Source organism: Magnolia sinica, chromosome 3, assembly GCF_029962835.1.
Source record: "Magnolia sinica isolate HGM2019 chromosome 3, MsV1, whole genome shotgun sequence".
Taxonomy (NCBI): domain Eukaryota; kingdom Viridiplantae; phylum Streptophyta; class Magnoliopsida; order Magnoliales; family Magnoliaceae; genus Magnolia; species Magnolia sinica.
The window spans coordinates 20956807-21028895 of NC_080575.1; the positions used below are offsets into that span (position 1 = coordinate 20956807).

Genomic DNA, 72089 nt, shown 5'->3' on the forward strand with positions numbered 1-72089 from the left:
TATGACGTAGATGAGTCGCGGGCTTCCCTATGAGCCCTGTTCGTCAGAACAGCCACACAAAGGGTATAAACTATGCATAAAGTGGCCCTGGGGACATTTGCATCACTTCTGGGCTTATAAATAGCCCTTATTTCTCTCCCTCACTCCCATATATGAATTTTACAAAAACTTTAAGGGAGAGAGTGGAGAAAAAAAGAGGAAAGAGGAAAGAGAGAAGAGAGAATTTGAGAGATCGCTGCAGGAATCCTCTCCCATGAATCCACGCACCAAATCTTCGCCCCGTCGCGCTACCTAACCTTTTTCGGCTATGATTTCGGGTAAGAAATCCTAACCCTAATATCGTTGTAGTGATCTAGGATGGTTGTTCGTCAACCTAGCTAACCTATTTCGTCATTTAGGTGTCCAACGTTCCATTTTCGAAAACGTAGAGTTCGAACCGAGTCCGAGTCGAGTATTCCAACGAAAGGTGCGGACTATAAACACTTAGGTTACGGTTTATCAATGCTTTCATGTCAGCTAATGATTTATGTCTGACTTGATTGCTACTGTATTGTCTTAAATACGTCGATTTCTGTATGACATACACCTATGAACTTTGATGAGTAAAAGATGCATCACATGTGTTTGTTGAAATGTTTGAGTGAGCATTTGAAAATGATTTATGCTTGCCATGATTACTGATCTAGGATTCATCATTGTCATATGCATGTTGATCTCTCTGTATAAGGAATTGATAAAACATATGTTGTAACTAACCTAGTCTATGTGTTTGATGAATTATCTGAATGAGAAATTGTTGATGATTTGTATTTACTACAAGTATTAAGATAGGATTCTTTATTGCCTTATGCATATGTATAATCTCCTTTATGTAATCATATTTTCCTCTATGTAATTAATTGATAAAATGCAAGTGTACGGTAACATGATCGATGAGTTTGATGAAATGCCCAAATGAGGAATCCACTTGGATTGTTTGTTAAATGCTGAGATGAATATCACATGTGTTTGTTAGCTGCATATGAGTAGGATTGAGACTACAATGTAAACCAGGCAATCGGTAATAGTCCCCGTTCAGGTGGCCGAATTAGTCTTACCACATCGGGTAAACTCGATGAATCCGAGTCGCATAACGATTGTCGACAATGGTTAGGCCACGAGGGGTGCTTATGCGCTCCATGTCGATTATGTCAATGTGTGCCCGGACCATTCGAGCTTGCCTAACGAACCGATTGACCAATTGTGTGTTTACCATGTATGGACGTGACTATTTGAATTAAGATATCCCTCACCAATGTAAAGACCCACGTTAACCATAGTACCACGATCCGCTAAGACTCATGAACTGGACATGATGGTATGGGACACTGTGTTCGTACTGTCGGCCTACGCTGGGGTGACGAGCCTCCCCGTAGTGACTAATGAGCAACTAAGACTCGTGAGCCAGACATGGTGGTATGGAACACCGTGTTCGTATTGTCAGCCTACGTTGGGGTGACGAGCCTCCCCATAGTGACCGCGAGTATAATTTCTTGTAACTTATTTATCGTATGTATTTAATTAGGAGTGACGACCCTACAACTTGCCTATCGTATGTGTTTGACTAGGAGTGACGAACCTAAATGGATCCTTTGATTCGAGTCAATGATATAAAGGGAGGTACCCTAGCTTCCCAAACTTGCTGCATAAATGAGCTTAATTAATTACTTGGCTAACGCGACCATGCATCGCACTGCATTAGTTAGGATGTGCTTAAAAGGCGTTGGAGTTGCACCGTTTTGAGGGAGTATTGTCATATGCGAAATATGTTGTCGGAATCGCTTGTAAGAGAACTTTGGTGTGAGGGCATACATCATTACTTGCACCCCATTCCTACATTAACAAGAGTAATTAGGAAGTGATTGTTATGTTTGCTTTATCATTACTGCTTTGATCGACGTGATAACATGTGTAACTTTTGCCTTATATAACCACTGAGTTGATCACTCACTCCCACTCTGGGACGGTGTTTTAAAACACTAACTAGACTCTGATTTAGATGCAGGTGCAGATACGTATATGCTATGGAGCAGGACTTCTTGGACGAAGAGGAGGAATTCTCCTACTTCCAACTCTCGGGCGGGTCGATGTAGACCCCGTGCCGATACGCAGGGATCACTGGGATATCTGAGCTTAGTCGAACACATTTACATATCCATTTTGTTCATTTTGAAACAATACATGTATATATTGAACTCGGTTACGTACTCATACTTTGGAAGAAACCTTGTGGTACATCTGTATACTTAAATAGACATGTTTTAGACTTCCACTCTTGCTTAACTTAATTAAATCCGGAGTATGATGTGTTGTTTAGTATAATCTCATGCATGCTTAACTCATTAACATGGAAGAAATTTGAATATCATCATCCATAATGCATAAATGATGTTCTAAATCTCGGGAGTAGATCATTGCTCGAACCTTGAAATTCGGGGCGTTACAAATGTAAAGAAAGTGATACAGTAAGTATAAGTGTAAACCTTGCATCAATCACTAATGTATTGTCACATAAATAATCTACCAACACAAATGTAAAACATCGCACCACATGATAAGGGAAATGCATCATTCACAATAGGTGGAACTTACTTGGAAACCAAGTTTATCGAGGCCCATAAGGCTATACTTGAGTGGTCTTTCAAGCCAATGGGCCCACTCAACAAGCCTATACACAAGTGGCCAAAACATGCTACTATCGGCATCCAAATGAGGTGGCCATTGTAGGGTCCACAAACGATCACGGTAGGCTTGGGACAGACATCAAAGTGAGCTGTATGACCATCCCCAAGCAAGGCCTAAGATGGCAGCCCATAATCTACAATAACGAGCCTAGATGGGCTAAATCATAAGCAACGTTACGACCCAAATGACAGTCCCACATACATCAAGGATGGGTCCAAAGGTGGGATGGCACGACTACGTTTCTTACATTAAAACGGGCCTACGGTGCCAATACCATACATACAATAAGGTGGGCCCGCAACGCGAGTTCAACATGTACATTGAAACAGGCCTAATGGTGCCATACAACTCATATATTAAGGCGGGCCTCAATATATACATCAAAGTAGGCCCCATGATCGGATATATGATATAAAAGAGGGTAGGCCTATGACACAATCACAATATGCACATCAAGCGACTACAGTATGGGCACAATACACGCCTCAAGGAAAGTCCTATATGGGCCAGCAAGTTAGATTGCAAATAAACACCTCAATGTGTCACGCCTCGAACTCGGAAACCAGGCTCACAAAATTTCCGATCATCAAATCCGGCGCCGACAGCCTCCGTAGAACCCCATTCTCGGATCCCGGCACCATTCACCAGGTTTCGATCCTGGGATACTACAAGAAGGATTTATAATCATCAGTCTGATTCATAATGAGCATAACCAAAAGCATAACCCACGAACAATAACCACAAGAACACCACCACAAAATCCACTATGATCAAAAACTTTTGAGTACAATGCGAGAGAAGGAAAATACAAGATAGTGCGAATAACAAAACTCCAAAGACTCGACCGCACACTCCTGCTGCTGCTATGCTACGGCTGCGACCTGGCGTCACCTGCACGCATCAATTGTGCATAAGCTTATAGAAAGCTTAGAGGGTGGTGTAAGTGTGTGCGCAATATAAGCGTGCTGAGAACGCAAGGTCAGAGTAATGCGGAATCATGGTGATGAGTACATGAATGCAATCAGCCGTACCAAGGCTATGCGGTGCAAGATATGAATGTCATCGGTCATAACACGGTCATGCGATACGAGATGCAACTCAAGCATACCAACCCTCATCATATATCAGTACAGTTCTCATTCTGGATAATCACCGGGGTTCAATACACTCCAAATGGCACTGTCGCTCTCCTAGCCGCACAGTCCAAGTGAGCGTAAGAAACCTCACTATCCGCCTGGCCAATAGTCTGCCAATACCTATCCGGCACCTCGATAGTGGACCCATTCGCGAGCTGGTCAAACTCAGCCTAGTATTGCCCCCTACCCTCGGGCGAGTAAGGCCACACCCATTTGCAACTGACCACGACACAGTAGGAGACGCGGCCTCCTGGTATTCGGCCCTCGTGCGCTCATATATCCACTCAGTCTCGACGTTGGAGTCATCCTCTGTACCATCGAGTTTAGAGATTTTCACCCAGGGACATCTATGGCGCCCGTATGCTAGAACCAAACATTTTCGGTATCCAACCCAGCCACCCACGATGAGTCTGTGGAGGCTATGGCCCTAATGTTGCTAGGACATACAATAATCATGACCACAAAAATGCAAGTGCATGGATCACCCTACCAAACATGCAACAATCCTGCGCGTACCGAGCGCTCATGTGGGGCGACTCCACCTATCAGGGAGTCCATAACGATCTGCCCGAAGGCATATGCTATGATCAGTCACTTCTCATATCAGGCATACATATGATGCGTATGATCATGAATCATGGATCTATATTATACATATTATGTGGTGATGGGCTCTGATCAAAATGAAGATGGGCCTAGACGGCCTATATACTACAGGTATGAGCCTATTAATGGGCCTTAGGGAGAGTGACAATGCAGACATTTAACCAATATTGTACTTACAATGTGGACTTCAAACCAACATTGTTCCCAAGGCATGGCCCACTACAATAATCAACACATGAACCATGGTAGAATCACGTTGTAATGGGCCTTATATAGATCTTGTAAGGCCTCGACCCAAGGGCCCAAATTCATCAAATGGGCCTCAAACCATGGGCTCATATATCTCAAGTGGGCCTTAGTGGGCAGGCCACAAATACATCAAGTTGGGCCTAAACACACGATTCTTACATACTTCACAATGGGCCTCATAATATGGGCCCTATACAAATGAAGGTGGGCCTCAACAACGACCACCAATACATGAAGATGGGCCTCCACAATGGGCCTTAAATTATCTCCAAAACGGTTGGACAGTTGGATGAAACACATGCATCATGATGGAGCCCACACTAATGGAGGGTGTGGTTTACAATACATACATAAGTGGGGCCCACCATAATGCTTATTTTCCACCCAGCCTAGGGCCCAATATAATGTTTATTTTCCACCCAACTTAGGGCCCAACATAATGTTTATTTTCCACCCAACTGTTCATAAAGCCACGTGGGCCAAGGTAGGGCCCACTGTAATATTCATTTGCAATCCAATCTATTCATAAAGTCATGTGGACCTTGGGAAACTAGGGCCCACTTTAACGTTTATTTGCCATGCAACCCATTAACTGGGTCACACGGTTAGGGAGGGGGTCCCACTGTAATGTTTATTTTGCCATTCAAACGGTTGATGAGGCCACCCAAATCTGGGGCCCACCGTGATGTGGTCCACAGATCCAGCCCACCCATTATGTGTGTCCCACTGGACTAACGGTCCAGAGCAGATTTCAGCAACATCCAAAACTCAGGTAGGCCCCACCAAGTGATTTTATATGTTTTGGCATGTCTTCTCATGATTTTAAATGGTGTGGCCTACATGAGTTCCGTATAAGGCTGATTTTTGGGATGGACGGCTAGTCCGTGGGGACCCATCAAATGCACGGTGCTGATGGGCGAAACGCATCAAGGTGGGGCCCACAGCTGGGGCCATGAGCCCCAGCCCGTCCGTCCGTCAGCGACCAGTGCAGCCGCAGGCGCTGCCAGCATCTTCTGACAGCAGCAGCGCTGCTGCTGCTGCTGCTTTCTGTTTTTTAAAAAAATGGATTTTCTGTGGTTTTTCACAGGTGAGGCCCACATCGTGGAAATCTGCCCCGCCTATTGCATTCTCCGACTCGATACAGTCAAACAAAGTCCAATATGCGTCCAGTTTCTGGCGAATAAAAAGATCGAGGTGGTTTTCAACGGTAAACACTACTGTTTCCTATGGTATGGCCCACCAAGAAAAGGGATCGGTTTCATTTTTCGGCTCAACGCCTAAAATGATCTGGGGAACGAAATGGACGGCTTGGATTATGTATGTACATCAAGGTGGGGCCTGCATGAGTGGCCCACCTCTCCCTTCTCTTTGGCTAGCTTGGTAGTACACTCCCATGTCAGTTAACACTTCACTGTTTGCCAACGTCCAGCGTCCAGGGATGCTGGAAGGCATACATTAACACATTATTGTGGTGGGTCCCACGTAGATGTGGCCCACCAACATATATACATATATATTATATTATATACATAATACATATTATATTATATACATAATACATATTATATTATATTATATATATATATATATATTATAAAATATAACATATATATAAACAAAAAGGATGCATTGGGCCCATCCAAACAGTGGATGGTGTGGATCATCACCTGCAATAGAGGGCCACACCGTCTGATGATGATGGACGGGGTAGATATAACACATATTGGTGGGATCCACACCATCACAATGAAAGAGAGAGAAAAAAAATATACGGTGAGATAGAGAGGAGGGACCCCGCCACTATGAGCCCTCCATTAATACAACACATACATCAAAATGGGTCCCACAAGAAGTGGGCCCTAAAGATCAAGATTTCAACGGTAGATCACCCACCTTTAAGCCTCCTCCTTGCTCCCTTGGCCTCAAATGCTCCTCGCCTTTGCCTTGGACGGTGGATGATGGGAGATTAATGGTGTGGATGAGAGATGAGAGGGTGTAGATGGAAGATGAGAAGGTGCACCACACTTGGGAGGGAGAGGGAAGCTTGGACGTGTGAGGCTTGAGTTGCTTGGGAGATTTGAGAAATGAGAGAGAGAGAGGGATGATATGGATGGGTGAGGTGTGATGGGTGATGGGTTGGGTTGAAAATTTGTGAAAGTGGTATGGTTGAGGTTGAAATTTGGAAAAAGAGGAGTGGTGAGGTGGAAAGAGAGTGGACTTTTGAAAAAAGTAGGGATGGGTTGTTGTACTTGAGGTAAGGCTTGTGCTTGACATTGATTGATGAGACATATCATAGAGATTCCCTCAAGATTCACAACGCGCGGTGATTCTTCGGAATAAACGCAGATCGACATCTCCTGGTCTGGGTATCGGTTCGGTACGCAAGTCACGGCGTTGGAACCGCGGCGACGACGCGGTCGCTATGATACAAGTTTCAGATCAATCCAACGTCAGTGTGCGGGACCTAGCTTAGGATCGGGCGCAAACGTCGGATACGGTGCTAAGGTTGCCGAAATTTGACCGGAAGGACCGCAGAAGCTGATGGAAAGGTACGGACTGGGACACGGGTCTTACAGCTCTCCCCTCCAAATAAAAATTTCGTCCTCGAAATTTACATAATCATCACAAGAAAACATAAATCATAATAGAAGATGAAGCAAGGCATCGTCATATAAATATCAGAGACAACATATAACATACAACATATAATCAATCATCAAAGAGATGAGGATAGCGCTCTCAAATCTCAACCTCGCGCTCCCAAGATGCCTCATCCACAGAATGGTGACCCCACTAGACCTTCACCAAGGGGATGACCTTGGTTCGGAGGACCTGCTCCTTCCGATCAAGGATACGAACTGGCTGCTCGATGTAAGAAGCGTCCTCACGAACCTCCAACGACTGCCAATCGATAACAGGAATTATATCTGACCCACACTTCCTCACAATAGAGATGTGAAAAACGTTGTGGACGCCAGACAACTGAGATGGTAAGACAAGTCGATAGGCCACAGCGCCAATGCGCTCAGTGATCTCGAAGGGTCCTATGAATCTCGGGGCAAGCATGCCCTTCGCTCCAAATCGAACTATGCCCTTCATGGGCGAGACCTTGAGATACATGTGGTCCCCTACATCAAACTCTAAGGGACGACGCTGGCGATCAGCAAAACTCTTCTGTTGGCTCTGAGCTGTGCGCATCCTCTGCCTGATGATATCAATAACCTCCGATGTCTCCTGCACAAGCTCGGGACTTAGGAGACGCCGCTCTCCAACCTCGGTCCAACAACTCGGAGATCTACACGGTCTGCCATATAATGCCTCAAAAGAAGTCATGCCAATGGTCGCCTGATATCTGTTGTTGTATGCGAACTTAGCCAATCGCAGATGCTCGTCCCAGCTACCACCGAAGTCAATCACGCAGGCCCGAAGCATATCCTCAAGGATCTGGTTGACCCTTTCGGTCTGGCAATCGGTCTGCGGATGATACGCGGTACTGAGCTGCAAATCAGTGCCCATAGCTCTCTGAAAGCTCCTCCAAAACTAAGACGTGAATCTCGAATCTCAGTCAGAAACGATCGAGACTAGGACGCAGTGCAGTCTCACAATCTCCTCAATGAATAACCTCGCAAGCCGGTCCAAGGGCCAAGTCGTACGAATCGCAAGAAAGTGTGGCGATCCATGACAACCCAGATGGTGTCATGACCACGTTGAGTCCTCGACAAATCTATAATGAAATCTGTAGATACGTGTTCCCACTTCCACGTCGGGACGCCTAATGGCTGCAATAGACCAGGGGGTCTCTGATGATCGGCCTTGACACGCTGGCATGTGTCACACTCGGCCATAAAACTGGCAATCTGGCGCTTCATCCCTGCCCAATAATATTATCGCCTCATATCACGGTACATCTTCGTCGAGCCAGGGTGGATAGAAAACCGCAATCGATGTGCCTCAGTCATAAGATCTCTACGCAACTCAGGAATATCCGGGACACACAATCGACCTCTAAAGTAAAATCCACCATCAGCACCAATCTGTCAATCTGTCTGACTCTCAGATGTTGCCTCTGCTCGGTAATCCTGTAACGACTCATCTGTCTGCTGAGCATCGATCACCCTTGCGACAAGAGAGAGTTGAATCGACAGGCTCGATAACTGAACAATAGAAGACCGCAGACCAAAATCAAAGTCGTACTCTGCTATATCTTTGAGCATCTTCCACTCCTGAATCATCATATGTGCCACCAGGCCTCGTAGCTGACGGCTAAGGGCATCTGCCACTACATTCGCCTTGCCTGGGTGGTACTGGAGGTCAAAATCATAGTCCTTCAGAAGCTCCATCTAGCGTCTCTGTCTCATGTTCAGCTCAGACTGAGAAAATAGATACTTCAAGCTCTTGTGGTCAGAGAAGAGCTCGAACCTAACCCCATAGAGATAGTGTCTCCACACCTTCAGTGCGAAGACGACTGCTGCCAGCTCTAAGTCATGCGTGGGGTAGTTCAGCTCATGAACCTTGAGCTGACGAGACACAAATGTTACAGGTCTGCCGTGCTGCATCAGGACAGAACTCAATCCAATATGCGAAGCATCAGTAAATACCACGAATCCATCACTCCTAGAGGGAAGAGTGAGGACAGGAGCGGACGTCAGACAGTCCTTCAGCTCCATAAATGCTCGCTCACAGGCGTCACTCCAAATAAACTCTGCGCCCTTCCGAGTCAACCTGGTCAACGGGGCTGCAATACGGGAGAAGCCCTCAATGAAACGTCGATAGTATCCCGCTAAACCAAGGAAACTGCGGATCTCGGACGCAGTCATGGGCTGGCCCCACTAACGCACTGCCTCAACCTTCGAGGGGTCTACTGCGACACCCTCCCTCGTCACCACGTGATCGAGGAATCTCACCTCCTCCTGCCAGAACTCACACTTCTCCAGCTTCGCATATAGCTGGTCGGCACGAAGGGTCTGCAAGGCGATCTCTAGATGCTGCATATGGTCCTCACGAGTCCTCGAATATATCAGAATGTCATCGATGAAGACTACAACAAACTGATCGAGATATGGATGAAAGACCTCGTTCATCAACTGCATGAAGACCGCGGGTGCATTGGTCAGTCCAAAGGACATGACCTGAAACTCAAAATGACCATAACGCGTCCTGAAAGCCGTCTTCGGGATGTCCTCCTCTCGGACACGAATCTAATGATAACCAGAACGCAGGTCAATCTTCGAAAAGAACTGTGCACCCTGCAGCTGATCAAATAAATCGTCTATCCTCGGCAGTTGGTACTTGTTCTTAATTGTGACCCGGTTGAGCTCGCGGTAATCCACACAAAGCCTCAACGAGCCATCCTTCTTCCTAACGAAGAGTACCGGTGCTCCCCACGGAGAACTGCTCGGACGAATAAATCCCAACTCACGTAACTCATCCAACTGTCGCTGCAGCTCACGCAACTTCATCGGTGCCATATGGTATGGGGCCTTCGAGATAGGCACAGTACCAGGCACAAGGTCGATCTGGAACTCAATATGATGGCGCGGAGGCAATCCTGGAATCTCCTGGAACACGTCGGGGAAGTCGCAGACCACCGACAACCGATCAATACACAAGGCAATAGGCTCCTCGACTGCGCAAGACATCAAGCAAGACAACGGCTCTCCTCTGGGCTCGGTAATGAACTGGAACTGCGGCAAGCCTGGTATGCAGAATGTGACTGTCCTCGCAGAACAGTCCAAGATAGCGTGGTACTCGGCAAGCCAATCCATGCCCAAGATAACATTGAAATCTGTCATCGGCAACACAAATAAGTCAGCGGGCAAAAAGATATCTCCGACTAGAACAGGGCAAGATGAACAAAAACGGCCCAATACTGTAGTCCTTCCCAAGGGCGTCGATACGGTCAACCCCTCACTAACAGACTCTATCGACAATCCAGTCGATCAGCAGAAATCCTCGGACATGAATGAGTGAGAAGCACCAGAATCAAATAATACTCGGGCGATACATGAAGAGACAGGAAGTATACCCTCGACGACTCCTCCGGATGACTACGGGTCCTGCTGAGCCGCGTAAAATCTAGCCTGAGCTGGTTGGGGAGGTGTCTGTCCCCTCTGAGGTCCCTGGTGCTGCTACTGTCTCTGCGGTGGCCTATACTGCTGTCTCTGCTGCTGCTGGGGTCTCGGCGGCTGAGGTGGCTGTGGTCGCTGCTGATGGGGTTGCTGCTGCGCTGGAGGCTGCTGTTGAGGTCCCTATTGTGCTGGAGGCTGCTGTGGTGCTCTCGGCGGTTGTAGATGAGGCTGTTGTGACCCTCTCGACTGCTGCAGATGAGGGCGAGGGCACTCAGACAAGCGGTGCCCTGTCCCACCACATCCAAAATAAGTCCCTGAAACGACTGCTGGGGTGGCGCTGGAGGTGCTGCTGGGGCTGCTGGTACTCTAGCAGGTGGGTGGCTCCTATACCTCTGTGGTCGTCACTGCTGCTGGGAGCTACTGGAGAGGGTCTGCCTCTTCTGACCCCTCCTCTGATCTCTGTCGGCCTGCGTGCCGGCCCACTCTGTCTCATAAATCTGAGCCCTCCGCACTACTGCCCGGAAAGTCGGGAGCTCATACCCAATCACACGGCCTCGAAGACCGTAACGTAAGCCGTTCTCCAAACGGCGGGCCTTCCGCCCCTCATCATCAACCATATATGGCGCAAACCTCGATAGCGCCATGAAACGAGCCGCGTACTCTGCAACAGTTATGTCTTCCTGCACCAGAGGCTCGAACTCTAGTGCTCTCTAACGTCGAATATGGTTAGGGAAATACTGCTCCTCGAATCGGTTTATAAAATCATCCCATGTCCAGACGTAGTCAGGTCCTGCGACGCGGGTAACGGAGGTCCACCAGTGCTCGGCCTCGCCCTGGAAAAGAAACACTGCCAACTGAACTCGTTGCTCGGTCGTGCATGACATGGTATCGAAGATCTTTTCCACATTAGAGCGCCACCTCTCAGTTGCTGTCGGATCCGGCTCGCCTTGGAAATGCGGAGGATCAAGCTGTCGAAACTCTCGAAGGAGGGCACTCGCACGCTCCTGCTCTGCCTGAGCCAGTGAAACAACCGGGTGTCTGCTCTACCCCTGAAGTGCAGCCGTCACAGCCTGCAGCATCTGCTGTAACTGAGAAGCACTCACGAATACGGTTGGATCCACATCGGTCTCTGGTGGAGGAGCAGTATCCTCAGGATGGGCGGTATGAATCTCTGGTAGAGGAGCGACATTCTCAGGCTGGGGAGTAGAAATCTCTGGTGGTGAAGCAGGAATCGTAGGTGGTAGTGCGGGAGCCGCAGGTGGTGGAGCTGGAGTATCCGGTGGTGGTGCGGGAGTCGATCGGGTCACTCTCCTGCGCGGCATGTCCTACAGGAAAGAGCGAAGGCGCCTATTAACTTTGAAACTCTCGAAGGCACACTCGTTAAGGGTTGGTAATAAAAGATCGCTAGGCTATCCGAACTTAAGACTTAATCATTCATAGCAGACATGTAATGTTGTTCTTGGTTATTCCCGAGTTATGCTCTGATATCAACTTCTGTCACGCCCCAAACTCAGAAACCAGGCTCACAAAATTCCTGATCACCGAATCCGGCGCCGACAGCCTCCGTAGAACCTCATTCTCGGATCCCGGCACCATTCACCAGGTTCCGATCCTGGGATACTATAAGGAGGATTTATAATCATCAGTCTGATTCATAATGAGTATAACCAAAAGCATAACCCACGAACAATAACCACAAGAACACCACCACAAAATCCACTATGATCAAAAACTTTTGAGTACAATGCGAGAGAAGGAAAATACAAGATAGTGCGAATAACAAAACTCCAAAGACTCGACCGCACACTCCTGCTGCTGCTATGCTACGGCTGCGACCTAACGTCACCTGCACACATCAATCATGCATAAGCTTATAGGAAGCTTAGAGGGTGGTGTAAGTATGTGTGCAATATAAGCGTGCTCAGAACGCAAGGTCAGAGTAATGCAGAATCATGGTGATGAGTACATGAATGCAATCAACCGTACCAAGGCTATGCGGTGCAAGATATGAATGTCATCGGCCATAACGCAGCCATGCGATGCGAGATGCAACTCAAGCATGTCAACCCTCATCATATATCAGTACAGTTCTCATTCTGGATAATCACCGGGGTTCAATACACTCCAAATGGCACTGTCGCTCTCCTAGCCGCACAGTCCAAGTGAGCGTAAGAAACCTCATTATCCGCCTGGCCAATAGTCTGTCAATACCGATCCGGCACGTCAATAGCGGACCCATTCGTGAGCTGGTCAAACTCAGCCTAGTATTGCCCCCTACCCTCGGGCGAGTAAGGCCACACCCCTTTCCAACCGACCACGACACGGTGGAAGACGCGGCCTCCTGGTATTCGGCCCTCGTGCGCTCATATATCCACTCGGTCTCGACGTTGGAGTCATCCTCTGGTACCAGCGGATTTTGAAATTTTCACCCAGGGACATCTATGGCGCCCGTATGCTAGAACCAAACATTTTCGGTATCCAACCCAGCCACCCACGATGAGTCTGTGGAGGCTATGGCCCTAATGTTGCTAGGACATACAATAATCATGATCACAAAAATGCAAGTGCATGGATCACCCTACCAAACATGCAACAATCCTGCGCGTACCGAGCGCTCATGTGGGGTGACCCCACCTATTAGAGAGTCCATAACGATCTGCCCGAAGACATATGCTATGATCAGTCACTTCTCATATCAGGCATACATATGATGCGTATGATCATGAATCATGGATCTCTGTTATACATTTTATGTGGTGATGGGCTCTGATCAAAATGAAGATGGGCCTAGACGGCCTATATACTACAGGTATGAGCCTATTAATGGGCCTTAGGGAGAGTGACAATGCAGACATTTAACCAACATTGTACTTGCAATGTGGACGTCAAACCAACATTGTTCCCAAGGCATGGCCCACTATAATAATCAACACATGAACCATGGTAGAATCACGTTGTAATGGGCCTTATATAGATCTTGTTGGGCCTCGACCCAAGGGCCCAAATACATCAAATGGGCCTCAAACCATGGGCTCATATATCTCAAGTGGGCCTTAGTGGGCAGGCCACAAATACATCAAGCTGGGCCTAAACACACGATTCTTACATACTTCACAATGGGCCTCATAATATGGGCCCTATACAAATGAAGGTGGGCCTCAATAAGGACCACCAATACATGAAGATGGGCCTCCACAATGGGCCTTAAATTATCTCCAAAACGATTGGACAGTTGGATGAAACACATGCATCATGATGGAGCCCACACTAATGGAGGGTGTGGTTTACAATACATACATAAGTGGGGCCCACCATAATGCTTATTTTCCACCCAGCCTAGGGCCCAATATAATGTTTATTTTCCACCCAACTTAGGGCCCAACATAATGTTTATTTTCCACCCAACTGTTCATAAAGCCACGTGGGCCAAGGTAGGGTCCACTGTAATATTCATTTGCAATCCAATCTATGCATAAGGTCATGTGGACCTTGGGAAACTGGGGCCCACTTTAACGTTTATTTGCCATGCAACCCATTAACTAGGTCACACGGTTAGGGAGGGGGTCCCACTGTAATGTTTATTTTGCCATTCAAACGGTTGATGAGGCCACCCAAATCTGGGGCCCACCGTGATGTGGTCCACAGATCCAGCCCACCCATTATGTGTGTCCCACTGGACTAACGGTCCAGAGCAGATTTCAGCAACATCCAAAACTCAGGTAGGCCCCACCAAGTGATTTTATATGTTTTGGCATGTCTTCACATGATTTTAAATGGTGTGGCCCACATGAGTTCCGTATAAGGCTGATTTTTGGGATGGACGGCTAGTCCGTGGGGACCCATCAAATGCACGGTGCTGATGGGCGAAACGCATCAAAGTGGGGCCCACAGCTGGGGCCGTGAGCCCCAGCTCGTCCGTTCGTCAGCGGCCAGCACGCAGTGACGCTGCTGCCTCCCTTGTCTGTTTTTTTTTTTTTTGAAAAACAGTTTTTCTGCGGATTTTCTATGGTAGGGCCCACATCAGTCTGATCCGACCTAGCCATAGGATTCTACGACTCATGATCGACGAAATAATATGCGGCCTGTTTCTGGCGAATAAAAAGATCCAGGTGGTTTTCAACGGTAAACACTACTGTTTCCTATGGTATGGCCCACCAAGAAAAGGGATCGGTTTCATTTTTCGGCTCAACGCCTAAAATGATCTGGGGAACGAAATGGACGGCTTGGATTATGTATGTACATCAAGGTGGGGCTTTCACCCCAAAAGTAACCTTTCTTTTTTTCTTCTTCTTCTTCTTCTTTCCCATGTCAGTTAACACTTCACTGTTTGCCAACGTCCAGTGTCCAGGGACGCTAGACGGCATACATTAACACATTATTGTGGTGGGTCCCACGAAGATGTGGCCCACCAACATATATACATATATATTATATTATATACATAATACATATTATATTATATACATAATACATATTATATTATATATATTATATATATATATATTATATAAAATATAACATATATATAAACAAAAAGGATGCATTAGGCCCATCCAAACAGTGGATGGTGTGGATCATCACCTGCAATAAAGTGAGCCACACCGTCTGATGATGATGGATGGGGTAGATATAACACATATTGGTGGGATCCACACCATCACAACGAAAGAGAGGGAGAAAAAAAATTATACGGTGAGATAGAGAGGAGGGACCTCGCCACTATGGGCCCTCCATTGATACAACACATACATCAAAATGGGTCCCACAACAAGTGGGCCCTAAAGATCAAGATTTCAACTGTGGATCACCCACCTTTAAGCCTTCTCCTTGCTCCCTTGGCCTCAAATGCTCCTTGCCTTTGCCTTGAACGGTGGATGATGGGAGATTAATGGTGTGGATGAGAGATGAGAGGGTGTAGATGGAAGATGAGAAGGTGGACCACACTTGGGAGGGAGAGGGAAGCTTGGACGTGTGAGGCTTGAGTTGCTTGGGAGATTTGAGAAATGAGAAAGAGAGAGAGAGAGAGAGAGAGAGAGAGAGAGATGATATAGATGGGTGAGGTGTGATGGGAGATGGGTTGGGTTGAAAATTTGTAAAAGTGGTATGGTTGAGGTTGAAATTTGGAAAAAGAGGAGTGGTGAGGTGGAAAGAGAGTGGACTTTTGAAAAAAATAAGGATGGGTTGTTGTACTTGAGGTAAGGCTTGTACTTAACATTAATTGATGAGACATATCATAGAGATTCCCTCGAGATTCGCAACGCGAGGCGATTCTTCAGAATAGACGCAGATCGACATCTCCTGGTCTGGGTATCAGTTCGGTGCGCAAGTCACGGCGTTGGAACCGCGGCGACGACGCGGTCGCTATGATACAAGTTTCGGATCGAGCCGACTTCGGTGTGCGGGACCTGGCTTAGGATTACGTGCAAACGTCGGATACGGTGCGAAGGTTGCCGAAATTTGACCGGAAGGACCGCGGAAGCTGATGGAATGGTACGGACTAGGACACGGGTCTTACACAATGTGCTCTACATTAGGTAAGCCCAAAACGGTTGGAGGACAAACAACATCGTGGTAGGCCCTACAAAGGTCTCAATGGTGGGCATCATTTTCCCCATTGTTCAAAAGGTGCGGCCCACTGTCTATATAGTGTAGCCCACTTGAGGGCCTGATCAGCCTCATTTATGGGCTCATGACCTAAACTGACGTGAAAAACACATGACAATATACATAAAACAGATGCATCATGGTAGGTCCTGCTGTCGATGGGTAGCGTGGATAAAATATGGATATCATGGTAGCTCCTGGGAAGGTCTCAACGGTGGACACCATTGTCCCTCTGTTTCTTGAGGTGTGACCCACCTGAGATATAAATTGGCCTCATTTTTGGGCCCCAAACTAAAATGAACTAGATGGACAGACGGATGGCATGGATAGAATAGATACATAGGGGTGGGCCCTGCTGAACAGCATGCGTAGGCAGATTGCCTACAGTGGGTTCCCTTGTGTGGCCACCAAATGCTTTTGAATCAAGCTGATAGTTGTGTTTTCCCTTTATCTTGGCCACAACGGGCTAGGATATAGGTCACATGTGGCCCATGTCACCGTTGCCCGTCATACGACAACAATGGTGGGCCATAGAAAGGTTGTAACAGTAAGTATCGTTGTCCTCACTGCTTCTAGTGGTGTGACGCCTGGAGCCTAAAATGATCTGGCAAAGCCAATGAACTGTGGATTAAAGACTTAAATCATGGTGGGTCCAACGAGTGGGACCCCATTTCAAGTGGGGCTCCCCGCTCCCGCCACCCTCGTACCTAAACTCATTTTTTTCTTTGTTTTTCTCTTCTTTGTTTTTGTGTTTTTTTCCAATAGGCCCACACTAAGGTGATCCGTTCCATTCATCATGTCAGCCAACTCGCTTTGGACCCAATGCATCCAACCTTGGATAGATTCCACTTCCTACAGACATCACAGTGGGCCTGGAAAGTTTCAACAGTGGGTGCCACTGTCACCATTATTTTTTTATGGTGTGGCCCACTCGAGATCTGGAACGGGATGATATTTGGGGCCAAAATCTAGAACTTTGTGTACTAACAAATGGACGGTATAGATTATAGATATACATCACAGTGGGTCCACGAGTGGGACCCATCCCTGGCCCAAAGAGTCCATATATATATATATATATATATATATATATATATATATATATATATATATACAGGGAAAAGGTACTATGCGCTCGACCTCACGAGTTCGTCCCATGAGGCCAGCTGTGTGGACCCCACCGTGATGTGTTTCGAAAATCTACCCCATCAGTCAGATGCACCATTCCATCGTGGGCCTAGGTCTCAAAAATCAAGTCAGTCCATGACTTGTGTGGGCCACACCACATACAGAAGTGGGGAGGGGCCGTGCACCATTAAAACATTCATAATCATTTTTTGGGTCCACCAAGATGTGTTTTGAAAATCCAGCCCATCCATTATGTGTGTCCCACTTGGATTAGGGTTCAGACCAAGTTTCAACAGCATTCAAAACTCCGGTGGGCCCCACCAAGTGCTTTTACATGTTTTAACAGTGTCTTCACATGATTTTAGATGGTATGGCCCACCTGAGTTCCATATACGGCTGATTTTTGGGATATCCCATAATTAGAGGGGACCCATCAAATGCATGGTGTTGATGGTCGACACGCATCACGGTGGGGCCCACACAGCTCGACCTTACGGGAGCTTATGGTGAAGTCAAGCGCATAGTACCTACCTTTTCCTATATATATATATATATATATATATATATATATATATATATATATATATATATTCTCTCATCCATTTTTTCCCAATGGTGAGGGGTCCACTGAAAATCCAATCCGTCTATTGGGTTGGCCAGGTCACCACGAACCTAAAGATCCAGACTTGGGTAGGTTTCAACGTATGCACACATCACGGTGGGCCTTAAATAGTTTCAACAGTGGTGTCATCTTCACTGTTGTTTTCTATGGTGTGGTCCACACGAGCTCTGGATATGGTTGAATTTTGTGCCCTAGGTCTAAAATAATATGGCAATATGAATAGGCGGCGTGGATGGCACATATACATCAGGGTGGGCCCGACGAATGGGCCCCACGAGTGGGCTCCTACTTGGATAACGTGCCCAGGCCCGTACCAAGCAACATTCACTCGTGTGGCTCCCACGAGTTTTGGATCAAGCCGATATTTGTAATCTCCCTTCATCCTGGGCACACGTGGCTATGGGACATGTCACGTGTGGGCTGTGACACTGCTGGATGGCGAGAAGCCATATGAAGGTCTCAGTGATGAACGTCACCATCTCCACTGTTTACTGTGGGGTGGCCCACTTGCGATCTGGATATGTATCAGATTTGGGCCCGTGGCGTCGTGAATTCAATCCCAACCGTGTGGTTCATTTGAGCTTTGGATCTGTCTATTTTTCTGGTCCATATCATAAAATGATTTGGTAAAATAGATGGACAGCATATATAGGCCCCACAGAAGCGATATCCAAAACTTAAGTGTTCCGTACTTGGTAAAGATTAAACATCCGCCGTTAAAACCTCAGTGGCGGATCATTTACTCTTGGATTTTATATATATATATATATATATATATATATATATATAAATATATATATATATATTGTCTTTATCTCGAGTAGAATAGCCCTACAGGTTGGATGGCATTTGAATATTACGGTCGCCAATAAAAGTTCTTGCAGGGTATCTCCATCCTTCTTTCTTTTTCATGGTATGTCTCACTTGAGTGAGTATCATATTCCATAAACAGATGTAGAGGTAAAAATAATGAAAAGGACTTGGCATTGTTACTCACGACGATTCAAAACTCAAGTAAGCCACACCATTGTTAAAAATTGATGTTTGGATGCATGATAAGTATAAAAAATAAATTGAAAAAATATTTTATCAGGCTGAATCACGTATAAAATACGCTGTCTTTAAAGCGTGATTCACCCCCTTATCAACTACTGATGAGTTACAAGCGAATCACTTTGAGGATAAGACAAGCCTTATCTGGATCCAGCATGCAGCAATCATGATAGGTCCACTATGGAACAATTTTAACGCAGCAGATTTTTTCTGGCAGACTCATATGGTAGAGATTTTTCAAAGTATTCTATAAGAGTATTTGGATTGTATCTGATTTGATGGGAGGGATAGTGTGTTGAGATGATTAAATCGGAATAGAATGGTCCAGTTTATATAGGCATCAGGTATAGCACCGTTATTGTATGGTATTCAATGGTCCAGAACATTTGAAAACGTTTCTGGCCGTTGTCAATTAATCTCAAACGTTTCTAGTCGTCGGATCAAAGGATCTGACCGTTGGATCATCATAATCCGTCCGTTTTCGAACCGTTTGGCTTTCAAGGCAGAGAGTCATTTTTGGAAACTACTGAACATTTCGGATTTATGATCCGACCGTTCTCAGTCTTCTATAAAACCCAGACCATTTCAGACCCCATTACACACAGGCACAGACTAGACCTATCGCACCATCTCGCACTAGTTCATGTAAGGTCGCGAGGGAGCAACCACTCTGCGACACGATATACACGCACGTGCGAAGTTCAAAGTGCGCCATCTAGCGCCACACTGCCTCACTGCCCACGTCCGTGCCTGTGCCCAAGCCCGAGCGCGCGCGCGTGCGTGCATGTGTTCCAATGCATAAGTATCACATCCTCCAAAAACTTCAAATAAGAATACTCTTCACAACATCTCATATAAACCATACAATCATTCTTTGCATTTCTGATGTGGGACAAATCACACATACTGCACTTTTTTAATTCAAAATTTCCAAAATGCCTTTTGGCAGGAAATTCCTGAAATTTTGAAAAGTTCAAAATTTTCTTTTTATTTTGAAAAACTACTGATTTTCAACAATCCCCCACTGGTTTTTTGTGATATACATCCTTGGATCAATCCGCGTCCTATTATGATATATGTGCATTACATATACATCCTTGGTTAATTTTGGCAGCTCATTTGAAGGTATGATAAAAGCATATCCAAATCTTAAGTGTACCATATCATATAAAACAGTCATGATTGAATCCCCACCATTAAAAACTTTATACAGCCACCGAAACGTTTATTTGTTATCCAACCCACTGATAAGGTCACAAAGACCTCAATAAAGAGACCAAACAAATATACGCTTGATCCAAAAGTTTTGTGACTCATGAAAAGTTTTTAATGGTCAATTATCACTATTTCCTGTACTATGGTCTGCCTGAGATTTAGATCTATTTCATTTTTTGCATCATATTCTAAATTGTGTTTTCAAAACAAATAGACGGTGTGGATACAAGGGACATGTATCAAGTTGGGATCCTAACTGTGGGGGCCGTTGTAATGTATGTGCCTTATATCATGCGGTCTGTTTTGAAAACTCCTTTCAGTAGATCCAAATCTCAGGGGGACCAAAATACATGAAATAGTTGTAACATATGATTAAAAATTTCTCGTGAGCCACAAATTTTTTAAATCAAGATGATATTTGTGTGGTCTTTTAATTGGGGTCTTTGCGACCATATTAATTAACAGGTTGGATGAGAAATAAACATTCTAAGTAGGCCCATGAAGTTTTTAACAATAGGGATTCAATCACGGTTATTTCATGTGACATGGTTCACCTAAGATTTGGATCTGCTTAATTTTTTAGAACATGTCTTGAAGTCAGGGGTCAAAATGGATGGACGGTGTGGATGTAAGGAACATACGTCACAGTGGCCTCACGGTTAGGGATACACCAAATTCAATGGATCTAGGGATCGGACGCGAATAGGGGTGTACATGGAGTTGAACCGAGTCGAGCTGGCCTTAGCTCGACTTGGCTTGAACACCGACTAACCTCAGCTCATACTCGGCTCGGCTCAGCTCAATCCTCAAGCTTGACTGGCCAGCTCGGCTCGGTTCGGTCAGCAGCTCGTGCCGTGTTCACCATTGAGGCATTTCCACAAACACCTGAAGTACAACTTCAAAAGCCAACTGTTTTACAAACAAAGACAATGGCTTTATGGGTGTTTTATCAAATACCTTATAAGTAACATAAAAATTAAAAGAGAGAGAGAGTATTTGTTTAATGTACAACCCTTCCTTGCCACCAACTACATTTTATTTTGTCATTTTATCAAACAATTGGTGAGCAACATCAATGGCAAAGTAACCAAGTCACCTAATTGGTCTGATCTGAGTACGATTTGAGCTAGATTTGATCCAAGTCGAGTCGAGTTGGGCCCGCTCGAACTCGCCTGGAACTCATTTTCAAGCTCAAAAAATCATCCAGTCAGCTTTGAACCGAGTCGAATCGAGCTTTTTCGCGTCGAGTTGTGCGAGCTAACCGAGCTACCTCGGTTCGTGTACACCCCTGGACGCGGTTCCCAACAAGTTCCTGCGGTGGGATGTTAGGTGGGGCCATATAATGTTTCTGAAAAATCCAACCCGTCCATTCGTTTTTTCAGATCATTTTAGTAAATGAGGCCAAAAATCAGGTGGATCCAAAACTCATATGTGCCACACGAGAGGAAACAGTGGAGATTCAGTGGCCACCGTACATTCGTATGCCCACAAATTTCTCGTATCCGAATATTATTTTTTATGTTTTCACTTCATCCAAGCGGGAATAATCCTATACACAGTTTGGATGGCATATAAACATAAAGGTGGAGCCCATGAAAGTTTCAACGGTAGGAAACTCTTTCTCCAACTTCCCTCTCGCATGGACGCCTTGTGCTTTGGATCCACATGATTTTTAGTCTCTTAACCTAAAATGATCGGAAAAAACGGATGAACGGAGTGGATTTTTCAGAAACATCATGGTGGGGCCCACCTATCATCCCGACCAGCAACTTCCTGCGAAAGGCTTTGGCAGGATATCTGCGTCCGTCAGAGAAGCTCACCACTACACGTGTGCCTACGCATGTCTCTCGAGATTTCTCCCTTTATTAGAATTTCGTTGTGAAATCTAAGCAAGCTCCTCTCTCTAGGGTTTTAGCTCGGCCGCATCTCTCTCCCTACCTTCTCTGTGCAGGATCCTTCCTCTCTCTCTCTGCAGGAGCATCAATGGCGGTAGTACCTCAGCCCGAAGTAAAGCTCTTCAATCGGTGGTCCTTCGAGGAGGTGGAGGTACGTCTCTCTCCATCCCCTCAAAATCCTCTCTTTTATTTCCCTTTCTTTATGATATCGGATCCGGAGCTTCCATCTTCACGTCAATTGAAAACAATGAACGGTTTCTGATTCAACGCACGCTTGGGCCCTGCTTATTTTTTGCACCTTGCACGGTTCAGATGCTTTACACATATGAAGCATGGGCGCCAGTTGCTTAAGCTGACCTAAAACTGATTGTAGGTCATTAATCAAGAAGGTTTTTTTTTTTTTTTTTAAATGTTTTATTTATTTATTTTAATTTATACATATTTATGCATGGTCGTGATCACGGGCCCCTTTTCGCCTGCATTGAAGAAAGGAGCATGGATCGTTGTCATGCTAGTGCAGTTTTTTTTTTTTTTTTTTTTTAAATATTGTGATCGTAGATAACGATGTCACCCCCCCTCTAAATCCATTCACCAAAACCAGCCCCCAGTCCCAATTGCCGGCACAGCATACACATACCTGCGAGTGGTTTATGACACTAGCACTCATTAACTGTGATTGATCGATTATATGCTCCTGAGAGTGATCAGTGTGTTGCCCCCATCTACTTATGGTCGTGATTGGCCACTTTTATTCTTCCGTGGATGGTCGATATGTTGCCTTATGGCTGTGATTAATTGTTACATCCTTTATCGTGTTTCCTTGAGTCATGGCTTTGATTTCCCTCAAAATTCCAGCCTTTAGATAAGTTCTTCCACCCCAAGTTGGTTCCTATCTGATGCAACCATCTGGGGACCGACTTGATCCCACATGTGGGACCCACATGAGCAAGTGTGGGACCACATGGTCTCATGTGTAATAGTTAGTTGTAGGGCTTGTTTGGTAGCTCGTACTTAGTATGAATTGGAATTCAAATGACAATTACCATGGAATCCATGTGAGTTGGCAGCGGGATTGGAATCCACTAGAATCCAAAATTTGTGTTTGGTTGCTTGTAATGGAATGTATTAAAATTCTGTAATATATTCATAAGAATCTAGAGTTGATTAAAGTAAATCAGCATTAATATTCCAAATTAGTGTACTTATGTGACATTTGACATAATATTTGTAATAAGCCCATTGAAATATATACTTTGGAAAAATGAGAAAATTCTGAGCACTAGGTTAGCGACAAAAGTGGGCCCACTATTTATGAGGTCAAACGGCCTATTTTTTAAGGCTAGAATTGTTTCAATTTAGATTAGATTCTATGAATTCTCACGTGCGTTCATTGCGATGTTTATGTGAAATCCATTCCGACCACCATGTATCATCTTATGCTAGGCCTAGGGACCAAAATTCATCCCCATCCTTGATTCAAGTGGACACATAATTGGAAACATTGTATAGGCCAAAGCTCACTCTCAAAATTGTTTCCCGTTGTGTGACCCACCTTTTTGGTCCCTAGGTATATATTTTAGTGTGGCATCTAATGGTTGGAGTGAATTTCTTATCATCATGGTGGGCCCTAAAAGAAATTAAGGGTGGACGTCTCTTTCCCAACTGTTTCATATGGTATGGCCCACCTAAAGCCCAAATCAACCTGATTTTTGAGCCTTGGGCCCAAGTTGCTTGGGATGACGCATACATCTAAGTTGGGACTTAGGTGGATTTTGCATATGCATCACGGTAGGGCCACCCGAGCATGGGCCCCACTTTTGCGTTAATAGTGTGTGTAGTTTATTTATTTATTTTTAAAGCCTTCATTTCCAATGGTCAGTTTTTGAATTGTTGGAGGAATCGGTGGAAAATGTGATTGAAATCACTTCTTCTGGGAGAGATTTCAAAAGCATTAATTTGATGGTAATTGGATTCCAATTTATACCAATTCATATTTTCCAAATGACTTACCTTTTTGGAATTCACACTAATTCACACCAAAAGAGACGTGCCAAACAACCCCTTAGCTTTTTTTAATAATTTATTTTCCTTTATGCCTTGTAATGGTTAAGATAACCCTACTTAGGTAAAATGAATGAGGGCATTGTAGTCTTTTCATTAGTAGTAGGGTTTTCTTTCTTTCTTAGCAATTAAATAAGACTGGTCAGCCGTATAATCTCATTTGAGAATAAAAGTTTTCTTCTATTGGTTAAGTATTCATCCGCTTGCATGTGTTGCATTGAAGGGCACATGTTGCGGTTGATCTTAACTTGTTGCTAGATCTTTTACCATCTAATCTCCTCCTGATGCTTCCGGTTTCATTACTATATTTCGCCCCCAATTTACATTAGTTAGGCCGAAAAAAATTCAGTCCTTGAAGCAGCTTTTACACTACTACTTCATTCTTAGATCAGCCCATGAACAGTCCACAAAATATCGAGCACCCAAACTATACAACCTGCCCATTTCTTGCTCAAATTCCCATATTATTTTGGGTACAAAAAATTGTTTTTGTGGACTAGAAGGGGTCTTTCATTTAGAAGATGGTGGGTGTTAACTGAAGCAATGTGATGAGGGCAGTGCAACAAATGACAGAATTGCTATGTGGATGAATGATTTGAGTAGTTGATGGGTTGCATGATCATCTGTGGAATGTGGAAGGGAAATAGTAAGAGACAAATTCAACCCCAAGGTTCTAAAGAAAATGCTGATGGATTAATGGAATCAGGCTTTCCAGGTCAACTTGAATTTTGTACAATGAGAATTTAGAAATTTGAATACAAACGCAAACCTTACCATGGGTTAGGGGTGGAAGTGGTCCAGGATAGTGGCAGGCGGAGAACAGATTGCCCCAAGCTGGCCCTGGTCCTCCAAGCCTTGGCTTTAATAGGGCTGAAAGGCCCCAACCCTATAGAGCCAGGGCAAGGCTGGCCTTGAAGAGCAAGCTGGTGTGATTTTTATGCCAATTGATCTCATTGTTGGACCTACCTGTCTGAATGGTGCGGTGGCATGTTGGCTGGAAAGAGATGCGACATGGATAATGAATCAAGTCCCCATCCGATGCGTTTGCCTTAAGAATATCCATGGCTAAAGGTCACATTGAACAATCCATCTGAAGTAAAATATTTCTTTAGGGCCAATGGAAGGCCCAAGTCATTCATCATTTGCTTGGGCTTGGGAATCAGGCTTCAATTTCAATCTTAGGCCTTGTACTCAGGTCAACTTTATGGGCCCTAGCCCTATATGATTGGGTAACCTGGGTCGGGACCCTTGCCTTCGATGCCAACAACCTTGCTATCCTCAATTGGGCTCAAGGGAACCCATGCCTCCCTGGTTAGGATTACTTGAATTATTGTGAGAGTAGGGAAAAAACATAAGGCATACAAAAGTTGAAATCAAGGATTATGCTAAAGACCTTTGACCCAAATGTCTTTCATGACTGGTGAAGGTTGATGTGAACTACTTTAGTTGCCTGTAGATGGATGAGGATGTTAAGCTTTTGAATTCCGATGCATTCCGATTATCGGATGATTGTGAATTTGATACGCAACTTGCATAATTTGATTGTTGCAGATTTCTATATCTCCTACTGGGTTTAAAAGGGGTGGCAAAAGAAGAGTTTGTAAAGTAGTCCAACTAATTGACACATTCTACATCATCTACCTACATATGGTAGGCAATCTCACTAATCCAGCGAAACATATTCCTTGAGGTATCGGAGAAAATAATTTCATAGGACATGACAAAATTGAGAAGGAAGTTCCTACCTGTCGCTTGTGGCCATGACCTCTATTAAAGATGTTACAATGTTTTCCAAGGGAATAATTGTGGAATGAATACACCGAGGAATTCCATATCTTAACATCATAGGCAATATTTGTGAGTATGAAAACTAGGAAATGCCAAGATGTCTTAATGCTCTTAATTTGGACCCAAGGAATGAATTAGTATTCAAATATTTGTTTTAAATGTTTGATGCATGCACACTCGCATTGCAAGCGGAGAAGATAATTAATTGGGGACTTTGGTGCCCTACGAGGACCATCATCAGTGTGTGGGGCAACATCCTTTGGTGATTGATAACAAATGATGGTCAGGACACAACATCTTTTGTACTACCTGTACTTTTGATGAGAAGATATGCACGTTTTGTTTGAAAATAAATGGTAAAGAAGCTAAAGCTGGAAGAACATAAACATCCTCATTCATATAAGATATCTGATGGTTCAAGAAAGGGGGTGAACTCTCCATTAAATCCAGGTGGTTAATATTCTGCTTTATCATATCCAAGCACTAGGATGAGATGTTGTCTTTCCTTGTCTCCGTGGATGTATGTCACATTTTGCTAGGGAGACCAAGGTCATAGATTGAGATGCTTATTGAAGTTGGGGAGGGGTCTTGAATCATATTTTGGGGGGCTTATGTCTTGGAGTTAGACCCTTCTATTAGGCATATCCCAAGCTTTATAGTATTGCTTCATTGAAGGAAGCCTTGATCTCACAATTTTAAAGGCGGATAAGGGATCTGGTGGTTTGGAAGCCTTTATTTTGCGGGATTCCTAGGGATCACAAGTTTTAGGAATTCGTTTGGCTTCATAGATAATTGCAACCTTTCCTTGTCTAACTGAGATTGTTGGTGATGGATCTTTAAGTTGTCCTAGGAAGTTCTGAGTTAGCTTCTTTTATAATTATCTCAGTCTTAGAAAAGAAGTTTCCTTGGAGGCCCCTATTGCTAGGATCTGTTCGTAGATGTTTGGTCGACAAAGATAAGGTCTTAAATATCGGTCACTTAAGGAGTAGGAATGGTGGTTAGGGAGAGGGTTCTATGTTATATTGTGCTAATGATTTCTCATCGTTGGAGCTATTGTTTCAGTACTTTCAATACTCTTGCCACGTAGGAGTCGTTTATAGGTGTGAATTAGTGTGAATTAAAGAAGGGTAAGTTGTTTATGAGCTTTGAATTGATGTGAATTGGAATCCAATTGACATCCAATTGATGCTTTTGAAATCTTTTCTAAAGGTTGCAACTTCAATCTCATTTACCACCAATTCCTCGAATAGTCTCAATCCAACTGTTGGAGATGAAGATTTTTAAAATAGCTATATACGCTGATGATGCAAAAGTGGGGCTTGGACTCAAGTGCGCCCCACCATGATGTTTACGTAAATTGCAACATGACCACTAGGTGTGTTACGCCATTTTAGGCCCATGGCACAAAAATTAGCCTATTATGTGATTTAGGTGGGCCATACAGAAGGAAAACAATTGGGAGATGCTCACACTTGGTTTTCACATAGCCCACTGTGATGTTTACGTGAAATCCACTTTGACCATTAAATGCATCATCCCGACTTAGGTTTAGGGCCAAAAATCCAGGTTGACTTGGTCTTCAGGCGGGCCACACCAAATGAAACAGTTGGGAGAGAGACGTCTACACTTGATTTCTTTCAAGGCTCACCCTAATGATTATAAGAAATCCACTCCAACCATTAGATGCCACACTAAAATATAAGCCTAGAGACAAAATTAGGCTAAACCGTGATTCGGGTGGGCCACACAAAGGAAAACAATTTTGAGGGTGAGCGTTGCCTTGTATACTATTTCCAATTGTGTGGTCCACCTGAATCACGGATGGAAATGAATTCTGGTCTCTAGGCCTAACATGGGGTGATGCACGTGGTGGTCAGGGTGAATTTCAAATAAAATCACGGTAGGCCTATGTGAGAATTTGTAGAATCCCATCTAGTTCAAAACAACGCTATCTTCGAAAATTAGGTTGTTTGACTTTCGAAATTAGTGGCCCCACATCTGTCTCCCACCTAGGGCTTGAATCCTCATTTTTTAGCCGAAGTATATATTTTAATGGGCTTATTATAATGATTATTTCAAATGATACATATGTACACTAATTTGGGATATTAAAGCTGATTTACTTTAAGCAAATTCGGGTTCCTATGAATATATTATAGAATTCCAATGCATTCCATTACAAGCTACCAAACACAATTTTTGGATTCCAGCTGATTCCAATTATAGGTTGCCAAACACAACTGCGGATTCCAATTCACATGAATTTTATGGTAATTGTGATTTGGATTCCAACTCATACCAAATACAAGCTACCAAATGAGTACTTGAGTAGGAAGGGTGGTTGGGGAGAGGATTCTATGTTATATCATACCGATGATCTTTCATTGTTGGAGTTGTAGTTTCAGTACTTTCGGTACTATCTCCACTTGAGTAGAGAGGGTGGTTAGTTAGGGAGAGCATGCTATGATGTATCATACCGCCAATCTTGATGTGTCATTTCAGTACTTCTTATTTATAAAATTGTGTTGCTATTCAGAAAAAAAGAGAGCAGCAATTTATATATCACCAATGGATGTATCATGCACTAAAGGGATGCCGAGTTGGATTTTTTTTGCTCTTTTGGCACGGATCTATTGTGAGGTTCTCCTAGCCTTAAACAGGTAATCGGTGCCTAGCGACATGAACTGGAGGGGCATATATGGCGGAGTTATGGTCAATTTGGAAAGAATACAATAAGAGTAGATTGGGATTGGCATATGTAGTTGTTCAAAGAGCTAAAGGTAGGCCAGTTGAGTGGGTGAAGGTTCTGAAAACATTTGATAATAATAGTTCTGACAGTTTTTCTCGGATAGCTTGTTGGTTCTAGACTTCTAGTAAGAGATGGATGATCTCTCATTGTCCATTTTCCTTGTAACATCTCTCCTTTTGTTGTTATCTTTTTGTGTTTAATGAAATGTTCATTACCATCTGGAAAAAAGAAATCCAGGCCACTTGCTTTCTTTCAATGGAAACATTGGGATAACAATGTTATGGTTTCTGACATTTTGGTGGATTTTACTACTCAAATGTATGCTTTCATTCATTTGGAATAATTTTTGGACTGCACTTTGTGTGTGTTTATATATATATATATATATAATTTCTAGTTTCATTCATTGGAATAACATTGTCTGCTCATGTATATATTTTTAAATTTCCACTCTCTCTCTCTCTCTCTCTCTCTCTCTCTCTCTCTCTCTCCCCTTTTCTGCAACACATGTTTTCTATTATTATTTTCTGCCTTGCTGAGTTCTCATAGGTCACTTATCTCACTGAAGTGGTATACTATTACCATTAATCTGACATGTATCACAATTTGTTTGCACATACCCATACATTATATCCATGGAGATACATTCTCCTTGTAGTTAATGTTCTCTACTTCTGAGTTCTGAGATATCATGCGTACTGACATGTGACTCAAAGGATCCGTCTTTCTCCCAATTTTTTTTTTTTTTTTTTGCAGGTCAGTGATATATCCCTAGCGGATTACGTTGCTGTTAATCCTTCCAAACATGCCACATTCGTCCCCCATACTGCTGGACGATACTCTGTCAAAAGGTTCCGTAAGGCTCAGTGCCCAATTATTGAGAGGTTGACAAACTCGCTGATGATGCATGGTCGCAACAACGGTAAGAAACTGATGGCAGTTCGCATCGTGAAGCATGCAATGGAGATTATTCATCTCCTTACTGATCAAAATCCAATCCAAGTAATTGTTGATGCGGTCATAAACAGGTGAGGATTCTTTCTAGCATTTAAATACTATTTTATGGAATAAGGATCAACTTTCCTTTTTTTTTTTTTTTGGTTTACCTGCTTTCTTAGCACTGTTATGACTCTGGTTTCTTTAGAAATTTACCATGAGTTTTACAATTGCATAGTGCTTGTTGACAAATGTTCTGTGAATTTAAAGGTATGCTTCTTCCATCGTGGGACATTGAGAATATTCAAAATATATAGTGCCATCCTTGTTAATTAAGTGCTTTGGGTGATTTTAACTTGGCAGACTAGGTGTGTTGAATCTGATTTTCTGCCTAAGGCCTGATCGACATGCTTCTTACTGTAGGCTTCTGAATTTCTAGCCTATGCAAATTGGCTTTTGACCACTGTTTTCATCATTCACATTGCTGAGTTTTAAAGACATGCTTTGACAAAACATTTTCATATCGGAGGACATTGAAACTTCGAAAAGAAAAATTTTCGTATCGGAGGTCATTGAAACTTCGAAAAGAAAAATTTTCGTATCGGAGGTCATTGAAACTTCGAAACCTGTATTAATGCCAACTAACTTGCTTTGTAAGTTGGATAGGTTCCTGATTTCAAAGAATTACTCTTCACTTGAGTAGCTCCAAGTAGCTTTGATAACCATGTGATATTATTCCCATGTTTGGAAACATGGGGTCTGCGGCCTTTTAGGTTTCAAACAGGTCACTTGAACACCTGCAGTTGAAGGTGGTGACTAAATGGTGGAATGGCTTATGTTGGGGTTCAAAGTGTTAATAAATATGACTCTTAAAGAATAAACTGACAGAGTGGATTGCAATAACACTTAGGCCCTGCTTGGGATCGAGGAAATGAGAATATGAACTTGCGAAATCCTTGAACTTGTCAAATTCATGAATTTGCATTGGATTTGAATTTGAAAATTCGCAGAGTTCAGTGTTTGGGAGTCGAGCTATAAATCCATGGATTTGAGAGCATTTATTGTAATGAAATAGCTTTTATTGATTTAAGAATGTCTCTTATTTTGTTGATTTGCAAAGCATTTAGTTTATTTTTTAGGGGATTTGGATTTGTGGGGGTTTTTCATTTTGCAAAATCCACGGATTTGGCAAATTTCCAACTAAAAAGAAACCTGACGGTGTTTGGACGAGCGGCCAGCACTTTGGGTTTGCTCCCTGCAGGCGTGGGTTTGACGCCCCTCCCCAGCATTACCTGATGCATGTGGTTGCGTGTGATTGCACGCATCCGCAGGGAATATTCTCACCTCAAAAGGGGCGGGGGACACCCTGTGTTGTCAAAAAAAAAAGAAAAGAAAAAGAAAGAACCTATATCTTGAAAGCAAAAATCGAGCATCATATGTTGAAAGGAAGGGGGTATGAATGCCATGATCTTACATCGAGTTGCAAATGTTAGGAGGGTCGATGCAATGATCGAAAAAAGGATAATAAATGAGAAAGGAGTTGGAAGTGTTAAATATTAGCTTTATGCTCAGGGGAGCTCATTAGATTGAAACTAGATGCAAGTAATGCTTTAAGAAATTTCCAAGTTGGCATTTGGTTGTGAAGGGATTCTGAGGAAGTGGCGGTTAAATACCAGTAGTCATGGAGATGGGCAGTGACAAACCGGTTTTGTTTTGAATTTGTTATCAGATTGTGCATTAGCAGCAAGGTATTTTGTAATGGTGGCCGTAACAGCCGGCCATTACTATCTTTTTCTTTTTTTTAATTAACCCCCCCCCCCCCCCCCCCCCCCAAAAGGAAAAACCTGCATCTACCCCGTAAGTGTAACGTTGAAAAAAAGTCTGAAAAACCCGTATCTGCCCTATAACAAACCATTCAGGGGATGTAACAGGCCATTAACGATGGTTACGGGTCGTTTTCCATAACAGCCGTTACGACCCTCTAGCATGTAACAGGTGTCACCATTACCTCTACGGCCTTTATGGCACACCATGAATTTAGTATAGATATTTAAATTGTAGGGAAGGCTGACACACATACATCATTTATTTAATATAGTGCTGTGACTATATATTGTTTAATTTTGGAAATGGTATTACCATAAAACCTGCAAGTACCTCACCAACAAAAAAGAAAAAGAAAAGGAAAGAAGAAGCTGCAAGTGAAGCATATGGATGGAAGCTGAAAATTTAGTAACCTTTGGAAATCCAAAAGAAGAAAGTGAAACAACAAGATGAAGTTTCATGTTCTTATTCATCAAGTTTAAGAGAACCCATTGAAATTCTTCTTTTATCCTACACAGATCCACCCTTCGCTGCTGGATGATTTAGTATGGGGAAAGCTAACACCAATCTCCATAAATGTGTCAAACTTTTATAAGATCCGAGCCATTCATCTGTTAGTCCTTACTTTGGATGAGCTATATGCCAAGAATCAAACAGGTCAGTGATCCTAGCATTTGTTGGAGAACTTATCTCATTTAATTTTGAAAATTGGTTGGAGCACCAGACTGGTGTGACTTTCTGGGTAAACCTAATCCTCAGTCAGGTGCAACAGATGAATGGTCCAGATTCTGTACCTCTAAGCACATGTTATGGAAATTGAGTGATTCCTAAGTAGCCAGGGCATTTGCCTTTAGCACCAGACACTTTATCATTTCTTGATTTCTACGTAAGTTGAACCTGTCATTTCTTATTCTGTTATCTTTCTTTATTAGTGGGCCGAGGGAAGATGCTACTCGGATTGGTTCAGCTGGTGTTGTAAGACGTCAGGCGGTCGATATCTCCCCGTTGAGGAGAGTCAACCAGGCAATATACCTTCTCACCACAGGCGCACGTGAGAGCGCCTTCAGGAACATCAAAACAATCGCTGAGTGCCTTGCTGATGAGCTCATCAATGCAGCTAAGGGTTCTTCCAACAGGTAATTCTGTTTATTGTTGAGATTCCCCATCTTTTCAGTATTGGTTATATTCATTGTTTTCTAGGTTCACATTAGTAATTTTTGTTGATAGTTCTGGCATGCCTACACAACTCTATATGGGGTGTGTGGGACATTCTGACCATGCACCTTGTGGATCCCACTCTTTAAGGATTTCGTGGCCCAGCAATCATGTTCTTGTGCACTCATCAAGCGGACACCACTGACTGCAATGAAGCGCAACCTTAATTAAAAATCTAGCACTAACATATAGCTTATGCCACATGTTTCAGACTAAGCGCTATGTTAGACACTATTTGCTATTTAAAACATTGGGCAGACCACGTGTATCTGGGCTTCTTGCAATATTTTGAATTTTCCATTGCTCTGATGCACATCTGCCCTTCCTGATGAGTTGCCAGGCTAAGGTCATCTACAGTGTTGTCAACCTGGTTCACAGGCTGCTTGCCACATACTTTTCAGCTTGTGTGGCCAGGGGCAAGCTTTACCCAAGCTGAATGGTAGACACCGTTTCTACTCTGAGGTCATGGGTTCAAGAACCCATGTGGTGTGTGTGTAAGAGTGTGTATTCACCTTTCCAAAAAAAAGGTGCAGGCTTTACCAAAGCTCTTGTTCTCTGACAATAGCCTCTCTAGGTGCATGATCTGTATGCACAATGGGAACTATAACATCATGTTATTTTTTTGCTTATTGACAGCTATGCAATTAAGAAGAAGGATGAGATTGAACGAGTTGCCAAGGCAAACCGTTGATTCAGATGGTCTCCTGAGCAAAAGCTACTTTGTAGGGAACGCATTTTACGTCCCATGATGTCTTATTTATTATCTAACGGTTTGCAAGAACAGTTTTGGTTTTACTTATGAAGAGTGAGAAGTACTTTGCTTAAGCAAATTTAGGTTAAAAGGCTTAAATTAGTTATGTTTTGAATTCTTTTTTGTTTTCCTTCTTTCTTTTTTCCTTCTTTACCTGTTTGGTTTGCTATTTCTACACTCTGGAAATTTTATGAATTCACCTATAATTGGATTTTGATGGCATGGCCATTTTTTCTTATCCATGCTGGAGCCGAGGGATTATATGGTACTGTTCAGGTTTTCAGATTGTATTACTTGGGTTCATGTTCAGCGACTGGAGCTGTTGAGATTGTGGGCCTTGCACCATAAATCACAAGTTCACCGAAGGTCCTCAGTCTGCACCCTTAAATAGGTGGCCCACTAGTAATGAACTGTTGTTAAGGAAATATCCCTTCTCTGTTCCTGTTAATATATATATATTTTTTAAAGGCCAAATATTCCATTAGGATTTAACTTCTTCCAATTTGGGAGTTTTTGGTGGATGGCCATACACAGCAAGGCCTACCCTATCAATGGTTTGGATCACTGAACAATGGGCTTCACTTTTACAAATAGAAAAATTCAAGTTGTACAATTTGAAATGAGGGAATGGAATGTGCATGCCTTTAGCCAAGTATATGATGATGCCTCTAAAGTGATACTTCCAATCAAGTCCTCCCTCATTTAGATAATTTACAGTTTGGAAGAAAGGCTTACGGGATGCTCACGATTGCATGCGTGGCCCCCTACTCTGTAATCACAACTGTTGATACTGTAGGTTGCTACATGAAGGTGCAGCCAACTTGTATTTGTAAATTTCCCCTAGGAACATGGTTAAATCACACAACCAGCTTCATGTGGCCATTGCTGCAGCAGCACATCTTGTTAACTAGGAGAGTTTATAGAGATGTAGATACTTCCCATAGGTGGTGCAAAAAACTAGTATGACGTTCTTTGGAGTTGCAATTCTGCAAGTGTATTGGAGTTTTATTAGCAGAACATGGAAGATTACAATGCAACCCACCTCTTTTAAAAACTGAGTTTTTGGTTGCTCAAGCTTGATCCGCTAGCTTCAATTTATCACAGAATTGAGTTTAATATCAATCCAGCCTTCTGTTAAATATTTTACTGCTCTTTTGCAAGCAGTAAAGTTCTTATCATTTTTGGGAAGATGGACATTGTTGTAGGTTGAGCTGTGGACGTGTTGATGAATGTCTAGGTTAGGTTAGGAGCTTGAGCAGTAGAGTAACAACTTGTTGATTGGTAAATCCTTGATTGATTGATTGATTAATTGATAGAATTTACCTATTTTTATAGGATGTAGAGCTGTTGGAAGTGATAAAAATGACTTTTTGCACATTCTGCCATTTAAAAAAAAAACAATTATAACTGTGTGGTTGCCTACCTTGCGCAGAATGGTATGTCAATTGAGCTATGGTCTAGAAAAACAGTGACTTCAATAAGCTTTAAATAGATATTCAAAAGAAAATAAATACTGGATGGAACCACGAAATGGTTCAAAGCTAGATGAGTGGCAGGAGGATTTAGGCAAAAAGGTGTCAACTTCTTCAACATGTATCCTCTGGAAGCGATGATATCAATTACCTGATTTGTAATTGCTCTAACATTCATCTATAAATTAGAATCTCATAAATGGATGTAAAGATGGTTTTTATAAATGGTGACTTCAATGAAGAGGTGTATGTGGAGAAGATTGAGCACCTGGGCGTAGCTATCAATTCTGGCCTTTGAAGCTTTAATTTTCTGCCATGGGAGTATCTACGCTATTATGGCTATCAATCTTCTGCTTATGGGAGTATGTGTGCTGTTATAGCTATGGACAACAAGGTGTGTGTGGTACACTACAAGGACTGTTGCATGACAAACATGGGATGCAAAACTAAGTGGCGGGTGGAATTTTCCTCACCACACACCATTTGATAATGATTTAGTTGTGTTTGTGTCCACCCTGTTTTCCCATCTAACCTGAATCCATTCTTGTAAGGTGTGCCCCCATCAAGATGAAATCGTTCAGAAAAAAAAAAGAACAATATGATCCAAAACTCTGGTGGTCCACACCACAAGGTTTTTCATTCTTTCCTTCATTATGGCCCACCTAAGATTTTGATCTTAGGGTATATATATCTTCAGTTGGCCACACCTGATTCACCGTTTGGATGCCACGCATGCTTCAAATGTGGCCACAAAAAGCTCCACATGTGGCAATGTATAGTAAGTGGGTGAAAAGCCAGAAGTCATTGCATACATAGCAGACTATGATGTTGATGCTTGTAATGCAGAACACGTTACCCAAGTCCCTAATGTGTATCTATTTTGCTAGATCTTTTTAACGCTGATACAAAGCTCAGGTGGACCACACCACAGTAAACAGTGGGGATTGAACGCCTACCATTGAAAGTTTCTTGGGGCCACAGTTTTGAATCAAGCAGATATTTGTGTTTTACCTTCATTCAGGTCTGTGTGATCTTGTGAACAAGTTAGATGTAAATATTGTCGTGACCCCTGGAAGTTTCAATGTGGGCATCTTTACCTGGCTTGCATCCTGTGGTGTGGTCCACTTGAGCTCTGAATCTGCCTCATTTTTCTGCTCATGCCCAAAAATGACCTGGCAAAATGAGTGGACGGCATGGGTAAAACACATTCATCATGGTGGGGCCATAATTGCATACTGACTGCTCCAGAGCTAACTTAAGTGAGGTGGAGCGCCTCTTCATTGTGTCAGAGCGGAACGGTGATTGCGTCCTACCCGGTCTATATATTGATTTTATCCGCACCGTCTATCAACTTTTCCATATTGTTTGAGTATGTAAGCCTAAAAAATGAGAGCCAGTTCCAAGGCTCAAGTGGACCGCACCACAGGAAGTAGCAGTGATAGTGATACTACCGTTGAAACCTTCCTAGGGCCACCATGGTACTTAAGTGCTATCTAACCTGTTCATAAAGTGACATAGACCTAAATGGAGGTAAAGCACAAATATCAGCTCAGTCCAAAACTTCTGAAGCTCCTGAGAAGTTTTCAATGGTGGAATTTAATCCTCACTGTGTAGTCCAATTAGCCCTTGGATCTGCCTCATTTTTGATCTTATATACTAAAATGATATGTCAAAGTTGATAGACGGTGTGGATAAAACCCATACATCACGGTGGCCCCTCAGATCCCCTGCCCATTCCGATCTGGAGAGGGGTGGGACGCAATCCACGTTCCTTAGACAGAGCGTCATATATCTGTGCTGAATGTTCCTCTGTTTTACGAGAAATTTATCACGGCAGATGCCACCTTTTATCCAGCTTCTTTTGTGAAAGCCCAAAACTTTCCTTCCCAGCTTAGACGTTACATGTACGGACAGAGCATTTGACGACGAAAATACCCCTGCTTTTCGCTGCAGTTGCTTTCACTCCTTTTCCTCGCTCCATTTCCACTAAAAAAAATATACCAAAAACCCTTTTTTCCAACACAAAAATTCCTCAGATCGCACCATTCTCCCATTGGATCGCATCCTCTCCATACGTCAGCATTTTTTCGTCTTCTAAAAATGGTCCGTCCACTGAAGAAAGCACGCACCACAGGTATATATTAATATATTGCCCTAAACAGAGTAAATTTTTTGTCGGCCATTGAGCTGTTGGATGAAGCTTGCATCTGAGTTTTTGGTTCATCTATGTATAGATCATCCGATGAACATGATGGATTACAAATAAAACATCATTGTGGGGCGTAACAAGCTTTCTACGGTTGAATCATTGTTTCCTTTGGTATGATCCACTTGATATTTGGATACGCTATGATTTTAGGCCCAAACCCTTAATTTAGATGGAAAAACGGATGAATGTCGTGGATAGTCCACATACATTCATGACGGGCCCATATCAGTTAACTCAGTACGATGAAAGTGTACTAAGCAAACTGATTTCCAATTTCAATAGTTATGGTTTATTTAACCTACTTATCGACAATATGCTCCAGTTGTCGCCGACATTCCCGGTTCATGATTGGTTGAATTCCCCGAGTAATTCATGAATTTGAATTTGACAGACAAATGATTAAAATATGACCGGGAACTTCCACAAATTCATGTGATGTAACGGGAAATTCTATGAACCGCTTTGTCATTTTCATTGATTGCTTGGTCAACTTCACCGAAGTACTCATTGAATTTCATATGAAGCTCGTTCAGTTATGTGTTAGGCTAGTTCAATTTCATTTCAAGTTCATGTTACCCTCGCTGAATTTCATGTTAGCATCGCTGAATTTCAAGTTAGCCTCGCTCAATTTCATATTTCTCTCACTCAATTTCTAGGTTGCCTCGCTCAAATTTCAGTTTGCCTCGCTTAATTTTCAGTTTGCCCTGCTCAATTTCCAATTTGCCCCCCTCAATTTCCAGTTTGGTCCGTTCAATTTCTAGTTGCCTCACTCAAATTTCAGTTTGCCTTACTCAATTTTCAGTTTGCCCCTATCAATTTCCTGTTTGCCCCGCTCAATTTCTAGGTTGCCTCGATCATTTTCCAGTTTGCCTCGCTCAATTTCTAAGTTGCCTTGCTCAATTTATAGGCTTGCCTCACTCAATTTGTAGTTTTTTCTAGTATTTGGTTAAGGTGAATGGGCTGATTGGTGCATCCTGTATTGTGTATGCATTGTGTTGGATTGTGTGGCTGAAGCATTCAAGTTTCTAGAAGCATTAGCCCTTACTTCTATAAGCATTGTACATCCATTTCTTCCGGTTTTTATTGCCTCTATTTGTAATGGAGATGAAGGGTAAGCAAAAATCAGGTTCATAAATCCATCTAACTTTTTGAGGGTTCAAATATCCACTTTCAAGTATTTGGGTTTTTAGTTCATCTATGTATACATCATCTGATGAACATGATGGATTACAAATAAAACATCATTGTGGGGCGTAGCAAGCTCTCTACAGTTGAATCACTGTTTCCTTTGGTATGATCCACTTGATATTTGGATATGCTATGATTTTGGGCCCAAACCCTTAATTTAGATGGAAAAACGGATGAACGTCGTGGATAGTCCACATACATTCAAGGCGGGCCCAAATCAGTTAACTTAGTACGATAAAAGCGTACTGAGCAAACTGATTTCCAATTTCAATAGTTCTGGTCTATTTAACCTACTTATCGGCAATATGCTCTAGTTGTCGTCGACATTCCCGGTTCATGATTGGTTGAATTCCTTAAGTAATTCATGAATTTGAATTTGACAGACAAATGATAAAAATATGATCGAGAACTTCCACAGATTCATGTGATGTAACAAATAATTCTATGAACCACTATGTCATTTTCATTAATTGCTCGGTCAACTTCGCCGAAGTACTCGTTGAATTTCATATGAAGCTCGTTCAATTATGTGTTAGTTTAGTTCAATTTCATTTCAAGTTCATGTTACCCTCACTGAATTTCATGTTAGCATCGTTGAATTTCAAGTTAGCCTCGCTCAATTTCATGTTTCTCTCACTCAATTTCTAGGTTGCCTTGCTCAAATTTCAGTTTGCCTCGCTCAATTTCTAGTTTGCCTCGCTCAAATTTCAGTTTGCCTCGCTTAAATTCAAGTTTGCCAAGCTCAATTTCCAGTTTGCCCAGCTCAATTTCTAGTTTACCCCGCTCAATTTCCTGTTTGCCCTCCTATTTGCCCCACTCAATTTCTAGGTTGCCTCGCTCATTTTTTCAATTCGTCTGGCTCAATTTGTAGGTTGCCTTGCTCAATTTATAGGTTTGTCTCACTCAACTTCTAGTTTGACTCGCTCATTTTGAGAGTTTGCTTCGCTGATTGATATTCAAGATAAACGTCTCCATCCCACATTATCTTTCGCTTAATTTCAGGTATTCTGTTTGCAAATCTCTCAAACTCTATTCTTACGGCACCAATGAAATGGCCAAGCTATATGTCCTAGAGGGGGGGTGAATAGGACTATGCCAAAAAAAATAAATACAGCGAAATATGAAACAAAGAATAGATAGCACAATACACCAATCACAGTATAGGAATGGAAAGCAACCTAAAATAGAGAAATAGAAACAAAAATTGTTCTAAGGACAACCTTACACCAAAAATCAAAGTTTATGGTAGGACAACCTTATTTCTAGAACAAATAGAGAAACTGAAGCTCAACGTAATAAAGAGATAGCAAAAATATAATACTGAAATGTAAATCTAAATTATTACAACATTCCCCACTGTGCTTGAAATGAAATGATTACAACATTCACATTCACACATATATTCCACAATTCTGAATGATAAAAGATAGGAAATATAAATCACACATCCACAACACAAAGAATTATAGTGGTTCGCCTGTGTGTTCACCAACTGTTAAACAACAACCACACAGAATGCTACTCCACTCCTAATATCCTCACACAGGAGATATTAGCGTTCACTATCAAATAGGTTTTCACAGGTTCACCCAAAACCTTAACAATTGTGTCTTTTTCAAAGGGCTTACACAATTCAAAAACCCTCACTTCTGAGTTTTCTGGCTCTCCTTAGATAACCAACAACTTTGAGATTTTTCTGGCTTAACCTCAAATAAAACCAAACAATGTAAATTACACAAATTGTAAAATACTTGATTTTCTCCTTCGTTGTAGCAGCCTAGAAGAACCAAGTCGGAATAGAGATTTGAATGTCAAAGTTCAATGTCCAATACTCACTTTATAATGGTTATAGGTTCCAACAGATTTTTAATTAAAACAAAAGAGCTAACTCTAATTGATTTTGATTCCAGAAAAAAGGAAAACAACAATTCCTCTTTTCAGATTAGATTGGAATGCAAGAAACAAAATTAATTAACAAAGTTAAAGAAAGAGAATATTAAATATGCACACTTAGATTAAATGGAGCACCGACTTATCTCTCAGAAGATCGAATTAAATTAACTTGAATTGCTTGATTTATTCTGAGATTCGTGCTCTATTTGTAGGTGAGAAAACCACGCCTTCGACTGGTCTAAGGACCTTTACGACTGGTCGTAGAACCAACAGATATTTGAAAATTCAGGCGCGATAAGATTTGACAGTTTCACGACTGGTCGTAGGTCTCCTTCGACTGGTCGTAGGATCCCTTCGGTGATCGTAGGTGGCTAAATTTCAACGTTGTTCTTTGAGTCGTAGGTCTACGACTGGTCGAAGATGCAGTCGACAATATTCCTACGACTGGTCGAACAGTCCCCAGGACTAGTTGAAGCCTAACAGAAAATTTCTGATTTTTGTAACAAACTTACGACTGATCCAGGAAATGTTTAGACAGGTCGAAGCAGTGCTAGGACTAGTTGAACAAAGTCCAGGACTAGTCTTAGAACAGACCAAACTCACTTATAGAAAACATATGAATTATGTATCCAAAATGACCTACTCTAAAAGTCAACCTAAGGTCAGTCATACCTCGATAATGAAGTAAGGACATTGAAACTTTAGAGACGAGTGACCTTGGAGCTCGAAGTCTTGATGTCGTTTAAACTTGAGAGCTCTTTGAGATCTTGAGATTGAACTTGAAAGCTTCTTGAGATCTTGAGTTTGAACTTGAAAGCTTCTTGAATCTAGTCGAACAATCTCACTTTTTCGAGTCTTGACTTATGAACAGTGCTTGTTAAACTAATTTAATCTTGAGTAGAGCTTTGTTCTTCATATATCCAAGCTTCATACTAGTGTCTTTGGCACCACAAATTTGACAACACAAAGGGCTATAAACTATGGCACTTACAACCAACAAATTCATCGACAAACATGTCCTCTAGAGGTCCATATAACATTAAGTCTGTGATGGCATCGTTAGGCAATAGAATTTGGAACTTGAACACTTTCTCTCCACGTTCCTCCGAGAATTCTAGTTTGCCCTCCTGAATTTCAAGTTTGCCCCGCTAAATTTTCAATTTTTCCAGCTCAATTTCAAGTTTGCCTCGCTCAATTTCTGGTTTTTCCTCGCTCAATTTCGAGCTCGATTTCATATGAAGCTAGTTCATATTCATCAAGTGCTAGATTGTTTTCAATTATGTCTGATTTTGTACATTATGATTTACTATCTTGTGAACTTTATGTTTGATATGTTTTCTAATTCATATTTGTAGGTGACGAATCTTCTACTGAAATTCCAAACCTATCCTATAGGTGTACACTGAAATGGTGGTTTGACAAGGTGAAGGGTGGACTAGAAAAGCATGATAGTCGGCTAAATCTGTTTAGGCAATCCCCATTTTCTTTTTTATTGCATCTTTCATCCTTTAGATTCATAGGGGCTTTATTTCACATTCTTTTTCTAAGATATAAAGGTGATCTAGTATTTGAGATAAGGGGGAGATGATTGCAGTTCACAAAGATGGACTTCGCCCTTATTACAAGGCTTAAGAATGGAGAACTAACAATACCAAAAAATTGTCCCACTACAAGTACATTAAGAGACAAATACTTTAAATAACATCCAGTTTTAAAGAAGCACTTAATGGATGTGTTTGAAAGATTAGTTGACACCAATAATCACAAGGATGTCGTGAAGGTTGCCATACTTATGGATGTGGAGTGGTTTATTAGGGGAACCAAACCGAAAACCATGTGTAACATGGATTATATTTACTTGGTCGACTCACTAGATGATTTCTATAGCTATCCTTGGGGTAGTTTGGCATACTATACAATGTTGCAAGGAGTCGAAGCTGCCATTGTCGCTTCAAGTACGATTCGCTACACCGTATGTGGTTGCGTCTTTCCTCTACAAGTAAGAACTCTTCTTATTTTCTATATGATTACAGTCTATAGTCAATTGTGAATTTTTAACTTGGTGCAATTCATTATAACGGATATAGGCAGTAGAGAGAGTACTAGCCCTATGAGGGTGTGTTGTTTCGTATATTCCCTCTCAAATTCCACGCTTCATTCAATATTGAGGCTAGAAGGGTTGGAGGTACAACAAAATACATGCTATTTTTGAGAGTAAAGCTGTAAGTATATATATTTCTCCGGCATTTATTTTGCTTAACTTGACATATATGCTCTTTTTATTAAATTAACATTACTCTTTATTCTTTTCCAGACATTGCTAGTAATGACCTTAGAACCCACGCTACGAGAATGGGAAACGGACGCCGTTCGCTTGGTCCGTGACAGTTTCCAAGTGAGATGTTATGAACGTTTAATTATATTTTTACTGATTTAATTCGGCCGGTCCGTAATTCCAATGCCATTATAAAAGTATCCCGACTATTACGTATCCATTGATACATTTTGTAGGTCATTGAAACCTAGGAAGAGGAGGAAGAGGGTAATGAGAATGATTATGAGGATGATGGGGCAAATAAAAATGATGAAAAGAATGTGGAGGGGGGGGGATATTATGAAGCATGTTCTTCTTATGAATGAATTCATGGTTGAGAGGGAAGAGTTGAAGAAGGAGAGGGAAGAATTAAGGAGAGTGAAGGAAGAGTTGAGAAGGAAAGAAGAGAGGCTCGATGAGAGGGAGACTTTGTTGAAAGAGAAAGAATTGTTGAAGATGGAGAGAGAGGAGTTGAATGAGAGAGCGCAATTAAGGTGGGAGAAGGAATTGTTTTTTAAGGAGAAGTACGATTTAAATATATGGATGTGCGAGATATTGAGAGACAGGAAAAAGTTAGCGAAGGAGAGAGAGGACTTGAATAAGGAGGAAGATTTTTGTACACAGGGGGCAATTTATGAGGGAGAAGGAGGATAAGGAGTTGAAGAAGAAAGGGGAAGTAGTTGATATGGAAGAGAAAGAACATGGACATAGAGAGTTGGAGGTGCAACCGTATAGTATGGCCAATGGTAATGTATTGGATCAAGCACCCATTTCTCCTCCCATTTATCGAAGAACTAAAAGGATACTGAAGCCGTCATATTATAAGGTTTCTCCATACTTGTTCATGTTTGCTTTTGATACAACCCCTGGTTTGGTTCCCAGACCCGAGCAAGCAACAACTTTTGCTACTTCTCCGATACCATTTTCAGTACAGGTGGGTCCGTTTAGGATGTTATCAATGCAGGAATTGAAAGAACTAGAGGACTGGTATGAAGCGAACAAGGAGACGGCAACGATTTGCTTTCCTTTTTGACAGTTTCTCACTTGATGTTCAAGTAGTTAGGATTTGCTTTTCCTTTTTGGCATGTAATGACTAGTTTCTGCTTTGATTAGGTTGTAGTTTTCGTATGGCTAAGTGCCTAGTAACCCTAATATTCCCTCTCCAAGTATTGTAACAACCCATGTTTCAATTTTCAGTTTGACTAATGAGAATATATAGAGTTACTTAAATTGCATTTTGCTTGTGGTCTTGATGAGTCTGAATTTCAAGTTTGTCAAACTGTACTATAATGTGAACACCATTATCATTACTAAATTTCAAGTTTGTCGAACACCACTACAATGTGAACTGTACATACCGAATTTCAAGTAGTGAAGTGTTATTAAAAGATTGGCTACCCAACTACTAGACGCTCCACTTCGGGTTACCATGTTTATATGGCCTCCAATTGTATTTCTCAGTCGCTTTATAAAAAAAAAAAAAAAAAAAAGAAAAAAGAAAAAAAAAGAGAGTACTTTGTGGCCTGCAACAATGCAAATGTTGAAATAAGGCTACATTTATGTGGCCACCCCATATTAGTTGGGACAAGGCTTTAGACAAAGTTGATTCTTTTGTTATAGTACTATTAGTTTCTCAGCTAATACGGGTTCGATCAGCAGATATTTTGGACTGAGGCCAGATCTTTTTAGGAAGACATGGTTATCAATGCAATAGTCTCTATTTCATTCCCTCTCACTGATTTTAAGCTACAAGCAGCATCTCATTGATCATTGGAGTGAACTTCAACTTGGCACGTGATGTTTGATAGGAACATACAACAGGCTTATTGCGACTCTTATAAAGCCAACCGAGTATCTTAGAAATTTTTTTAAATGGATATGGTATAAAGGACTGAAACATCAGCAACAATTCGCCTTGAGTGGTCCATGGATCCTGGCATTGCCTACTGTAATATCCAGTTAAGACTGCTAGGTCACGTTGTCAATGGACTCATGCCTTCCATCTCAATCCTAACGATGCCTCCCATCCGTGGCAACTCCAGATAATATTTCAAGTGGAACAGTTGGAATGGGACAAGGCTTTATGTCAAAATACTTGACAAGGACTGCAGATAATATTATTTATCAGCATTGAAAATGAGTGATGGAATTAGAAATTGAGCAATGCTTCCATGAAAATGAGTGAGGCAATGAAGAAGGCATAAGTCAATTAGAAACTGAAAATTCAGTGGGGCAAACTAGAAATTCAGCGGGGCAAACTAGAAATTGAGCAGGGCAAACTGAAAATTCAGCAGGACAAACTACAAATTGAGTGGGGCAAACTGGAAATTGAGCGGGGTAAACTAGAAATTGAGCGAGGGAAATTTGAAATTAAGCCGGGCAAACTGAAAATTGAGTGGGGCAAACTGGAAAATGAGTGAGGGAAACTTGAAATTGAGCGAGGAAAATTGAAAATTGAGCAGGGCAAACTGGAAATTGAGTGAGGAAAACTTGAAATTGAGCGGGGCAAACTGGAAATTGAGCTAGGCAAACTGAAAATTGAGTGGGGCAAATTGAAAATTGAGCAAGCATGAAAGGGTTTAGTGTAACACCATGTTTCTTGTAATTCAGAAAGTTAATTTCATCATCCACCAAAATTAATTACAAAGCATGTATTATACAAAACACTATATAAATTACAAAGTATGTTATTCATCGGGTATAGGAAACTTGCACTTCCGGCGATTATGCCCTATTTGTTTACATCACCCACACTTTACTGTTTTATGTTCCTTTCCACGTGAGAGAATTCTTAGCTTTTTTGGTCTTCCAGATGACCTCCTCTGTCTTGGGGGTTAATCTACACACAATACTCCTTGAAGCCCACTAAAATTTTTATTCGCTCTTGTCACATACTAGGTACACTGATTCGCTATACGTTGTCAAGTAATTTTGCGCTATATAGAATGGAAAACAGTATGAGTAATGAAGAAGATTATAGTTTATACATGCTCAGAGGACATTCATACAAGGGTATCCCTTCACGTTAAACTCGCGACATATACACAAAAACTCATTGAGCTTGACTGTATCATTATAATCTCCCACAACATAGTAGTTATCTCGAGAAATTGCATGACAGCGAACATCTCACGCCTTCTGCATAAGATCCTTTAATTGTTCCTCCTCCCATGGTGTCAATGGACCTACGAATGATGCTGCAGCTTCTCTTTTCTTGTAAAACAACTCATTTATCGTAAATCTTACCGCCTCTATCAATTTAGTAATGGGTATTTGTATGCTTCTTTGAAGAGAGCATTAACACACTCGGATATGTTTGTAGTGACCAAGTTGAATCTTTTTCATGGAAAGTGCGAATATGCTCATCTCTCGTACTGATTTCTCTCAGCCATACATGTACTAAGGGGTTGGCCATTTCGATATCATGTATTAACTTTTCGAATTCAGCATTCCTTCATGTCTTCATAGCCCGCCAGTAATACATCTCCAATGACTTGTCTTTAAAAGTGTCTAACAAGTTTCTATAGATATGATACACGCAGTAGCCATGGATTACATATAGGAAGACTTGGGGAACCTCTTTCATTAAACATTCATATCAGTTGGATATAATCACAAGACCCTGAAGAGACCCTAACGCATAGTTAAGGTAGTTAAGGAACCAATTCCAACTGTTGTTGTTCTCTGATTCCCTGATGTCAAACACAACTGAAAAAATATGATTGTCCCCATCTAAGGCCATGGAAATAAATAGAACACCCATGTATTTTCCCTTTAAGTGTGTCCCGTCAATGGTCAATTCCCTCAGCATAAAATTTTGAAAACTTCGATTGCATTGTCCGAGCGCTACAAAACTTCTCTCGAATTTGAAAGTCTCTAGGTTAACAACTGCGGCCATCACCGTCCCCGGGTTGGCCATCCTCAACTCATGCAAATACAAGGAGAGTTAATTGTAGGAGTCTTCATAAGACCTCATAACGTGATTTATTGCAAGCTCCTTAACTTTTCATGCCTTCTTATAACTGATAAGAATATTATATTTCTCTTGCATAGCGAAAATAATATCACTTGGCCTCAACCCTATGCGTTGCTCAATGCGGCTAACAACCAAATCATACGCTAACTTACTGCATGCTTGCCGGTGATCGCTCTTCATCCATGACATGTCACACATGTGTTTTGATGTATAATTCCGTATCTTAAATATCCCCACGTCATTCACCCGACATGCATGAACCCTCCATTCGCATGTATCTTTGAAGCACACCACGGTGTATCTCGTAGAATTTGAGTACAATACCCTATATTGGAAGTCATTGCGAATTGCAAATTGGCTCAAAACATACTGACACCGACTCTTGTCCTCAAACGTTTGCCCAACGGCTATATCGATCGATTCACCCAATGAATCTGTATATTCCAGCATTTCTACATTGGTGAATGCAGCATCTTCGAATGGCACGGGAACTTGACGAGTGATGAAGTTTGATGTTTCGGGAAGGTCTGGAAGCGGAATGTCGCTTACACGTATAGATCGGGTGGTGGATGATGATGAGAGATCTACTGTTGTTGCTAAAAGCGGTGCCATGTATTCATAAATGAGATTAAGGTCACGTGCACTGCTGACTTGGCTAGTCACCAAGTTTGATGTTTAAGGCGGCTCGGGCAGTTGACCATTGCTTACTCCTAATTGTAATTGACATGGATTATATTCAAATTCAATGCAATGCTCCTCAGCCACACTATCCATGTGCATTGTCCTATTAATGTGTTGCATTGTCTCGATGACTAAAGGGATGAATTTATCCAAATGCTCTATTCCCAAGAACTCTCTCACGTCATCATCGCCTTCGATTTCGGTTGGAGGGATTGATTCGTTTGAGCAATGATACAATACTTTCATACTAATATCACAATCTGTTGGTCTACTCTTAATAATCCTGTAAGTTCTAGATAGAAGCTCCTCGTACGTAGTCTCGACACATAGCGTAATAGTTTTCGAACTTTTACCTGTGTACGAGTATCACTTGTTTTCACATTTTATCTCCTTGCCATAACAGCAGATGATTCTCATAACCATTATCTGAAAACCAATACAATGACATATTATTAATGAATCATTAAACAATGGAAGCTTGCCATAAGACAAAACTCGATTAAATAATAGAGGACTTATGTAACACCCTGAAAATCGCAGGTCAAGTAAAAGCTCAGCTCCCGAGTTCCAACACATCACTTATACAACATAGATAATGATGATTGAATGTTGTTCGTATTAGTGCATTAAACATAAGTGGAATTATACCAAAACAACATATCATACTCTAGAGACAGTTAACTTTTGCAAGCGGAAGACTGTGATAAATATATATATTATATAAACTGTTGTAAGTCTCCAGAGTGTGAACATGATTCCAGGTTAAATATATACATGTATGCTCCAAAAATGAATAAAATGAAGATACATGGGTGTTCTAAAGGTGCAAATAACATGTGTAATGGCATCTAATCAGCATCCCCGTAACCCCGTCGATCAAAACATGGTCTACATAGACCCACTTGATAGCTATATATAGGAGAAACCCTCCTCATCATCATAAAAGTTCGGCTCCGCCTCATACGCATCGCCATCATCTGAAACTAAAACAGGGTCTGGTGGGTGTTTAAAACACCCTCACATGTTATCAATTCAGTCAAGCAGTAATGATAACGCAATACAACAATCAGGTCCTAAGTACTCTTGTTAATGCAAGAATGATATGAAATAATGACGCATGCCCTCACCTGCGCTCCGTCAACGACTTCATCTCACGATTACGGCATGAAACACTTCCTCAGTGCTTGACTTGCTACGCCAAAGGCATAAGTAATGCGGTGCATGCACGTGATTAGCCAGGTTGCTTACTTAGGTTTATTCATACAGCAGGATTGGGAAGCTAAAGTACCTCCCTTATATCAATTCCCAAACAATGATCCATTCTAGGGTCGTCAGTCCTAGCAAATCTCATACGATGTTGCAGTTCTAGGTTACTATAAAGGGCTCGTCACCTGATCAGTGCAGGCCTAGTTTGTACTCTGGTTGCTACGGAAAGACTCGTTGCCTCAACGCAGTCTTAGAGTACACTCAAGGTCACTACCACCCACACCCTACCAACTGGCAGTTTATTTTCGAAGGCTCGTCACCAACCCTACTGGGGACCACAGCCAGGCTGCGCAAGGGTAGGCCGACAGCTCGAATACAGTGTCCCATACCACCGTATTCGGCTCGCGAGTTTAGTTGCTCACTGGTCACTATAGGGAAGCTCGTCACCCCAGCGTAGGCCGACAGCTCGACCACGATGTCCCATACCACCATGCCCGGCTCATGAGTCTTAGTGAATCGAGGTACCAAGGTTAAAGGGGTTTTCACTAGTGAGTTTGGTACCTTAGATTCAAGCAGTAACGTCTATACATGGTGAACATATATTAGGCAAATTGGGCTACTTGGTAAGTTCAATTGATACAAGCATACGCTGAATTAATCGACATAGAGCGCTAACCACTGTCGACAATCATCGTACGACTCGGATTCACCGAATGTATTACTTGTAGTGAGACTAGCTCAGCTACTCCAACATGAATTGTTACCGATTGCCTGGACTATGTCGTAGTCCCACTCACATTCCAAACAATAATATTCACATATAATAAGCCAAAACAACATGTGGCAACTGAAATCAAATACAAATCTCATATGAGCATTTCAACAAACACATAGGGTACATGTTAGCATACATAGGCATTTCAACCATACAACACGTTGTAGCGATATAGGTTACATAAAGGAAACTATATCCATAGTTAAAGGAATTGAGAATCCTATCTCAACACCCTCATTACATGCATTTTAACAAGTATTTCCTCATTGAGGCATTTTATCAAACACTTAGACTGCACATATTACATACAGGTAATAACTTAGTTAAAACACATATTATAGCAAATCCTTTCACAAAGGAGATGCCACGTATACAACAATCATGTATTTACAATCAATAGTCATGGCATACACAAATCATAATTCCACATTCATTCAAACATTTCAACAAACACTTGGAATGCATTGAAAACAATATAGTTTTACATATATATGTAATATATGGAAGACATCGTATCTAAGCAATCAATTCAGTCATAAATCATTAACTGACATTGAAAGCCTTGAAAACCATAACCTAAACATTTATAGTCCGCACCTTTCGCCGGTAGACTCGTAATGAGCTCAGTTTGAACAAAATGTCTGTCTACGGCAAAAGGACAACCTACAGCACGAAATAGGTTAGCTATTTCATCCTTTACTCTACTCAAATCCCTAAAACCAATTAGGGTTACGATTTCTTACCCAAGTATGGAACCGGAATCGCCGGTATAGCGATACAAACGTGGTGGTTAAGCACGTGGAGCGGCAGGGATCAAATCCCAGGAGTAACTCCAACTCTCTCTCACACTGTCTCTCTCTTTCCTTCTCTTTCTTCTCTTTCCTCTCTTTAGGGTTTAGGAATTCGTATGGCAAGGGAGAGAGAGGGTTTAAGGCCCTTATATAGGCCCAGAATTGATGGGAATGGCCCCAGGGCCAAGGTATACTTAGGTTACAGCCAAATAATGTCTGTTCTGATCCAATGGAGCACTTCTGGAGGCCCCTTTGCTGAATGCGGTTGGACTTAAGTTCCCTGGCCATGGATCTAGTCAGGCTAAGTTTTCGGTCTGATCAGATTTACAGATCGACCGTGGCGGACTAGTTTCAGTTCAACGGTCACCAGTACCCGATCAGGGCCACAAGTATATTGACATGTGTTAGAAATTTTTCCTGATCCGAGGGTATAATTGGGTCAGATTCTGACAGTATGAATCCTTAGATTTGGCCTGCAAGTGAACCGACTCAATTCACTTAAGTTTCAGTTCGTTTTCTAAAGATATTCGCGTTTCTCACACACTTCGCTCTGGGCTTAAGTTGTACATTTTTTTATACAATTAGGACTTGATTTCCGAGGTGGTTGTCAAGTCCAGTAATGCGGTCATAAGCATATGGTTTCGCGTTAATCGAACTTTCGACGTGCTGTCCAGGTCCGATACGGAGTTTCTGCATGCTCCCGAGAGCAACCGGATTTAGAGATTGATTGTAAGTTTCAGGGTAACGTAGCGTCAGCGATCCTATTGATTTTGGGTCTTGCATATCATATTTAAAGTGATTAGTGCTAATTTCACAGGTAATCTAGTTTAACACTAGTTAATTCTCATCTAATTTCTAAAGGATTTGGTCCTTTGATTTCTGCCTAAAATGGTGCTTAGGTCTTTGCACGGATTTTTCCGGGACGTTACAACGAGAACTCACTTTTCCATTATAGATGAGGATAATACAGAGCTTAAGGAAATAAAAAGTAAGCAATACGTTAAAATTTCAAATAAACAATCATAGCTTGTATGGATTAGCCCTTTAAAGATACAAATGATTTCATGTGGTGCTCGTTAAATTCAGCGACGCTATCTATTATGAAATTGAGCGAGGGAAGTATGAAAATTCAGCGGGTCAAACTATAAATTGAGCAAGGAAAGCATGAAAATTCAGCGAGGTAAACATTAAATTGAGCGGGGCAAACAGAAAATTGAGCGAGACAAACTAGGAATTGAGCGGGGCAAACTGAAAATTCCGCAAGTAAAACTACAAATTGAACGGGGCAAACTAGAAATTGAGTGGAGCAAACTAAAAATTGAGTAGGGCAAACTATAAATTGAGCGAGACAAACTGAAAAATGAGTGGGGCAAACTGAAAATTGAGCGAGGGAAACTTGAAATTCAGTAGAGCAAACTGGAAAATGAGTGGGGCAAACTTGAAATTGAATGAGGCAAACTAGAAATTGAGCAAGGCAAATTGGAAATTGAGCGAGGAAAACTAGAAATTCAGCAAGGCAAATTGAAAATTTTGTGAGGTAAACATGAAATTCATCTATGCATGCAAACAGGAAATTGAGTGAGGTAAACATGAAAATGAGTGAGGCAAACATGAAATTGAGTGAGGTAAACGGAAAATAGAGCGAGGCAGCCTAGAAATTGAGCGAGGCAAGCTAGAAATTGAGTGAGACAAACATGAAATTGAGTGAGACAAAAATGAAATTCATTGAGGCAAATATGAAATTTATCGAGGCAAACATTAAATTGAGCGAGCATAGCATGAAATTGAGCTGAGCAAACATTAAATTGAGTGAACCTAGCATGAAATTGAGATGACCAAACATTAAATTGAGCGAGCCTAGCATGAAATTGAGTTGGACAAACATTAAATTGAGTGAGCTTAGCATGAAATTTAGCTGAGCAAACATTAAATTGAGCAAGCCTAGCATGAAATTATCGAGGCAAACATTAAATTGAGCGAGCCTACCATTATATTTATCGAGGCATGCATTAAATTGAGCAAGCCTAGCATGAAATTATCGAGGCAAACATTAAATTTAGCGAGCTTAGCATAAAATTGAGTTGGGCAAACATTAAATTAAGCGAGCCTAGCATTACATTGAACTGGGCAAACATTAAATTGAGCGAGCATAACATGAAATTGGGCTGGGCAAACATTAAATTGAGCAAGCCTAGCATGAAATTTATTGAGGCAAACATGAAATTGAACTAGGCAAATATTAAATTGAGTGAACCTAATATGAAAATAATCTCTCAAACATTAAATTGAGCGAGCCTAGCATGAAAATTATTGAGGCGAACATTAAATTGAACAAGCCTAGCATGAAATTGAGTAAGCCTTAATATGAAATTGAGTGAACTTCAAATGGAATTGAGTGAGTTTCACATAAATTTGAACGATCAACGCATAAAATTGACTAAGGCTAACAAATGAAATTGTACGAGCTTGACATGAAATTCATCAATCCTAATATAGAATTGACTAAACTTCACATGCAATGAAATTTGGAATTGACTGAACTTCACATGCAATGAAATCGTTTGAGCCTAGCATTTTTTTAAAGATTTGTACCTCTAACAACCGTAGTACCAATCAAATGCAAGTTGAAGATTGGTGCTTTGGAGTGAGGGAATATTTTGAACATTTTCAAGGATTGCAGATGCAACCAATTTGGAAGATTTCACGTGACCCTATTTAAGATGGAAAATGGCAAAATAAAATGATAATATGTAGATGATAAACAAAGATTTTAATAAGAAAAATGATAAGAAAAACGTGCGTGCGTGGTTTTTTCATTGTAAGAGAGTGGAAGGCGTGTATTTTGAAAAGGCGCAGTGGGTTTTTCGTTAAAAGGAGTGAAAGCAATGGCGATGAAAAGCAGGATATTTTCGTCCTCAAATGCCCTGTCCTTGCAACGTTTAAGTTGTGAAGGTAAGTTTTGGACTCTTCAGAAAAGAAGCTGGATGAAAGGTCGCGTCTACTGTGATAATTTTCTCTTTCTTATTAAGTAAAAGTCTCGTATGCACAAAATTTATTAGTTCATAAAATATGATGGTACACATGCACATATCCACTGTCCAATGAAAACACATACCCCATTCCCCACCGTCCTTAGTGTAAAGCACAAGAAGCAGATGATAGGAGAATATTACTATTGGAGTTATCGGACACCTTTTCTTTGGACACATAATTAGTTTTATTTTAATCATTAATTTAGTGACCAGGGATCATATGATTAACATTAATTTACTAATTACCAATCCACTGTGGGGTAATAATTTTGGACGGTCCGGATTCACGTAAAAATCTGTGAGGTGTACAATGCTAATGTAGGGCGGCGGGTAGGGTGCTGAGGAGCTCACCACCTACCTCGGAGTAGATAAGGAGCGGACCAGGTGTGTCCCCGGCCTTACACAACACGGTGCGTCCTTGACCGTGGGGCCCATCTTCATGTATTTATTGTATATCCACGCTGTCCATCATCTTTTCTATTTCATTTATAGGGAATTAGACAAAAAAAGGAAGCAGATAGAAATCTTACATGGACTACACCATAGGAAAAATTGGCGATTTACCATTAATAACTTATCGTGGGCCACAAAAGTTTTGGATTAAGCTTATATTTGTTGCCTACCTTCATCCAAGTTTTTACAACCTTATCAATGGGTTGGATGGCAAATAAACATTTCTCTTGGCCATAATAAGTTTTTAACGGTAGGTGTTCAATCTTCACTCCTTCCTACTGTGTAGTCTATCTTAGATTCAGATTGCTTAATTTTTGGACGAAAAATCCAAAAATTAGTACCGTAGATGCTTAACTTTTATGCATTTTATTTTATTTTAACTAAGAAAACATATGTCAAGAAAGTAGATTTTCAGTTACGCTAAAAAAATTTGGGCAAAAACGGCCGTGATTTTCCGTAAAAGGAGCAAAACATATAGGGTTATTTTTGTCTTTAATGATTTGTTAGTACAGATGGAGGTGTAGATTGGTAAGATAGATTTCTTCCGTTCAAAAAAGAACGTGGATGGAAGGTCGCATTTATAGTAAAAATTTACCCTTTCTGGACTAATGCATTAAAAAGGCTGAAAAACTGATGCACGGCGTGTAAAAGCAATACATACTTCAAGGAGGGTCCCATGTCCAGGGCCGCATCGTATTGGGTGCCATTTGCTACCCCGCACACACCGGAAGCGGATTGCGTATTGAGTAACTCAGAACGGTAAGCGTACTGAGTAAACTCAGTGGGGTCCATTGTGAATTATGTATTTTATTCACTCCGTCCACCTATTTTACTAAGCAATTTTAGGGTTTAAGCCTAAAAATGAAATATATACGAACCTCAAGTGAAAAATGAAATATATACAAACCTCAAGTAGACCACACTACAGGAAAAAGTGTGAATTGATCATCTACCATTAAAGATTTCTTGGGGACTACATAAGTTTTGGAACAAGCTTGTATTTGTTTTTTCCCCTCATCCATGTTTCTTGGATCCTACGAATAGGTTGGATGAAAATTAAACATCACTGTAGGCTCCATAAATATTTCAACGGTGTAAATCATTATTACAACTGTTTCCTATAGTATAGTCCACTTGATCTTTTGATCTTTTGGTATACTTAAATTTTAGTCTCAACCATTCAAATAAGATGGGAAATCGAATGGACGGCGTGAATAGACTAGATACATTCACGGTTGCCCTACTCAGCACGATAAGACAGTACTGAGTAACTCAGTACGCAATCCGATTTCGCACACACCCATGCCTCCCTTTCTCTCTTATAGAGACGTGTCCTTGAATGGTGACGGTTCCAGGGCCAGTGTTATAACGATGATAAGGAATTCGATCAAAATAGATTCAAGGAGCAATAATTTCAATCGACAGATATAGAATCGACCCAAAATAGACATTCCTACCAGCCTACCATTCACGTCAAAACCCCGAAACCCTCTTCTTCTTCCATTCCTCATCCATCCATCCGTCTTCACCCCGGCATCGTCACTACCATCGTTTCCGCCCATCCTCAGCAGCAACACCCTCGTTCGCCGCTGCCGCCGCTCACCAATTCGCCGTCAGCGGCTGTTTTTCCGGCCCTCTCCGACGGCGTCCTTTCTCAGGTGACAATCTTACCTTGCTGGGCCACAAGCCAAAAAGAATTGAATGCTGCCCGCTACTTCGCCGTCAAGTAAGTTTTCTAGTGTTGCATGGCGTTTAAGGACGAAAGGATTTCATGAAACTCATGACTGAATCTATCTCTCTTCGCTACTCTTCTTTTTGTCTTTTGGGGCTGCAGATGAGACGGAGTTTTCGTTACCTTCTCGTTATCTAATGGGCCAGAATATCACATGTTACAGGTATGATGGTTTGACTTTATTTCTCGTTGATTGAGCCTCTTTTGGCACTTCAAATTGAATCTTATATATTTGGTGGATTTTCTTGAGTTTGGATCTACAGGTTTGTGTTTCCGATTATATGATTTTTAAAATTTTTTTTTTTAAAAAAAAAAAATCTAATTTGCTAAATCCGATGCTCTTCTTCTTTGAAATGCAATGTTTGATCTATACTATTTTGGCCTGTCACTGGGCCAGCCCAGGGTTTGGGCATACATTGAAGAATACGGGCTGGGCTTGGACAGAGATTGGCTCGGTCTAACCCGGCCCGTTGACACATCTATCTGAAAAACCCCCTGTTGTAGGAAGCTGGGGGCCATAGAGATCCCCGTGAGAAACTCACTTCGTTCATCAATTTCTTAACTTCACTATAAGGGTCGCGGTTTGGCTAGTTACGCTGCCAGTAACCAGGTCAGTGCTCTGTGGGCCCCATCACGATGTTATGTTTCATCCACGCCATCCATCCATTTTTCCAGATCATTTTAGGGCTTGATCCAAGAAATTGGGCAGATCTAAATCTCAGGTGGACCACACCACAGGAAAACAGTAGCGATTGAATGTCCACCATTAAAATCTCCAGGGGCCCACTGTGATGTTTATATAGCATCCAACCTGTTGATTAGGTCATACGGACTTGGATGAAGGTTAAAAAAAAAAAAAACCAAATATTAGCTTGATCCAAAACTTTTGTGGCCCCCAACAAGTTTTTAATGGTGGGTGTTCAATCAACACTGTTTCCTTTGATGCTGTCCCCTTGAGATTTGGATCTACCTCATTTTTGGGCTCTTACCATAAAATGATCTAGAAAAATGGATGGATGACGTTGATGAAACACATATCATGATGGGGCCCACAGAGCACCAACCAATAGCTAGCAGCATCAGTAGCCGAACCCGGTCCCACAATAAGACGGGAGTCCAAATATTAAGATGATCCAAAACTCAGGTGGGCCATGACAGAAAACAGTGAGAATGGAAACCTCCACTGTTGAAACTTTGCTAGAGCCAACCATGATGTTTATATGCCATCCAAACCATTTGTATGGTTATTACAATTGGGATAAACCGTAGGCACAAATATCATCCCAATGTAAAGCTTCTGTGGTCCCCACAGTTTCGAATGGTGGGTGTTGAATCCCCATTGTTTCTTGTCCTATGGCTCACTTGAGTCTTGGATCTACCTGATTTTTGGATTCCTGTTCTATATGAGCTTGAGAAATTGATGGACAAAGTGGATTTCATGGGAATATCTATTGAGCCCACATAGAACTTCCTGTGAGAGAGGGGCATGGGCAATTTGCATCTGTGTGGGCATTAATGGTGGATTGCGTGCAGCCCGAAATGTCCCTAGCAGCCAAGCTCTGTGGGGCCCACTGTGAATATGTATTTTATCCTGGCCAACCATCCGTTTGCCAGCTCGAGCCCAAAAATGAGGCATATCCGAAGCTCAAGTAGGCCACACCACATGAAACAGTGGAGATGATGATGCCCACTGTTGAAATCTTCCTTGGGCCCACCGTGATGTTTATTTTCCATCCAACCTGTTCATCAGGTCACACAGACCTGAATGAATGGAAAGCAGAAACATCAGCTTCATCCAAACTTCCGTGGCCCCAAGAAGCTTTCAACAGTAGGCTGTTTCCTATGTTACGGTCTACTTGAGCTTTGGATGAGCCGGCAAAACAAATGACTTGAATGGATAAAACACAAATATCACGGTGGGCCCCACAGAGTCATGCCACCGCCCACCTGAGATATCACTGGTGGGTGTCCCTCAAGGAGAGGTGAAAGGATCTGTGAGGGAGACTCAATCAACTGTCCGAAAGTTGCTATGCTAGGAGAGAGCCGAAATCATGCCTCCCCAGCCGTCCGTGATTACATCAAGGTTTCTCTTGCATGTATGAATGCATTGTTTCATCTTGCCTGATACACACGATCCCACGTTCCAATTTGGCACACATACTAAGATCCAATCTGACTATTGAGTGGACTACATTGTATGCATGCCTCTGTCAAAAGGTCAGTCCACTTCCCGAAGAGGCCCAAGTGTTGGAAACAACAAAGTTCGGTTTAGAAATAAATTGGGCTGAAATCCCTTTGCCCATCCATGTGTTTTATCTGCATGGTGGGGCAAATATTATGGATGGCTTGTATCTATCATACTTGTGTCTCTTTGAATCTCTGACATGTGAAAAATATGCTCCATTGTACATGCATGATTTCATTTGTATCTGCCTATAGGCTTGGGGACGCCACCCGCTTTAACCTCCTGTATCCACAAGCTTTGTGGGGCCCACCATATTGTTTGTGTTACATCCATTTGGCTAGCTCATTTAAGAAGTTGAGCCCAAATATGAGGATATCCAAAAATCAAGTGGGCCACACCCACACCACAAGAAACAGTGGGAGATGATCGCTCACCATTTAAACCTTCTTGGGGGCCTGGAAGTTTCTGATCATGCTGATTTTTGTGTTTTCCCCACACCCAGGGGGTATCGCCTTATGAAGGTGTTGGATGCCATATAAACATCAGGGTGGGACTCAAGAAGGTTTCAAAAGTGGGTGTTTCCATCTGCACTATTTCGTGTGTAGTCACTTGCACTTCTGATTTCCGCACATATGCTTGGCCACGTGTGTTTGCATGTAGAGAGACGGAAGTGACCTTAAGAAGCATCCGAATGTGTGTGGACCATCCAAACCGTGAATGAGATGGACCGGTTCATCTTGATGAGAAAATAAGGATGGTGACTCCATATTGAGGCCATCTTTTTTAAACCATCATGGACCCAATCATCTAGATGATCTCGACCATATGGAGGACGGCCCATTCTTAATGAGCACCAAGTGTTTACGTTTAATGTTGACCATTGATCTCTTTTGAATTGTCCATTCTTGTCTACAATCTGATGCCTTGTAGGACTTTGCCTGTGAAAATGTTTCATTCTTATCAAGGTCGTAATTTGTACATGCGCATCTTCAAGTGTCAAAAGAAATGCTGCCCCTCAGCTCCTACTGTTGGACATTTGCAACTATGGTCAATTTAAAAAATAAAAAATTACTTCATTCCTATGTGAGCCAGACAGCTGAGAATTGGACAGTTCAAAATTTATAACCGATGGTCCACATTCAATGTACATGTGATACCACATGATGTGCGTCATGGGACCATCCAATGATCATACTTGATCCCACGTGTTTGCTATATTGGGACATTTTTTATGCTTAATTTTAGTGGCCCATCTACAAATAGATTTTCTTGTATATTCAAATATTTTACCAATAAACACGTGCAGCATTTTAGCCATTCATGACATGTCTCTAGTGGTGATTCTTACTACAACCTCCTTAGTGATGATTTATATTGTTTATCTAGAATGTCCCACTATATACAGGCCCACATGGAAAAAAAAAATTCCGTATAAAAAATATTTACCATCTATATGGTGGTGAGTGATTTTCTATAGATTGTTTTAACTTGCTTGCCAGTGTGCACACCTTAGTTGCACCATTTGAATCCACTATATTCTATACAACTCACACTGCGGCCCTACGAACGATTGACATGGGTCCATTATATTAATGGTTCTTATTGCTTGTAAAATAAAATGAAGCTAACAATTTTTATTTTTTTTGTTGCAACTAGGATGCTCACTGGATTGGGTGGCATAGGAAAAAATGGTATGATGTTCATCATTTTTAGTTTTAGAGCTATAAAATTTGATTATTTTACAAATTTAAAATGAGTCTATATCCTGACTGAGTAGTAATTGGTGGGGAAGTGAGTGAAAACAAGTCCTTATGACTTTGGCATCTAGTTTACATTCCTACCACATATGATACTTTATACACAACACTTCCAAAATTGTGCATTTAGCATACACAAATCAATCTATTTCCAGCTGGTTGCACATGACGGAGCCACGTGGACGAATGAGTATTTTCTTATCCTTATTCCTGAAGCCTATAAATACCAGAAGCAAATATGAGAGAAAGTTTTAGAACCCAACCATCAATCTAGCGTAATACGGTGTATCTAAGCTTAGTCTCTCACTTCTCAGTAGCAGCGGATCTTAGCTTAGATTTAGGATCAGTCTGTCCCTGCGTATCCACTGGACCAACTTAGGTTGTAGCCAATAGTTGTAGTTTTCTTCCATTTGCATCCGCGTGCCGAATATGAAGGAAGACAGTAGTTTAGGGACCCTTCCGCCTACGCTCCTAGACTAGGTCGACCATAGTTGTAATTTCCGACATTGCCTTTGCATCGCTCATCAGCATGTCGCTCCCAGATGCACCTTGCTGCTCTCAACTAGGCAAGTGATTTCCCATATTGGTAATTCATTTGCATACATATCTTCTCCTTGTTTATTTCAACCATTCCCTTTTATTTGTCCATTTCAACCATTTAACTATTACACCTTCATAAGTCCTTGGATTTTCAAGAAAAAAACAGAGCTCATTTGGAAAAAGAGCCCCAACCTCCACCAATCACCTGAGTAGCGAGCACACAACAGTTGGTTGAATAGGTGAACGGTCAAGCCACGCTCTATCTCAATGCTAGGGATCGGTGGTCACTGTTTGAATCGAACCCAATTGGTTCTGGCACGCCCGCAACCCTCGCATATGTTCTGTGTGGCCAAATTCAAGGACTAACACCGTTTTGACACGCCTGGTGAGACAAGTGTGCATTTGTTAATTGAAACTTTTAACAACATGAGTAGACGATCTGATGCAGGACACATGATTTAATGCTAGCATGCAACGTGGAGATTATGAAAGATTCCATAAAGTAATTCAATTAACAAAAGATGCTAACTTACCAATTAATTAAAAGTAAACAATATGAAATAAAATATGATTTAATGTAAATCACATGCCCGCATGCTAAGAAATCACATAAATCAATTAAAACTAGGACCGATGGAAGGATAGAACTTCCAATTTATCATAGGCACGTTCCACACTCAATTGATAGATTTGTAGGTTTTATGATTAGGGTTAGGAAAGGGGAAATTTTGAAATTATAAAATTTTGGGTTCATGAGAATTGAGGATTATGGAACTAGGGTTTTAAAAATTGGAGAAAGTAGAAAATTGAAGATATAGGGTTTAGAAGATTGTAATGAGAAGGAAAAGAGGAAGACAAGAGAAGAAGAGAATACCTTTCGAAGAAGAGGAAGAGGAAGGATATACCTTGGAATTCACCACCAAACAAGCTTCTACCTTTCCACAATTTAATTGGAAGGGAGGGTTTTTTTAAAAAAATTAAAAAAAACCCTAGAAAATAAGGAGGAAAATTCCTTCACACAAGAAAGCTCCACTCTTCTTATTTTTTCTTCTTAATAACACCACTAGGGTTAGAACTTCACCCTCCTTGTGCTTTTATAATTAAAAATTCGAAATTAAAATCCAGTATAATTACAACTATGCTACTCACTTAAGTAAAGTGGCCCATCATCCAAAATAAGAAAACTAAAACATATATTATCAATCTCGACCATCAAATAACTCTTAAAAATAACAAAAAACATTAAAAAAACAAAAAACAAAATCAGAGTCCAAGGGGCCCCGATCTAAAGGATCTGGTGGCCCGATGACCTGATCGACAAGATCCAACAGTTGGATCGACACAAAATAGAAATCCTATGACTAAAATTATCTTTTAAGCAGCCCACATGCATCATCCCAAGGCGGGGTTTTCCTGATGCACGTCCAATGCATGTGAGGTCTTCAAAATGGCCCTGCGAGCCCCTTCTGGAACTCGTCACCCATCCACAAAGAAAGCTGGTTTGATATGGGTGGTCGTCTCCATCTCTGGTACACTCGAGTAGGTCCTCCGATGTCCCCATGACGATCTACTTGAGTAAGTGAGAATATGGAAGAATAAGACCTCAATCAACCCCCGAAAACATTAATAACACAAGCCGAACCAGAGGTCTCTAATCTACAACCTTCAGCAATTTCAAAAGTATGATCAACATCACAAAATAACTCTGTGGATTCTAATGGAGTCTCAGGAAGTGCGAATGTTAGCTTATGAGAATTAACTAAACAAGGAAGGTTACAAGCTGAATATTTTTTAATATAAACCAAATGTACAAATAGGCTTGTGACTTTCCTTAATGACAAGTTACTGGGCTACCATCAACCTAATCTAGAATTTCATAGATTTAGCAATGCTATGCCTAAATTGCCGATAACATCTCCACGCAATGTGCAACCAGACTCGGACGTGGTAGGCTGAAATATGCCACCACAAGTTCACAGGTAGGCATTAAGAGGAATGGACAAAATGACCGATTTAATGGAGTAAATCATGGCATGCCGGTTGTAGGACCATTTGTGCTGAATAATGGCATTCTCGGAGGTCGAATGTCCGGTATGCAGCCATGCTCATGGTGTACAGGTACCTCCAACAAGAAACCTTAGACTCCCACTCGCGGGCTAGGAAGAAATTATTAATTTGATGAATGAGGTAACAGACCAATGCCATGGTCAACGTACAAATTGTCATGTTTATCGTAAACCTACTGCGATTGGGTTGATCGATTTGCAGAAATACCAAGGGGAATAAAAATACCAAAATTCTTGTTATTTTCTAGTGACACGAATCAATCGATAGTAAAACATATCGGTCAGTTCACTGAACAATGCGGCGAGCTTTTGACCAAAGAATATATGAAATTGAAATGGTTTGCAAATTCGCTAACTGACACGACATTTACCTAGTATATTAACTTGCTTGTAAACTCAGTGCAATCTTGACAATATATGGAAGAAATGTTCTATACTCAGTTTTATAAAACTGAACATGAGTTTCATTTTAACTGATTTTTCTCAGCTCGGATATCTATCCGACGAACCAGCTGAAAAATAAGTCACCTAGTTTTAAAAAGCAAAGAACAGATGCCGAGTATTTCTGTCAGAGGTTTAATTTGTGAAATTGGCCGTAGAAGGTTTAGACGCAGAATTCCAAAAGAAATTTGAAGGAATGAATTTTGAAGATCTGGTAGATTTGTTGGATTTAGCAACCGGGTATGAATGGCTATTCAGAGAGGAAAACCAAAGAAAAAACTCATCTTCGGACACTTATTATCATGACCCAAATTATGAGATTGTATTGGCTGAAATAAACCTTAATAAATCATTTGTTAGCAAGGCTTTAGCCAAGACCGATGATGAATCATCTCTTCAGGGTTCTGGTGTAGTTAAAGGAGTTTCAGAACAAAACAAACAATATTCCTTTAATATTACAAAGGCCGATTAGATATTTAATCTTTTGTTGGTGGCCAAACTCATCAAACTTCTTAAAAACAAAGAATCCCTTTGTCAGACGAATTGAGATCCTCTTAGTCTATATAATTAGTCTTGAAGTCTTTTTCTTATTTAGCCCAATTCCAACCGTCAATCTTCAAGTCTTTCCTTCTTATCTTTTTGTGGCTATATTTTTGCAGGCTTTCTTAGCTGCATGAGAAGTTGCATGTTCCTTTGTTGGCGGATCGCGCTTTGTGGTGCCCGATGGAGAATTTTTATTGGGCCCTGTCACATTTACTAGGCCATGCTATAAAAAATCATCTCCTGAAGTCATGATAAAGGGGATTGTGAAAGCTCTCCCAAACTTTGTTGCATTTATGGATGATAGTTGAATAAAGTTTACAAACTTGCACAGGTTGAAGGTGAGCGTTGGATGAATTATTGATGGCGAATGAGCTAATGCCTGAACCAGACAACTTGCCCTAAAGGAAAAAAAAAAAAAAAGACAATTTCTCCCAAATGCAAGTTTATTCATCTCATTTTGCATTGCCAATTTAATTAGAGATCTAATCACCTATTGAGAACAGGTGCTTGTAAGATCTTTCCCACTAATATGCTACTTGCCTGGACATCAATACCAAGAAGATGAACCTATTCAAAAAACCAGGTTGATTCACTCGTTCGGTGGCCGCACCTATACATTGAGTTATACCGTTGGTTGTCCATTAATTCCAATGGTTCACCCCATCTTGTGAGCAACGTTAACTAATTTTTTTGCTCGTGATCTTGATTATTGGGCCTACCATTTTCATGGTGCATATTTCCTACATAGGTTGCATGTTGGCCGGAAAGATGGTATGTCACCACAAGTTATGGCATCATTGCTTTGCCTATAGTGGTCTATTTGCATTTGATTATTCACACAGGGATTAAACAAAAAACCCTAAAAAAGGAACATGAGATCCTATCATAAGGTAGTCCTAAAACCATTTGGGTACATTTCTAATTTTGAATCACGAATGAGATGTTGAACATTAAGAATGCATGCGAATCGAGCGAGAAATGAAACTAATGTATTCTTATTGTATGGCATAGTCTATGAAGTTCACGGATATCACCAACGTTGTAATCCACGATATTCATCTCTTGAACAACAAATCTTTCCACATCAGCGTATTTAGGTCCCAAGGAGTTCAACTCTACAACATCAATATCATGGCTCCAGGGGACAGCCCTAATACAGATGGAATACATATCAGTTCATCTACAAACATCAATATCACAACTTCAACCATAGGCGTAGGTGATGACTGTGTATCAATTGGAGAAGGCACCAAGGATATCTTCGTCTCTAGCATATTCTGTGGCCCAGGCCATGGAATCAGGTACATGCTTGAAAACTAAAGTTAGATTAGAAACTATTGGAGTCTAATATCTTTTTTATTTCTTAATGTTGATGCTTTCTCGGGAGTTTAGACTGTTTATATCTTATTTTGTTAATAAAATAGAATTAGGCAATTGTTATTTCCTAAATGTACAATTTTTCCAAATCAACAACTTTCATAATGTGGCATTAAAGCTAAAGATTCCAACCTCACATCTCCTCTGTTCCTTATTTCTTCAACAAAAATAAGGAAGTGACCTTAAGAAGCATCCGAATGTGTGTGGACCATCCAAACTGTATAGACCGGTTCATCTTGATGAGAAAATAAGGATGGTGACTCCATATTGAGGCCATATTTTTTAAACCATCATGGACCCAATCATCTAGATGATCTCGACCATATGGAGGATGGCCCATTCTTAATGAGCACCAAATGTTTACATTTAATGTTGACCATTGATCTCTTTTGAATTGTCCATTCTTGTCCACAATCTGATGCCTTGTAGGACTTTGCCTGTGAAAATGTTGCATTCTTATCAAGGTCGTAATTTGTACATGTGCATCTTCAAGTGTCAAAAGAAATGCTGCCCTTCAGCTCCTACTGTTGCACATTTGCAACCATGGTCAATTTAAAAAAAAAAAAATTACTTCATTCCTATGTAAGCCAGACAGCTGAGAATTGGACAGTTCAAATTTTATAACCGATGGTCCACATTCAATGTACATGTGATACCACATGATGTGCGTCATGGGACCATCCAATGATCATCCTTGATCCCATGTGTTTGCTATATTGGGACATTTTTTATGCTTAATTTAGTGGCCCATCTACAAATAGATTTTCTTGTATATTCAAATATTTTACCAATAAACACGAGCAGCATTTTGGCCATTCATGACATGTCTCTAGTGATGATTCTTACTACAACCTCCTTAGTGATGATTTATATTGTTTATCTAGAATGTCCCACCATATACAGGCCCACGTGGAAAAAAATTCTGTATAAAAAATACTTACCATCTATATGGTGGTGAGTGATTTTCTATAGATTGTTTTAACTTGCTTGCCAGTGTGCACACCTTAGTTGCATCATTTGAATCCACCATATTCTATACAACTCACACTGTGGCCCCACGAACGATAGATATGGGTCCATTATATTAATGGTTCTTATTGCTTGTAAAATAAAATGAAGCTAACGATTTTTATTTTTTTTGTTGCAACTAGGATGCTCATTGGATTGGGTGGCATAGGAAAAAATGGTATGATGTTCATCATTTTTAGTTTTGGAGCTATAAAATTTGATTATTTTACAAATTTAAAATGAGTCTATATCCTGACTGAGTAGTAATCGGTGGGGAAGTGAGTGAAAACAAGTCCTTATGACTTTGGCATCTAGTTTATATTCCTACCACATATGATACTTTATACACAACACTTCTAAAATTGTGCATGTAGCATACACAAATCAATCTAAACCAACATAATTCTTGAAACTTATGTAGACAAGTCAGTCCAAAACTATGAAATTTGTAAGAAGTTGCCAAGTGCCTGCATACGATCCATTGCCCTTTGGACGATTACCAGACTTTCACTCTCTTTTTTTTGTTAAACGAGTTTCCCTCCCATTTTCCTTCCTTTTCACTTGAGAAAAACTTTGATACTCTTGCAGAATGTGATGGATGATATTCAGGCACTTAGAAATTGCACACGTTGCATATAAGTACTTAAATAAAGCTGTCCAAATAATGGTCCCCAGTATCGATGTATAATGGACCATTATTTGGAGAGAGAGAGAGAGAGAGAGAGAGAGAGAGAGAGAGAGAGAGAGAGGTCACCTATTAAGGACAGTTGCTTATACGATCTTTCCCACTAATATGTCATTCAGCAATCGTCTTCTGAAGTCGTGCTAAAGGGAATGGTGAAGGCAATCCCAGACCTTGTTGTATTTACCAATGATAGCTGGATAAAGTTCACAGATGTGCACGAGTTGATGATGAGCAGTGGATGAATTATTGACGGTCAAGTAGCTGATGCCTGGAACCAAACAACCTGCCCTAAGGAAGAAAAATGTCAATTTCTCCCAACTGTAAGTTTATGCATATCTTTTTCCATTGTCAATTTAATTAGAGAACTGATCACCAATTAAGGATAAGTGCTTATACGATCTTTCCCACTAATATGATATCATGAATCATATCCTGAAGTCGTGATAAAGGGAATGGTGAAGGCTCTCCCAGAACTTGTTGCATTTATCGATGTTAGCTGGATAAAGTTCATATACTTGCACAGGTTGATAGTGAGCGGTGGATGAATTATTGACGGTCGAGGAGCTGATGCTTGGAACCAGACAACCTGCCTCGAGGAAAAAAATGTCAATTTCTCCCAATTGTAAGTTTATGCATATCTTTTTCCATTGCCAATTTAATTAGAGAACCAATCACCTATTAAGGACAGGTGCTTATACAATCTTTCCCACTAACATGCCACTCGTGTAGGACATCACTACCATGAAGATCATCCTATTCAGAAAATCAGGCTTATTCACTCACTAGGTGGCCACACCTATAGATTGAGTTAGACCATCAGTTGTCCATTAAATCCAATGGTGCAGCTCATCTTGTGAGCAACCTCGCCTGATTTTTTGTGCTAGGTGATCTTCATTGTGGGACCTACCATTTTTATGGTACATATTTCCTGCATGGGTTGCACGTTGGCTAGAAAGATGGTATGTCACCACAAGTTGTGGCGCCTTTGCATTGCTTATAAGTGATCTGTTTGCATTTGATTAATATAGAAAGTAACATCTTGATCATTGGAGAATGTTGTTGGGTCAACAAACGATAAGATTGTCAATGGGCGATTGTCAATTTTGGTAGCTCTTTGATGGGAGCATGGTTATTGGGGCTTTTCTTTTTTGTGAAAGGATTACTCCCACCACCTTTATCTTTGCGGATGCATTATAGGTGGTGGGCTGTCCCATTTTTTCACAAAAATATATTACAGTAATTTCATGGTGTAAGATCTCAATTAAGTTAAAATGATTTATATCAGAAACAAAGAGAAGGTGAACGAACATTGTCAAGGCTGTCAACAGGCTGGGCATGGGGCTGCCTTCGGCTAGATTTTGAACTGTTCAGTCCAGGCCTAATGGGCCGGGCTGATTCAAAATTTTGATTTTGCTTGACCCATGTCTGGCCCATTGACAGCCCTACACATACTAGTGCAATTCACCTAATGACACAAATGTGTGTGTGTGTGTGTGTGTGTGTGTGTAACAAAAGGTGCGAACATAAAAAACTGAAATTTATTCACATGGGACCCTAACATGAGGTAGACCCCACACATCTGGGACGCTGCTAATTTCGAATCATGAATAAGATACCGATCGTTAAGAACGCATATATGAATCGAGGAAGAAATGAAATAAATGTGTTTGTTTGTGGCATGGTGTAGTCTGTGAAGTTCACCGAAATCACCTACTCTATAATCCACGACAATCATTTACTGAACAAAAGTCCTTTCACATCCGCTTATTTTGGTCCCAAGGGTTTCAAGTCTACGACCTCAATATCACAGCCGCCAGAGACACCCCTAATACAAATGGAATCCATGTCAATTCATCCACGAACATCAACATCATAGGTCCCATCATTAGCGTAGGTGATGATTGTGTATTAGTTGGAGAAGGCAACTATGGACTTTTCATCCCTGGCATATCAAGCAACCTTGATGATGGAATTAGGTACATGTTTGAAAATTAGAGGTAGTTTGATGATTAAATTAGAACTGTTGGAGTGTAGTATTTTTCTTATTTCTTATTTTCATTATTTGTGAACATGTGCAGCCTTGCGAATGCTGATCAACCACATTACTTACAAAAGCATCACCGGTAGCAAGTTTGCAGTCTTTCTTGCTTTCTTGCAGTGCAGCCGTTCCATGCCAAGACATTCAACTTTACTGATATGGTATTGGCAAGATCATCTCCTATTGCTCTAACATTGATCAACTGACTACTTCAAGCATATAGAATCCATCACTTACAAAACACAATGTAAGCAGTCCTTACCAGAGAAACACCACTTGTATCTATTTGGTAACATTTGAATATTTAGAAGGGAGTAGGAAGATCCAAATCTCAATTGGACCGCACCACAGGAAACAGGGAATTAGGGAATTGAACACTACCATTAAAAACTTCTTGGAGCCACCTACGACTGGTTGTAAATGTTAACAGTTGGGGTGTAGGGCCCACCGTGGCGTATGCATGGCAACCAACTGGTCTGACATGGTTGGTCCGCAGTGAAAATGGGATACACCAAAGATCATGCTGACCCAACCATCTAGTGGGCCAGCACGTGAATTTAAGGTTTTTGGGTGGTGGTCCTTAACATTCTGTCATATAAGCCCCATATGATGGTTGGATCACCATGATTTCTGGTGCATCCTATTTTCATGATGGATGTCGTACCTTCACCATTGTGGGGCCCCACATGCAGCTAGTTGCACGTTTTTTCCTCTGCAGCTATTTGCGTCAGAGAAAATAGGATTTGATTTCTTTCCTGAAGTGTCTTTACTGCTCGAATTGCATATCGCATGCATCATCCCATTGCACCCACATGATGAAATGGTCCCAGGATTTGAACCGTCCACCTTCATGGTAGCTACTGTGTATAAACCATGTTCCCATTATAACGCCTCAATGATTATCCTGACCGTTGATTTCTGAAGTTTAATGAGGCCCCTGAAAATCATTTTGTCAATGTTCCAAATTAACTTGATATATTACTGGTCGGAATCATCCTTGCAAGGTCAAATTGAAGGATGGCCATACAAAATAAGGCCAAATTAAAGATGGATTAGATCATTCAATCAGTGTGATTTTTTAACTGTTGCACATTGAATCTGTTCTAAACTTATGGTTTGGATCAATGGATTACTCTCTCAACAAACCGATTCAACTTGGAGCGGTAATGCTACAGTGCTCTGAGATGCTAAGATGCTGGTGCATTTCTACTGTTTATTTATTTATTTTGCCAGAAAATATGATTTATTTTATTTTTTATTTTTAATTATGAAAGGATGTAATTGAATTTTGGCTCAACCGATTTAGGGACTGTGACTTGGTGACAGCAGGTTCCACAATTTATTCATTAATGTATGCCAAGTGTACAGTTTCTGGATGCCTGTGTATCAAACGTCATAAGCTCCCCGCGTATGATATATTATCTAGCCCTATTTATTCTATAAAAACGGATTAGAGTTCTACGAATGACAACTAAGAAAATGATAGGTGGACCAAGTGTATAGGAACCTTCACATGCACTAGTCGCATTTGGACTTGTAGATAACCGAAATGTATCAATTTTAACTGTAGATTTGTACTGACCCACTCTTCATAAGTTTTTTTTAAAAAAAATCATAATGATCTAATGACCCAAGTCATGGGCATGCAAAAATGGATATCTGAGACCAGATCAGAGAAGATAGGTCCAGAAATGGATATTTCGGACTATCCAATTGGTATGATATCTTGATCCAAATATATATGATTGGTGGTTATGATATTCCAATCTAATTGATCTTCAGTGCTGGGTCCTTACTGTTGCTCCGGGGGTAGACTCTCAGGAGTTTCAACACCGGGTCAAGGGTTCGAGTACCCATAGGTGGTGAAGCTCCACTATGGCGTGAGTGTGTGGGGAAACTCCAATGGTTTTTTTTTTTAAAAAGGTGATCTTCTGCGTCGAGACTCCAATAGTTTAGATGGGACTTATAAAAAGATATATGCACTCTTGCAAACACTCCAATGTTATCAAATGGATACACTTCAATGGTCTACTTGAGATTGGATCTAAATTTTTGAGCATATGTGCTGTGACCGTCCAATGATCAGATCTTATGCTATTAGGGGCATGTAAGGATAATTTACTTGCATGGATGATTCTGGTGATCACTATATCGAAGATTAATTTACAACATTAACAAGAAAATTTAGAAACCCTCATTAAACTTAAGAAATCAATGGTCAGAATATATATTGTAGCATGATACCAGGATTATGGCTTATATGCCGCGGTTAAAAAGAAAATCTACGGTTCGAATCATCGGACCATTTCAGCATGTGGGCCCAATGGGGTGATCCGTGCGACGTATGCAATATGAACACACTAACAATGAGTTAACGCGTTTTGTGGCAAGAAATCAAATCGTAATATCCCCATTGGATAGGATGTCATACCTTTACCATTTTGGACCCCACATGCAATTAGGCCCCAAACCCCAACTATAAACATTTGCAGATAGTTGTAGGTGAGACCTTCGCCAATTAATACAATCAATGTCATTATCTGCACGCTCACCAATTACGTGAGGGTCTCGAGTCCGACCGGTTGCACCATAAGCTACCATTCACCCAACGGGTAACATCCAATCTGTCATGAACATCTGAAATCCAATCCTTCTTATAGTTTGGCCCTATCACGAGTATCATTCACTGCAAAAATCACACTCATCCACTCATCAAGTGGGCCACACCATTGGATGAAATATCTTGCGGACCATAACTGACAAAATACAAGTGCGGTCAATCTGATGAGTGAAAGCCGTTGATTATGAAAGCATGATTACCCAAACCTATTACAGAGGTTGGATGTCACATACACATGACAGGTTGAAAGTCATCCACTAAATTGATGGTGAGTTTGTGGCCCAACTGATTGGACTTGAATTCCGTTCCTATAAAATGCCAACTCACCCTCCTTTTATAAAAGAATCCCAAGAGAAGAAGAAAAAAAGAAGAAAATGGACCGTCCATTCTCCTTCCCAGTTCTACTACTAGTTGTCCTTAAAAAGGATGTCTTAAATCTGAGAAGTTCTAGAAAAAGTCGTTTAGCAACAATGTTTCTAAAATTTTCGAGGTCTTCGACCAATCGAGGGACAGACTCGACCAGTCGAAGGTTCTGCAGATGGTGTGTAGATTTTACGTAGACTGCGTAAATTTGAGGCGGTTTCAGAGAGGTGCATAAGTGGAGTTTTGTAAACTATAAATATGAGTCTATAGGGTCATTTTAAGGTATGCTAAGGCTTTCTAAAGGTATTTTAAGAGTTTCTAGAATGGGTTCTACAGTATTAAAGGGTGTAGCAAGGGTGAGATTCGAAGTTGTTCGAATCGAGTAAGTCCTCTCTCTTTGTAATTTATACTTTCATAGTGAATTTCTGTCATTTCGTGTCGTGGTTTTTTCTCAAAAGGGTTTTCCACGTTAAATCTTTGTGTTCTCTTGTATTTACTTGTTGCTCTTGGATTGCTATCCTAGATCCATATCTATGTGATTCCGCAAACCAAATCTCAACAAGTTATATCAAAGCAATTGTTGGGGCACAAATCTGAAATCTGAGGGATAAGCAATAATGGTAAGCACTAGGTATAATATTGAGAAGTACTCAGGAAAAAATAACTTTAAGTTATAGAAGATCAAGATGATCAATTCTTTAATCAAGACTTATGATGATTGGAATACTCTTGATAAGAGGCCTTATCCTCGATCCGTTTATGTCTCACAAATGAAGTTCTCTACAATGTCATGAGGGAGAAAACTGCGGCTAAGTTGTAGGTGAAGTTAGATGATGTTTATGCGAAAAAAACCTCTGAAAATCGCCCACACTTGAAGCGTCAACAGTATATCTTTAAGATGACAGAGGGTGGAGATTTGGAGGCTCACATCAACAACTTTAATAAATCGATTTGCAAATTGCTGGATATGGAGGAAGTGATGAAAGATGAGGAACAAGCATGTATGTTGCTGAATTTTCTTTCGACATGCCATATGAGTCATTCAATGACACAATGTGCACCAGGAATAAAACCCTAAGTGTCGACACCGTTATCTCAGCCCTTCAAGGGAAAGCCATGA

General features: G+C 41.2%; 1 protein-coding gene and 2 long non-coding RNA genes across 12 annotated transcripts; all 3 read left to right on the plus strand.

Moving 5' to 3' along the window:
- The first annotated feature begins 22283 nt into the window (after positions 1–22283).
- Positions 22284–33864, plus strand: LOC131239673 (small ribosomal subunit protein uS7). Its single transcript, XM_058237504.1, has 4 exons — positions 22284–22451; positions 29655–29926; positions 32591–32794; positions 33510–33864. Exons 1-4 carry the CDS (start codon positions 22389–22391, stop codon positions 33562–33564), a joined length of 594 nt encoding a protein of 197 aa, XP_058093487.1. The 5' UTR covers positions 22284–22388; the 3' UTR covers positions 33565–33864.
- On the plus strand, positions 29935–31238 carry LOC131239674 (uncharacterized). Its single transcript, XR_009168316.1, has 2 exons — positions 29935–30402; positions 30442–31238. It is a non-coding gene; the product is annotated as an uncharacterized LOC131239674 (long non-coding RNA).
- Positions 33865–54898: 21034 nt separating the features above from the next.
- On the plus strand, positions 54899–68389 carry LOC131239675 (uncharacterized). 10 transcript variants are annotated; one of them, XR_009168320.1, is made up of 9 exons: positions 54899–55340; positions 55449–55509; positions 55749–57429; positions 59188–59222; positions 62995–64179; positions 65407–65441; positions 66068–66268; positions 66387–66570; positions 68027–68389. It is a non-coding gene; the product is annotated as an uncharacterized LOC131239675 (long non-coding RNA). The 10 variants fall into 10 exon arrangements; XR_009168327.1 differs by having other exon boundaries at positions 63890–64179; XR_009168319.1 differs by lacking the exon at positions 55749–57429 and having other exon boundaries at positions 62995–63545; positions 63890–64179.
- Positions 68390–72089: the final 3700 nt, after the last annotated feature.

Bases quoted from the DNA above. Each gene is read 5' to 3' on its own strand.
- LOC131239673 (XM_058237504.1), top strand. From the start codon at position 22,389: ATGGCGGTAGTACCTCAGCCCGAAGTAAAGCTCTTCAATCGGTGGTCC. The intron at 22,452-29,654 runs GTACGTCTCTCT...TTTTTTTTGCAG, and splicing joins GGTCCTTCGAGGAGGTGGAG to GTCAGTGATATATCCCTAGC. The intron at 32,795-33,509 runs GTAATTCTGTTT...GCTTATTGACAG, and splicing joins GCTAAGGGTTCTTCCAACAG to CTATGCAATTAAGAAGAAGG.